The sequence below is a fragment of the Apodemus sylvaticus genome, chromosome 20 (genome assembly GCF_947179515.1).
Source record: "Apodemus sylvaticus chromosome 20, mApoSyl1.1, whole genome shotgun sequence".
NCBI lineage: Eukaryota > Metazoa > Chordata > Mammalia > Rodentia > Muridae > Apodemus > Apodemus sylvaticus.
Window position 1 is genome coordinate 37,403,268 of NC_067491.1, and position 72,089 is coordinate 37,475,356.

Genomic DNA, 72,089 nt, shown 5'->3' on the forward strand with positions numbered 1-72,089 from the left:
GGATAGTAGAAAAGGAGAGAGAAGCAAGAATAAATAACACTAAGAATGTTTGACAAATATGTAAGTATAGTTTCTATATACTTAAATACTTAAAATCACACACACACACACACACACACACATTAAGCCACTTGGGAGGGTAATACTCCTTCCAAGAACTATTGACTAACAAAAACCCCAGGACCAGGCATAAGAAAACTTTCTTCGAATGGATAGTCAGGGAAGATGAAGAGATTCTCCAAATCATAGGCTATTGATGCTCACTTGGGTCTCTTTCTAGAACTTCAATGAAGCCACTGCTTATTTCAGACATAGGAATCAGAGGATTCATGACCCACCAAATTCTGCCGTGAGAACTATTTCTATCCTACTGGAAGGTGCTATGTAAGCTGCACAAACAGGAAAGAGGTCAGTAGTACTACCCAGCTGTGGCGATTGTAAATCTCAACAATGTCCAGCATGACAATATATTCTTTAAAATGTAATAGTGGCATTTAAATCCTGACAGTAAACAACATATATCTAAGTGGACATAGGGTCCACTAAACAGAAGGGAAAGAATTCCTGATACTGGAAATGAATCAACTAACCATAGCTAGTGATGTCATGGGTCTTAGAAAAGATCTTATTACTACCACTTTTCTAAATCAGTATTAATTCTCAACTGCATTTTTAATACTTTCTGTTATACCCACAAATAAATGTCGCTCTTACTCCTCATCAAAGATTATTTTGTACAGCAGAAAAAAACCTTTACAGATAGCAGCAACTTTCAAAATATTCAAAATTCAATGAACAATTGACTCAGGGCTACTCAGCCTGAATTGATACATGTACAACCCAACCTTTATATCTTAGGGTTAATGAACATTGAAGAAGATATGTTGGAATGATCAAAAGACCCATGGGCCTAGAAAGTATTTCTTTCATATAACAGGGGTGCTCTACATATGAAAGCTCAACAGTATGGCTATTTAAAAAGACCTGAGTAATGCTACCACAAGTGGACCTCCCACATAGATGGGGTAAATCTCATGGGGCCCCACCCTAGATAGAAAGCTATAGGCCATTATTTCTGAGAGAGGGAAAATCAGTCTTTCTCTAGGCCCACATGGGGTTATCTAATACCAAGGGCTGAACCCTAAAAACATGAATGCAAGCAACACTAAATAATACAAATATACACAACCTATATATGTATATATGTGTATATATGTATATGTGTATATATATGTGTGTGTATATATGCATATGTGTATGTGTATATATATAATATATGTGTGTATATGTATATATATGTATATGTATATATATATGTTTGTGTATATATGTATATACATATATATATACATATATATATATATATGTATATATATATGGAAAATAGATATGATGGTTCGCATATGCTCGGCCCATATTAGAAGGAGTGACCCTGTTGGAGTGGGTGTGTCACTGTGGGTGTTGGTTTTAAGACCCTCATCCTAGCTGCCAAGAAGTCAGCGTTCCACTAGCAGCCTTCAGATGAAGATGTAGAACTCTCAACTCTGCCTGCACCATGCCTGCCTGGATAGTGCCATGTTGCTGCCTTGATGATAACAGACTGAACGTCTGAACCTGTAAGCCAGCCCAAATTAAATGTTGTCCTTATAAAAGACTTGCCTTGATCATGGTGTCTGTTCACAGCAGTAAAAATCTAACTAAGACAAAATGCTATGCACATTTTAGGGAAATCTGTGAAGATACAAAGCTATTTTAAAAATTTGTGACGGATGGGCTTTCTCATCTATGATCCATTAAGTCATTTTCTATTACGAAGAAAAACTTAATTTTTCTGATAAGAGCAAGGAAAGTATTTCTATTCCTTGTAAAAGGATGATTTGAATTTATAATAGTGTCATATTTATTGTGTCATTCACTATCACCTTTTGAAAACACTATTAATCATGTGGCAACTCAGAAGTTTTCAAAAAAAAATAAGAAAGTAGAGAGTAGTAATAAAAGCAGAGCAACCTGTGCTGTATGCAGGAACTCGAGAGAGGCCATAGGATGCTGCAACTGTGGCGGATCGTGGCTCATGCTCAGCAAGTTTGTTATGCAAACCATGCCCACCTGCCTAGAAATGCTGCTGCCTAAAATGAGTTGGATTCTTCCACATCAATTATCAATTTCAAGACCCCTTGTCACAGACATAGCCTTAGGCCAATCAGATCTGGGCAGTTTCTCTGTTGTGACTATCTCAGATGACCATAGACTGTGAACGCTAAGACTATGACAACACTTACAAAGGAAGAGGCACATTAGAAAAATTCTCTATAATCTGAGTTATATTTGTAATGTCTGTGGTACTAGCTTTACAAATGATATGGACCAAGATTAAAATTAGTATATACATTATATATAGTATATAATTATATATTAAAATATATATATATGTGTATATATATATATATATATATATATATATATATATATATATATATATATATATATATTTGAGGAATGTGGATGAGAGCCTACAACGATTATTTTGTATAAATGCACATAATATCAAGTTGCTTTCCCTTTTGTTTTTATTCATTAATCATTTTATTTGTTTACATTTAACGTGATATTTCCCTTCCTGGGTTGCCTTCTAAATACTTGTTTTCATGCTTATAGGTTGGCATAGCTCTCAGCCCTCAGCAGAGAAGGATGCTTTTGCAGAACACAGAGATAATACAGATGCACAACTGGTCAAAATGAGCAGAAGTGTTGTTAAGCTGCTCAGCCCTACATGCTGCATCTATATCACACTGCAACCCCCTCCCAAGGCTAAAGAAAATTCACATAGTATACTTTAAGAAAATTTCATAACACTTACTAAGAACTTAAATGGTATACTACTCAGACTCCAATATCTATGACTTTATCCATAGAGACATTCTCAAGCATGTAAAGTTATTTATACTCAAACATTGGACATTTTGACATTGGTGTAAATGTAATATTCACAGATAAGGAATGGAATGGCTTTTCAGAAATCCAGGAGCTGTACTCATGTAGAAATGTCCCCAGGGAATGTTGAGCTATTATACAAGCACAGCCCAGTGTACTTAGTTTATTTTGCACTTATACATAATGTTCATGTGTACAGATATGTAATGGCTTTATGCATATACGTGTAACACATCTGCCAGACATGTATTTGTGAAAGGAGAAATTGTTTTTACTTTTGTTTCTGAGGGAATTTTTCAATACAGTCCTATAGTAAATCAGTGTGTTGAACGTGGGGTCTTACATCTGAAAGCATAGCTTTTGCATTCTCTCAGTTTTTAACCATTTATTCACATTTACTTATTTTTCAAAATATTTCAAAAGACACACTCTCCTTACAATTTTTATGCTTTCCCTGCTGTGGTTATCACAGCATTATTAATATGTTCTCTATCCCATGTTTTATTTTTTATATGTAGAGGGATGCAGGTAACTATTAACTAATCAAAGCTGCAAATTGAGCTGATGGACTTAAAGATGATAGATGTCATTAAGAAACTGAAGGAATGTGTATTGCTATGGATTACAGTTATTTGCATACTATAAGAAATACTTTTTCACAAGACCATATATATTTCAAAAACATTTAATATTTTCTTTGTGCTCTTAAATGAATCAGGTGGAAAAACATACATCAGTGAAAATAAAGACTAGAGAAGTTTAATTAAATGTCTACATCTTAGTAACATATCTATAGTATTCATTCCAAATGCTTTATTTCTTACATAAACATTCTTGAACATGACATGAACACCTACATGTTCAAATTGTATGATATTTGACGACTAGTTAAAATACATAGTCAATTTACCGTCTATATATCTTGTTAATTTATCCCTAATCATGTTTAGTTAAATTATTGAACTCTTATTTTATCTTAACACCCTTAGCTTATTGTTTATATAATCATGCCACATTTATTAATGCGTCACAAATATACTGAGTTTGTTTCTGAAGGGAGATATGCTTCACCTGGCTATAGAAAGTATCACAGTTCTGATGTTTGCCTAACATCCTAACATTAGATAAAACTTCCAATGGGCAAACGAGGCAGACACATGTACGCTTGAGGAGTTTTGCTGAGGTTGATGGGGTTTCCATCCAGGCGAATATCCTCTAATGCCTTACGGACATAAGTTAAATTTTTAACATTACAGAATGTATCCTCATGCATCTCCAGAATGTCATTATTCTAAAAAAGAAAAAAAAGTGAAAAGACAAGACGTTAACACCCCCGAGGTATTGAGTAGAATAGTCGTACATTTTGAGTCACTTCTTTTAATTCTTTTATTTATTCCACCAATCAAAACTATGTATTCTATGATTATTATATACCAAGCACTGCTTGTGCCGTAAGTATACAATTAGTTAACAAAGTAGACAGGTTCTTACCAGTATGTGTTACATAATGGGATGTATGTTAATGGACCATAAGCAGATGGTGGGGAATATTGAAAGAAAGAAGTGTTTCGAAGAATGATGAAAACTTTGATGACAAAGTGGTACAAGAACCATGAGCATGGAAAGAGTCAAGGGAAAAGCATCCTGGGAACAAAGAAAGCAATCACAAAGCCCTGAGCCTTGGCTGAAATGAGCAAGTTGGGAAGCAGATGTTTTTTTCCCCTAATCCTGGGAAGATTTTATATTACCTGTCATTTTGTTTATGACAGATTTCTCTATCCTCGGTACACATATGTGGAATTATTAAATGTTATTTTTGAAACAAATATGTGTTTCCAAAAAATATTGAATACTGGAAAGAAGAGGCGACCATTACAAATTGGCTTATGAGGCAGTAGTGAGGGTTGTTTACTAACTGTCATAGGTTAAAAGTTCACATGGGTTATTGTATATGGTGATGTTTTCCTTATTTTTATTACCTCTGAGTATTTCATTAAATGCATATATTTTTGTTATCCAATCATTTGTTAATGCAGGAGTGGATTGTTACCTAAGACAACAATGGCTTTATAGCTCTCTTGAAAACTGGTTTCATGAATATTTGTGTGAAAGTCTTATGTGGAGACAAATAATTCCTTTCTCTTATGCCTACATGCAATTAACAAATTGTTGAGTTATAACTCTCTTTTTAATTTAGAGGAACTCCTGAAGTAATTTCAAAAGTAGCTACAACATTTTGTTCCCCAAACAGCAGAACACATGTGTTTTTTGAAACCAGAAGCATAGTTATGGATGTGAGTATTAGATCATTTTATATTTTTTCATAGCCAGTATACAGAGATACAGTTGATCTTACACTATCATGATATATTATATTATGGATTATGGATCCCAAACTATCACGAAATAATACAGAGATATGTTGGCCTTATAGCCTGTTATACTTCTGAACTCCAATGCTATGTTAAGGACTTAATTACTTCCTTACAATTTGCTATATGTACAACATGTAGATGAATTTAGGAAGCATGTGCATCTCAATAATAACAGTTTTTTAATCCATAGTATTAAGGTATTTTTACTATATCTAGACCTTATAACTATTTACTTCTGTGCTGCATCTTTGATTGTGTACAATGCTTACTATCCTTTTGCTAAATTAGTTTTAGTATTTAAAAATAAATGTCATTATTAAAGAGAAAGGATTTGTTGGTGTGTCATAGTGTGATCTTAAAATTTTCACCCTGAGGAGGCAAAGACAAGAAGCTCTCTGACATGTTTCAGGTTGTATCTGAGATATATAGGAAATTCCAAGCTAGCTAAGGTAACATACTAAGATTCTAAGCCAAAGACAAGATAGATAGATAGATAGATAGATAGATAGATAGATAGATAGATAGATAGATAGATGTGTTTCCAAAAAATATTGAATACTGGAAAGAAGAGGCGACCATTAGATAGATAGATAGGAAGAAAGAAAGATAGATAGATAGATAGATAGATAGATAGATAGATAGATAGATAGATAGATAGATAGATTGATAGATAGGAAGAAAGAAAGAAAGAAAGATAGATAGATAGATAGATAGATAGATAGATAGATAGATAGATAGATAGACAGACAGGCAGCAGGCAGGCAGACAGACAGACAGGGACATAGACACATGTTAAGCTGATAGATGACAAACAGATGGTAGATAAAATACTTTCTTAATATGGTTCTTAGAAATATAACACATTTACAAATGATCTCGCTGTTTGTCACGTTGCTGAGCTCATAAGTGCAGATACCTTGTAATGGATTCTGTCAGATTTTCTGTGTATAAGGTATTGTCATCTGAAAGGAAAAGTAGAAAACCTGCTTCCTTTGCCATCTGTGTATTAATTGTTAATTTAATTTACCTTTTCTGTTTTTCTCAGTAGAACTGTCAAATATAATATTTAATAAGGTACTAAGACTAAAGAGTCCCCTTCTTGTTTCTGGGCTTAGCAATACTGTATTATAATATGTTTGTGTGGGTTTGGAATGATTGTGTTGCCAAATGTCCTTCTATTCCTAGTTTTGTATCTTCAGAGAATTTGTAAGAAAGAGGTATTGAATTTTGTCAAATGCATTTTCCATATCTATTTAGACAACAAGGCAGTTCTGTCTTCTCTTCTGTTACTATGGCATATTTTTTTTATTTTTTTAATTTACATTGCAAATGATTTCCCCTTTTCTGGGTCCCCACTCCCCACAGATCCCATAAGCCCTCTTCCCTCCCCCTATTTTTCCATCTACCCCTTCCCACTTCCCTGTTCTGGAATTCCCCTATACTCTTGCACTGAGTCTTTCCAGAACCAGGGGCCACTCCTCCATTCTTTTTGGACATCATTTAATTTGTGGATTATGTCCTGGGTATTCAAAGTTTCTAGGCTAATATCCACTTATCAGTGAGTGCATACCATGATTGATCTTTTGAGACTGGGTTACCTCACTTAGTATGATGTTCTCCAGCTCCATCCATTTGTCTAAGAATTTCATGAATTCATTGTTTCTAATGGCTGAATAGTACTCCATTGTGTAAATATACCACATGTTTTGTATCCATTCCTCCGTGGAAGGGCATCTAGGTTCTTTCCAGCTTCTGGCTACTACAAATAGGGCTGCTATGAACATAGTGGAGCATGTGTCCTTATTGCATGCTGAAGAATCCTCTGGATATATGCCCAGTAGTGGTATAACAGGGTCCTCAAGAAGTGACATGCCCAGTTTTCTGAGGAACCGCCAGACTGATTTCCAAAGTGGTTGCACCATCTTGCAATCCCACCAGCAGTGGAGGAGTGTTCCTCTTTCTCCACATCCTCACCAACACCTGCTGTCTCCTGAGTTTTTGACCTTATGGCATATTTATGTCATTTCCTGGTAATGGTTATACTATTCTTTTATTCTTGAAATAACTTCTACTTGCTAATGGTATGCCATTATTTCAACATGCTAGTGGATTTGGAATGTTGCTTGGCATGTTGGATTATGTTTATAACATGCATTGTTTTCTCTTCTATTGATAAATTTGTCTAAGTCTGATTTTGTTACTGGGATAATATTAACTTTTGTCAGGACATACTCTTACTTTCTATTATTTAAAATTCTTTGTAAAAGATTAAAACATAAAAAGGAAATAATGCTGGTAAGAAAAATTCAAGAGACAAGTTAGCCATCTTTCAGATATATACAGAAATACTACAAAATACTATATATAAAAATAAAGCCATTACCAGGAATAAGAAAAATGCAGATGTAAATAGTAATATAATGTACTGAGAAAATCACTGAGACCCAAATTACTTCTTGCTTGTCTTTCAGCAAACAGTGGATATCTTTTCTATTTATTTATTCCACCAAAAGTTAGAATATACCAGAGATACTTTATTATGGCTATTAAGCCCTGTGGGTGTGAAGTAAATTATCTACCATTGTTTCAATAGCTAAAATTGTTTCACAGAGTACAGTGCAATCATATGGATGGCAATGAAATTTACTTAGAAACTATTAGGTTATAACATTTGTGAAAATGTGTTTTTCATTTCCTCCCCAAAATAAGATTCTGTTTAATGTGAATAGAAATAACTTTCAACTATTTATATTTTGTTTTGTTTGTTTATCTTGGGTTTTTTGTTGATTTTTGTTTTTTGTTGTTTTGTTTTACAAGAGAAGATAAAAAGACCAAAACAGAACTTCTTTGATTAAAGAAATGTAAATTTGTCATTTTGTCAAGACATGTGGGTGCCTTTGTACTGAACTTACTTCTTTATAAAAGATGATTTTTTAAAAAAAAAAATGAGCCTAAATTTTTTTCTGCAAACTATAAAGCAAACTAGATTTTTGCCTCCCCCTTATGAACCTTAACTGGATGAATCTTTCAGTTTAAAGAAAAATCTTTGATATCTAAATTTCATTTCTAAAAGAATAAAAGTAACAACTGAAGCTACTATCAATTTACTAGAATAGATAGACCTGTGAAGATGCAAACACTTTATTAGTGGATGGAGTGACTGGTAAAGGAACAGAAGCAGGAAAATTGATGCACATGTCAATGGGTCATGATGCATGACGTTGGGAGTCCTGACTTCCTTCTATTTGTTTTTGTTCATCGTGGGGTTTTCAAGCTCAGTTCACCATGAGAAACCTACCTGGAGGTGAAGAGCCCGCAGACTTTCTGGGAGTGGCAGAGGGATATGGTCCAAACTGTTATCCGTGATATAGAGATGGTGGAGATCATACATATCCTGTAAACAACCATATGGAAGACTGAGCTTCTCATCTATGCAGTGAATTTAAACTAACACATCCCTGTCAGGACCCTGGTTCCAAAATTACTAGACAATTCTATCAATTTTGGAAAATTTGGCCTTAAACGTACTGTTTTATAAAAATGAAAATTATGTTTCAGTCATTTAGAAAACAATCTTGTTACATTCTATATAATTTCTCAGTTTACATGAGGCAGCTGTTTTCCACTAAATATGTTTTAAAATTAGATACTGAAGGATCTAATATATATATATATATATATATATATATATATATATATGTGTGTGTGTGTGTGTGTGTGTGTGTGTATTCTTTACACATTCTTTTATTTTATAGGTTTAGAAAAATGAAGACCTCTTTAGCAGAATGACAAAATGCTCAGTAAGGAAAACTAGAGAAAGGCAAGATAGAAAACGTTTAGACATTAACTGGTGTACACTAGCAAAGCACCCCAGTGAAGGAGTGAAAATTCATCTCCACTCATGCCCTCTCATTTCAACACTTGCCATTGTATAGGATGAGATGCCCTAAACTCAGCTACCATTGGCAGGATATTTAAGGCTTTAGAAGTTCACTTTTTTTTCACCACCAACTCCCTGAGTACCATAATTTTACCTTCACAGACCAAGTAAAAACTTGCCATTCATCCTATATCTAGAGGAGAAATTCCTATGGGATGATGGGTGCATAAGAAAACTAGCTAGCTAGTTCTGTGATCACAGACATTGTTCTAAGCAGGGCTTCCAGATTCAGACTTGTTTTCTTCACTTAACAAACATATTCCCAAGGGATAATGTATCTAGACTATGTCCTTCTGACCTCAAAGCAATACATCCTTCCCATCCAGTTACCCAACTTGGTATCTCCCGATGTTTGGAATTCTATGGAAAGCTAAATTTTCTGTCTTTTCTTCTGGGAACCTTTTGCAAATATGTGTCCAAGGGCCACTGACTTCTAATTCAAACCCTGCTTCCCATTCATAGGGCTTGAGCAATCTCAGAATGAATCAGAATATACCTTATTTTCAGTTTCCATAGATAATGCAGAGGAGCTTATTTCAGAAGGTAAAATTGCCAATTCCATAATTTTTTTTTTTTTTTTTTTTTTTTTTTTTTTTTGGAGATGAGCAACGGCTAGACCACGACAAAGAAGAAGGGGTTTCTATATGCATGTGGCATGAAAAACTTACTTTAAATGCTTCTTGCTTAATGCCTTTCCTTCCCAGTCTATTGTTGCTGATATCAATAAATGTCAAAGTGTTTGGCAATTCTGGAAGCTGCTTTATCTTATTGTCACGCAGAACCAGCTCTCGGAGGCGAGGCAGTGTTCGGAATGCATCTTCATCAATCTCTGATATTAAATTTGATGTCAGATCAATCCTTTTCAAATCACCTAGAAGAAAAAAAATGGCAATAGCTAAACATTCTTGAATATGGTTGACTCAAACAAAACATGAGTAAATGCATATCACAAATATAAATATCAATATTAATTTGTATTATGCCTGTAATAAAATAATTATTTTATGTAAGTGCTTTTCAAATGAGATCTGTGCTCATATTTCTAGAAGAAGTTGTCATTTTACTAAATAAATGGTCATATTGTATTTTAAGTAACTGTTCTTTTCTTTACATTTTTCATAATCTTTGTCTGGAATTTATTCTTTAAAGTGTTTTCCTCAGGAAAAAAAGTGCTACTTTTTTTCAGATAGTCCAAGATATAGACATTAAAAATAAATATTTATATTGTTGAAATGCTTTTATCAAGACAACTACTAAAATTCTTCTAAGAAGGCAATTATTCTAAAGTAGAATTTAAGTTCATATTCTACAATCATAAATCAATTGTGCTTTAATGGAAAACTATCAAAGAAGGACTAACACTTGTTAATTTAATACCATGGCAGTGAATCCAACATTATAGTGTGAAAATTAGTCGTAGCTTATAAAATAAGCTATTGATAATTAAACTTAGTTAAAATAGTTTGAAAACAAAAACAATTATGTAATTTCCTATTGGCTATTAACTATGTCTTCTTCCATCTTCTCAATTCCAAAACATAATTTTAAATATTTATGTAAAAAAGTAATTTTTGAGCTTTTTTGAATAAAAGTTTCATCCTAAGTACCAACATTTCACATGGTTAAAAATTCATGCAGGTCTACAAGGAAAGATGACTATTTATGTCCATACTTAAGCTTGCAAAGTCATTTTTGTTGATCTTTTTAATTCTGTTAAAGCGTGAATAGAAATATGTAGTCTTCTTGGGCAGTGGAGGAATGGCATCCAGTTCATGGTCATCGCAGTATACCGTGGTACTTATACAAGTGCACAGAAGACAAGTAGGAAAGTCTGAAACACATAGATAAATGGTTATATGGCAGTGACAGAATTCTAAGGAAAATGGGATTCTGCTTGCTTTGTATGCAAGATTAAAATCTTTCAGACCTTCCTGATGTATTTCACATATTCTAAAATCACTCCAAACACACTCCAGCTGAGAGCCCTTTCCTATTGTGCTATAGCAGATCATAGCAGATCCTCTCTCTCTCTCTCTCTCTCTCTCTCTCTCTCTCTCTCTCTCTCTCTCTCTCTTTCTCCCTCCCTCCCTCCCTCCCTTTCCCTCCTCCCTTTCTTTCTTTCTTTTTATTTATCATTCCATTCATTTACTTCTCAAATGATAGCCCACTTCGGGGTTACCCCCTCCACCAACCCCTCCATCCCACATCTGCCATCTCCCTCCCCTTTGCCTATATGAGGGTGCTCCCCTACCCACCCACACTCTCCCGCCCCACTGCTTCAGCATCTCCCTACTCTGGGAGTCAAACCTTCCTGAGACCAAGGGCCTTCCTGTCAGGCATGGCCATCTTCTGCTACATGTGTATCTGGAGCCATGGATCCTTCCAGGTACACTCCTTGGCTGGTGCTCTAGACTTTGGGAAAACTGGATAGTCAGGCCAGCCTATGCTGTTCTTCCAATGGGGTTGCAGTCCCCTTCACTCCTCCAGGCCTTCTGCCAGCTTCCCCATCAGGTTTCCTGAGTTCAATCTGATGGTTGGTTTCAAGTAACTACATCTGCACTGGTCAGTTGCTGGCCAGACCACCCAAGGAATTGCCACATTAGGTTCCTGTCAGCAAGCTTCTTTTGACCAAGGCAACAGTGTTGGGGTTGGTGTGTGCAAGAAAAAAAAATGTATCCCCAGGTGGGATCGTGCCCAGCGTGCTCTTCCTTCAGCCTCTGTTCCATTTTTTATCCCTGTACTTCCTTTGGACAGGAACATTTCTGGCTTACAAACCTTTGAGATGGGTAGGTGGTCCCATCCCTCAACCAGGGGCTGTGCCTATCTACTGGTGGTGGTCTCCACAGGTTCTCTCTCCCCCTTCTCTGTGCTAAAGTCAATCCTGCTGGGTCCTAGGAGTCTCACGTTTCTTCAGTGTCTGGGACCCTCCAGTGGTTATTTCCAGGTCCTCAGTCCCACTGCTAATTATTTTTATTCAATTTACTGGCCCTCTATAGCTCTGTCCAGTGTTTTATATTGCCATTCTTATTCCCCCCCTCCTTTCTCCCTCCCCTTTCAACCTCTCTTTTCTTTTTTTAAAATTTTTATTCTTTATTTACATTTTTTATTCTTTATTTACATTTCAAATGTTCTTCCCTTTCCTGGTTCTCCCCTCCCCCCAAAATCCCATAAGCCATCGCCCCTTCTCCAGTCAGCCCTCTTCCACTTCCCTGTCATGATATTCCTCTCATCAATGCAGGACTGAAGCATTCAACCCCTGGTCGTCCTTCCTTCTATGCTCCACAGGGGCTGTAGGTTGTATCATGGGCATTGTGTGCTTTTGAGCTAGTATCTACCTATTAGTGAATACATACCATGTGTGTTCTTTTGTTTGGGCTGCCTCGCTCAGGATGATATTTTCTAGTTCCATCCATTTACCTGTGAATTTTATGAAGTCATTGTTTTTAATCTCTGCGTAGTACTCCACTCTGTGTGTGTGTGTGTGTGTGTGCGTGTGTGTGTATATATATATATATATATATATCACATTTTCTGTATCCATTCTTCTGTTGAGTGACATCTGGGTTGTTTCCAGCTTCTGGCTATTATAAGTAAGTCTGCTAGGAACATAGTGGAGCATGTGTCCTTGTTATATGATGGAGTATCTTTTGGTATATGCCCAGGAGCAGTATAGCTGGGTCTTCAGTAAGAATGTTCAATTCTCTCAGGAGTTGCCAGACTAATTTCTAAAGTGGTTTTAACTGCTTGAGTCCCACCGCCAATGGAGGAGTGCTCCTCTTTCTCCACATCTACTGTCACCTACATTTTTGATCTTAGCCATTCTGACTGGTGTGAGGTGGAATCTCCGGGTCCTTTTGATTTGTACTTCCCTAATCAATAAGGATGTTGAACATTTCTTTAAGCATTTCTCAACAATTAGAGATTCCTTGGTTGATAATTCTTTATTTAGTTCTGTACTCCAGTTTTTGATAGGGTTATTTGGTTGTCTGGAGTCTACCTTCTTATGTTCTTTGTATATTTTGGATATTAGCCCTCTGTTGGATGTAAGGTTGGTAAATATCTTTTCCCAATCTGTGGGTGACCGTTTTGTCCAACTGAGAGTGTCCTTTGCTTTACAGAAGCTTTTCAGTTTTATAAGGTCCTGTTTGTTGATTGTTGCTCTTAAAGCATAAGCCATTGGTGTTCTGTTTCTCCCCATGCCAAAGTATTTGAGGCTTTTCCCCACTTTCTCTTCTATTAGATTCAGCGTATCTGGTTTTATGTAAAGGTCCTTGAAACTCTTGGACTTGAGCTTTGTGCAAGGAGATAGGAATGGATCAATTCACATTCTTCTACATGTTGACTGCCAGTTGAATCAGCACCATTTGTTGAAAATGCTGTCTCATTTCAACTGGATGCTCTTATCTGCTTTGTCAAAGATCAAGTGGTCATAGGTGTGTGGGTTCATTTCTGGGTCTTCAATTCTATTTCATTGATCTAGTTGCCTGTTTCTGTACCAATACCAAGCAGTTTTTATCACTACTGCTCTATAGTATAGCTTGAGCTCAGGGATGGTGATTCCCCCAGAAGTTTTTTTTTTTTTTAATTGAGAATAGATTTTGCTATTCTAGGTTTTTTGTTATTCCAAATAAATTTGAGAATTGCTCTTTCTAACTCTATGAAGAATTGGGTTGGAATTTTGATGAGGATTGCATTGAATCTGTAAATTGCTTTTGGTAAGATGTCAATTTTTTACCATATTAATCCTGCCAATCCTTGAGCATAGGAAATATTTCCATCTTCTGAGGTCTTCTTCAATTTCTTTCTTCAGGAATTTGAAGTTCTTGTCATACAGGTCTTTCATTTGCTTGTTTAGAGTCACACCAAGGTATTTTATATTATTTATGACTATTGTTCCATTTCTTTTAGATGGACAGAGTTACTGTACCATATTACTTGTTAAGAAATCACTATGTCTGAAAATATGGCCAGACTGAAATAGAGTAAAGTGGGATGAGAGGGTATGAGTTTGTGGTGGCCTGCCTTTTATAATGGTGATAGCAATGACTAGATAGACAAATAGTCTTCACTATATGATTAGCATTTACATAGAAAACAAGAAGCTTTAATAGAGACAGAGAAGCAATGATCAGAAAGAAAGTATAAAACAATTGGGCATGGGGCCATATTGTGGACACTAAATGGAGGAAGAGTTTGAACCGAAAGGAAATTTTTGCTGTTAAATAAATAAGACAGACCCTCCTCCTAAAGCTCCCAGGGACTAATCCACCAACCAAAGAGTACACATGGAAGGGCCCATGCCTCCAGCTACATATGTAGCAGAGGATTGCCTTATCTGGCATCAATGGGAGGGGAGCCCCTTGGTCCTGTGGAGGCTGGATGACCAAGGGTGGGAGAATTCTAGGGCTCTGAGGAGGGAGTGGGTAGGTGTGTGGGTGAGCACCCTCATAGAGGCAGGGAGATGGGGGAGGGGAAACAGAAGTATGGTAAGGTTTGAAATGTAAATAAATAAAATAACTAGTTAAAAAAGAAAAAAAATTAAAAGAAAATAAGGGCTTCACTCACATTTAAAAATAAACAAACAAACAAGTAAACAAATGAGGCTGGAAAAGCTTTTTGAATTTGGTATTGCAGGCATATTCAGATTTTGTAAAGTCTGTAGAATGGTAGTGATGGATGACAGATTATAGTCTGTGGGAGCTAAAACTGATGGGAAGAAAAACAAGAAAATTGTATAGAGGTGTTTGCTGAAAACAAAGGTGAAGAAAAGATGGTCATAACTAAGATGTATTTCTGTTTCTTGTAAAGTGATGTGATCTAATTCAATGTCTGAAGCTATGGTAAAATAAACTGACAAAAAGGGATTTAAGATACCAAAGGTGTATGACTGTTTACAATTCCAGGTTGCAATCTGTCACTACAGGGAAGTCACAGCAGCAGGAGCTTGGATCAGCTTGTCACATCGCATCCAGCCAAGAGCAGAAAGGCATAAATGTCTTCATGCTTGGTGCTCACGTAGCCTCCTCTACTCCTATCCAGGTCAAGGTCCCAAACTGGGCAATGATGTCACCCACTTTCATGCTGTGTCTTCTACAGTTATTTAAAGTAATCAAGGCAATCTCATCAGATACACTCATGGGCCAACTCTCATCTAGACAATCACTTACTGAGACTCCAGGTGATACTAATTTATGTCTAGTTGACAGTTACAATGTCTTATATTTTAGCATTAATTGCTTGCAATAATTTTTATACTTGGATTGCAATTTATTTTTATTTTAGTACTCATAGATTATGACCATTTGAATTGGATTAATTTGTTAAGAGAAAGTTTTGAATTTTAATGTTCTAAATTTTTTTCCAAGCTGTGAAACATTCACAAATGTATGCTTTTTGCTGGAAATTAAAATGTAATTTAAGTTTTAACTTCATCATATACTCTCAATTGACTCTTAGTTATAAAATAAGAAAATATCAATTTGTTGATATTTCAAAAATTATTGGGTCCACACTTGACGACAAATACTACAACTGTGCCCAAGCTATGCAAACAGGGCTAGGCTTAGAAGTAAACTTAGCCAACTATCCATGAGAAGGGAGGTTATAGACACTAGAAGAGAGTCTACTAAAGCTAATACCATAAAAGCAATACATTACTATCTGTATTCTAAATACCTATTTTTTGTATCCACAGATAAGAGTCTCACTCCCCATCAAATAAGTTTCTCTTTGTAAGAGATGAAGAATATTATGGAGATCCATAACTGGTTAAAATGCATAAACTGTGAAGTACCCAGCTACAACAGATACATCTACAATATAATCCCTACATCTAAGTCTTGTCCAGTATCATGAAAGAGGATATGAACATATTTATAAGACCTACAGGCCCAGGATACCTGCTGCTCTATATAAAGGATCTTTTAGAGAAAACAGGGAAGCTACAGCTATGAAATCTCAACAGCAGTGTTGTCCAAACAAGACCTGCATACTGACAACACTAACTGACCTATCACATGAATGTGGGAAATGCTTTATATCACTCCTAGAATAAAAACTATAGTTAGGCAATGGCTACTGAGGGAGGTGAAAACAGTTTCCTTCTGGGGCAAGCTTCCAGGCAGGTTATCCATCCTTAAGTGGTCAGTCCCAAACACCTGTGAGCAACATTAAATGGACTTGGGAAGATAAATACATATACACATATACTGTGTGTGTTTGTGTGTGTGCACGTGCGCGTGTGCATTTGTACACACCTATTTATGTTAGTCAATAATTATTAAAGAAAAATATATTTCAAATTGACAGGGACTTAAAGGAGACATAGGAGGAGTTGCAGGGAAGAAAGTGAGTCATAAAAATTATGTAAATATATTAATCATGAATGAAATTCTTTAAAAAGCAAATAAATACAAGATTGTGTATTATGTTTCTGTTTCCTCTGCCCCAACTGAAAACAATGGTTCTGAGAGAAGGCGAAGGGAGAAGGGTAGATTTGAAATGATGGAGCAGGAGGACAAATTATATAATTGTATTATAATCTGAAAAAAAATGTATCTGTAAAAACGCTCAGGATACAACTGCTGCCCCATGTGGTCAGCTTTGTAAAATATTGAAATTCCTCAACCATCTTTCCTGTTTTAGGTACATTTAGTTTTCCTATTCTCTATTTGGAAAATTGACACTTTGTAAGCTTGCTCAGGTGTCTTCTTGACTGTTTGTGGCTTTCTATTACATAGAAATTTAACTTCATGGAAAGTGTCTGCATCCTGTACTCACTAATTAATTTCAGTGATTTTGCTGGCATTTATTTTTCTTGTTTATCAAGGAGGTGATAGTCCTTACTCCAAAGATTTGTGGTTTTGCCAAGAGATGACATAAATCACTGTCAATGATTGGATAGCAAGGAGAAGATTTTATAATTCAGTTGCAATATTGAAAGTTTAGACAGGGAGCTGGGTATTGTTTGCCAGAGCACAAGGGAATTTACAAGGAGAACTGACATATAAATAAGTGGTTGTATAGGATAAGTAAGTTCTAGAGATTTAGGATAAAGAGATGTGAGGGAGAAGACCAACAATTTCCTATAAGTAAGTCTCAAATCGTAATAAATTGGCTTTCAACCACAAATTACTACCCTTTACAAATTAAGACTTTCTTATTGAAAGGCAAAACAAAGTATTGTTAAGACCGTAAAAAGACTGTAATGGGTGAAAGATGGCTGCACTGTGCTTTTGTTGTGACCCACAGACAGCAGATACCCAATCATCATGACTTGTTGTCTTTATTTTAGTTAACATCCATTATGTCTTACGGGTTTGAACTGTGCTGCATTGACCTCGAGACAACTTTCCATCAGTTCATCCAGTGCTGGGCTCTGGAAATACATGGCCCAGAAAGATTTCAAGTAATGATGCCAGGCAAATATTTCCATCCTGAGTCTTTGGATATTTGATTCTTTCCAGCAGGACAAAGATCCATTAGAAAAGCTATTTGATACCTGACTATAAAATCCATGTGCAACTCCATGCTTCAAAGTGTGTTTCAACATTCTAGATTTTTTTTTTTGTCTTTGGATTATTCATGTCTCTTTTGGAGTAGAGTTGAAAGTTGGCAAGTTTGTTTAATTTTAGGATTGTTTCTTCTTTGAAGGTTTCATATATTTATTCATGTATCCTCATAATGTATACATATCCCTTACTCCTATAACTCCCTCAGTACCTTCCCTTTTATCTGCCTCCTAGCTTCATATGCCCTCATTTATTTTTAATTTATTTTTACCCATTGAGTTTACATAGTACTGCCCATATGCATGTGGTTGTGGATTTATCCCTTGAGGGACAGGGAAGCTAATTGCTCCCCAGCTAGTCCATGCATAGCTTTTGAGGCTCTCCTGTCATCCATGCTGTCTTAATCCAGTGTTGGTAACTAGAGTGGTTGTGAGTTTATGGGTGCAACATCTTCCCCATCATCCTGGATCTATAGTTTTGAGATTCCTATCTCAAGATGTTTTCTGAGTCCTTGGGTGTGGTAGACATTAGTGTAGATGCCCCATCTGTGGCTGAGCACACACAGGTGCTTATGTAATGCAAGATATTTCCTATCCATTCACAATGAGACAGTGAGAGGCCAGTGATTGGAGGGGAGAGAAGAGGCACAGAGAGAGGGGGAGCCAGGAAGCTTCAGGAGGGCACGGAGGAGGAGGAGATGCAGATCCAGATGGCATCAGATGTGTTTCTGGTGTGCTGAGAGGTTAGAAATATTGGGATAAAACTTTATCATTGTAATTTGGCATTATGTAATTGGGAGTTTCATACACATAAATATATTTGTTTTAACTACTCAAGTTTAAGAGTTATGCTTTCCTGGATACTTAGAAGGACTGGGTGCTGGGGAGGAGAGAGAGAACCACAGAGACTCGGAGCAGAGGCCTGGTGGGGCGGTACCATATTTTAATCTTTTCCCTCTACACTTATGATCAGCATTCTGTACAAAATGAGTCTGTATTTCCATTACCCACTCTGATAAGACACTCCTCTGACAAGGTTGGGAACAGCAACAACCTATGGATAAAAGCATAAATATTTACAAGGCTGGTGGAGAACATGACTGCTTAGCAATACAACACCCTTAAGTTCTACCCTAGGATTCATGACTTCTTTTGCAGTGCAAGGCAGACTCCTTGAGGACTTAAAACTTGATAGTTCTGAGAGATAACAAAGTGTATTTGGTTATAATTCAGTATTAACTTATCTGACCTTCGTTGGTGTGTGGACCCAGAAGCCCTGGGAATTCTGGCTCCTGTGGGGAAGAACCATCAATCAGCCTGGGAGTAGATTCTTCATCTTTATCCTCGTCCTGGCTGTCCCCTAGCTGTGGGCCTGGGGTGAGGAGCATTCTGTTCCCAAAAAGCCTCTCAGTCACTTTCTCAGTCTGAAAACAAGCAGAATTTCACAGTAACCTCAATCACCCTCCATGACCATGGCACAAATGTAAAAAATATGTCCTTCTGTGCCACAAGATGTCACTCCTGTTCTTACAATCAACCAGTGTTTCTGCTGGCAATGTTTCTCAGAAATACAATTATTGGTTTCAAAAGTTTATTTCTTGAATCTTAGGGACTGGTTTCAGTGACCCCTTGCCCTTTGTGTTACCATTTCCTTGAACTTCATACTTTTTTTTTTTCCATGTGGCAGGTTTAGAAATCTCTCTCTTGTTATTTTAATGATAAAGCTTTATTTATAAAATTATAGCTTTTAGATTCACTTTAATCAAACACATGCAAAACAAAATGCAAAAGTCTCTCCTTCACTTCTTAGCCCAGTTTACTCTCGTCATCCCTTGAAGATAACTATAGAGATACTAATATTTTCTTCCTTTAGATTTTTACTTCCGAAAATCAAATCTTCTCTTCCTCGAAACTAATTTGTGGTGCCCTCAATGGCCTTTTACTGGAAAGTAATCTCCCTACTGAGGCAAAGCATATAATTACATGAAAACTATGTAATTTTATTAGGAATGCCATTTGTTATAGATATTTCCACATGGATACTAAATCCTGCAACAATATCTGATTATATTAAAATTGTCATCTTTGCAAACTTTGGCAATAGGAGTCATTTAAAATGGTAAAACAAATTATACTTTTTAGAATACTTTTTCATATTTCACTTTCTTTTTTGCCGTTTCTGGTATGAGTTATTGCTTATAAAAGTCTTTAGAAATGCCTCATTTTCAGTTTCCTTCCCTTATGCTAGGGTTCATTTCTTTCAGTTTCTTGATAAGTGTGCTGTTCCTTATGACATTGTAAGCCTCAGATGGAGATCTGATAAAGACATTTGGAGCAGCAATACCCTGACTCCAGTCCTGGCTGCTGTTCCCATGATATTACCAGAAATCCCACATTCCTCACTGATCACACTAGCATGCGCCCATCTGCATTAATTTTCACTCATTAAAAATCCAAAACCACACAAATTACTTCTGAGTTATTTATTTCCTGATTGGCAATTCCAGAAACAGGCATAGAAATTAGATCAGTTATTTATTACTTGTCTTATGATAACCGTGTGATTTTAAAAGATAAACATATTTTCACACTTTGGATAGACAAGTACATTTCATTATTAATAAAATAATGTAAATTTAAGGAATGTTTTCCTAGGTTCTCTACTTAGCCCCTTTCTATCCTACATGTGTGCCCACTGGTTGGTTTCATACCCATACTATTAGTTAGTACTTTTACTATCGTACTATTAGATAGTAATTGAATTATGCCTCTATCTTTGTACATTTAGGCTGCAGCATGATAAGCAACTTATAAGATTTATGGAATATATTCTTTTAACATCCTTCTCTAGGATGCATTTAATTCGTATATGCACATTACCCTAAGGATTTTGTTCAAAGACTCTGTGAAGGTGTGGATGCCTGCTTTCAAATGTGAATCTAACAGTAGGTTGCTTGATATCGCAGGAGGTATCCAGAGACACTAAAGAGGCCTGGCCAGAAATCTCCAGCTGAGAAGCTGGGATGCATCTGCAGAAGCACACAAGGTTTCCATCAGGGCGGTCATAGTGAGGCAGCTTCAGTGGAATGACTGTGCAGAGACTAAAAGTGGGCTTCAGGAAGAGCGGAAATTGAGACAGATGTTTCATGGAATTGAGGGGCCGCCCGAAGAGAGGAACACATTCCAGACACATTGCCTTGAATCTTTAGCTCGGAGGGAAAACGTTTGCACGTCCTCCCCCTCCCCCCCCATAATTGTTTTTCCACTGATCTGATGTAAAACTGTAAGGTCTCCTTTGTCATTCAAGGTAATGAGGTCAAACAGCTTTTGGTGCTTCGTTCATGCTTGCTTGCAAGGAACTAGAGCAACCTTTAAAGCAAGGAGAGGCAGTGCACTTTCATTTCAGCAAAACTGCAGAACTCTAACCCCATTGCGCTGTGCCTGGAGAGTCTTTTGCATGGTAGACACATTTATTCTGACGATTAAATAAAAGCTGTTTGGGCTCCTGTCTTTCCCCCTTTTCTAACAATCTTCAAATTGCATATGAAGTTAGAAGCAATTCATTTTAAAAAGTGAAGCCAGGGAATGGTGGACAACTGTCTGTTGGAATGATGAACTTTTTTTCCTTGTGTTTCAGGGACCTAAATGTGGACCTAAGCACAAAACCTTCCAAATACTCTTCAGCTATAATTGGTATTGCTCTAAGGAAAGTACAATTGAGTCTTTCTTGTAAATATTTATTGTTTATTTCATATTCGTTCTCTATTCTTTTTCCTTTATCTTTTTATTTATTCAGATTTGCTTTCAGTGCCTTTGCTTTATAATTTGTGCACCATATCTCTCCAGGCTTTACAAATATTCTAAAACATCATCACTGCACTTGAAGATAGTAACTTAGTGCTGGGTTGCAACACAAGCTATATCATTTTTTGTTTATTTGTTTAATTTTGGCTTTTCAGTAACGTGTGTATCCCTGATACCTTGTTTTCCAAACTCAAACTATGATATTTGTCATAGAAGACTGTGTTTAGGAGATTATTTTATTTCTACAAAAGGGTAGATTCTAGAAATGGCACAGTTAAGTCCCAGCATCATGAGTTTGGAGAAACTCAGCAGCTATTACCATAGGAGATGGGAGAGGAAATTCACAAGTAGTGAGGATGTCCTCAGAGTTATTCACTGTCAGTACCCTTCACAGCTGGGGTGCTGGGTATTTATCTTAGCACACACTACTGTCTCAGGGCAATGGACTGAAGAAACACTAATGTGAGTTTCTAAGAATCTGCTCCCGTGAAGGAAACTTCTCAAAATCTAAATGCATTTCCATATTTTTTATATCAGAGTATGGAGGTTTGCACAAAATATTCATATTGATATGAATAATCTTAGAAAATATTTAAGATTTGCAGTTCTGGTCATTGGCAGTACTATTTCTGTATAGTAGAACATCCTTATAAAAGTAGGTTCTGAACTGGAGATGACACTTCTGGAGGACCCTGCTATACCTCTCCTAGGCATATACCCAGAGGATTCCCCAGCATGTAATAAGGATACATGCTCCACTATGTTCATAGCAGCCTTATTTATAATAGCCAAAAGCTGGAAAGAACCCAGATATCCCTCAATGGAGGAATGGATACAGAAAATGTGGTATATATACACAATGGAGTACTATTCAGCAATTAAAAACAATGAATTCATGAATTTTTTAGGCAAATGGATGGAACTGGAAAATATCATCCTAAGCGAGGTAACGCAATCACAAAAGAATACACATAGAATGCAATCATTGATAAGTGGATATTAATTATCCCTGAAGCTCTGAATATTGAAGATACAATTAGCATATCAAATGATTCCCATGAAGAAGGAAGAAGTGGGCCCTAATCCTGGAAAGGCTTGATCCGGCATTGTAGGGGAGTACCAGGACAGAGAAAAGGGAGGGGGAAAGATAGGAGAATGGATGGAGAGAAGAGGACTTATGGGACATATGGGGAGGGGGGAACTGGGAAAGGGGAAAGGTTTTGGATTGTAAACAAAGAATATAGAAAATAATATATATATATATATATATATATATAAAGAAAAAAAAAGGTCCGTTCTGGTACATTAAGTGACAATTCTTTGCTAAAATTATTTTGACCCCATATAGGTTTATCTTGAGAAACCACATCTGACTGATCTATGCAATTATATTAATATTTGTGAAACCATGTGAATTATGACTTAATTATGGGAGGATAATATAAAAAATGAATGTGCTGGAAAATAGAAGCCACATTTCTCCTAGGATGTTTTCTTGGATAGAGTCCTTTCAATATGGGCATCTTTCTTTTAAAACACAACCAAAAAATAAAGAAAAACTAAGCATACAACTTCCATATGGGAGGAGGCACTGGAAGAAGTAGAGGGAGGGGAAACTAGGATAGGGATGTGATGCATGAGAGAATTAAAAAGAATAGAATAAAAAGTGAAAGAATAAACCTGAAAAGATGTAATGAAAAAATATTAGAAAATCTTGCCCTGCCCTCTACAAAACAATACTACAAAAACTGAAGAGACAAGGAGGACATGAAAGTATCAAAGGGAGGGGTATCAGAAAAAAAAAAAAGCCATAATGAAAATATGTGTAGAGACAGTGATGTGAAAGAAGAAAGGATGTGAAACTGGGGCTTAAAGAATTCAGGAGGGGTGAGGTGGGGAGATAAAAAGGCAAAAGTTACCAAGTGGGTAACACAGACCAAGGACAAGCCTTATGAAAGTCCACTAGTTCATAAATTCATTTCATAATACAACGTTTGGAAAAGAATCATTTCAATGGAGGCATCCTACATTAGAGGGCACAGAACTTCCAGAAGGCACACGTTATTAAATCAGAATCACCATGCAAAGTATAACCTATCTGCACAAGAAAGACCCCAGAAATCTGCCAAGCAACAGAGGTCATTGTTATGGCCCATCAAAGCTACACAGGTAGACCCACTTGATTGCTGATGTGCTGACTTCAACACCGCCCCCTCCCATCCCTTCTATCTGCCAAGACAATTTGGAACTGTCCTCCCTCCTGGCTAGTTTTCATTGTACAGAAGGCTCCCACATAGGCTTCTGAGAGGGAAAAGACGGCTGCAGTTTCACCTTGTCCTGGTCCCAGCAAACCACAACATCAAACATGCCAAGAAAAAAAAATGTGCCCTTTGGGGCAGCTGTGGCAGGCCTATTATGAGGTAACCAACTGTATTTTTGTGGAAGAACGCTCCACAAGAATCTTCATGATTTGGGATTTTAATACTGTTTAAAGGCTCTGTCAAGCAAACTGAGCTAAGAGTAAAATTTACTAATTTTTTTTATCTAAGTGTTCATGCTGTCAATTTACCTTCTTAATATTTACACTTATAATAATGGGTATTGGATCCTGTTAATGCAATCAGAAAAGCTGTTGAAGTTAATTAGAAAAGCTTCCTTTTTGATGGGCAGCATGTCATAGAAAGATGCATATGTGGTCAATGTACTTAGAACAGGAGACTGTGTGCTCAGTTATAAATGGGTCTTGTTTATCACTGCCCCTCAGTTAAGGCTCAGGGAACACTGTGGAAGACGGAGTGGAAAGATCTGGAGGATGGGAGTGTTGTGATACACTGTCTTCTGGGCATGATATGGCGGCCACCTTTCAGACCTTGTCCAGGTTGTGTTTCACAACACAGGTGACTGATCTCTGGCCTCTACCCCTTACGAGGCAGTTGTGAGCAGTTGTGAGCAGTTGTTGCTAGCTGCTGGGAGAGGGGGAATCATTTTTCTTTGAGGGTGAGGCCACAGATATGGGCATCACAGAATAGATATAGTTATTATCCAAATGAAGACATAAAGGAGGTAGAGGAGACATGTTTGGAGGAAGGATAGAAGTGCAGTGTGAGGGAGGAAAATATGGGATGAATATGATGATAGTCTGTTTACATTCTCAAGGAGAAAATGGTTGTATATGAAGATAATTTAAAAATTAAATTTAAGTGGCCTTGATAAAAATTCGAAATAAGTGGCCATGAAAAAAAAAAAAACAGTAAAAGTCCCTCAACATGTTACCTGAATTCATTTGCCGACACACTGATTTCAGTGTTGTGAGTGTGTCTTTGACACTGGGCAATTTTAAAACTGTAAAAGTAATTCATGTCTGACCAGATGGGTAAGTTAGTTAGTAAAGCACTCACTATACAAGTAGGGTACCTGAGTTTGAATTTTGAAAGCCTCCATAAAAACTAGACATTTAGGAGCACCTTTGATCATGGAGCTTATATTCGGAGATGTCCATGAACCATCTAAGCCCATATCTGCAGTAGAAAAAACAAAAACAAAATGGAGGCCGTCTTAACCAAAGTAGAAAATGATAGTTGACACTCCGGTTAGTCCTCTGACCTCCCTATGTGTGCACCTATGTTCACACACACACACACACACACACACACACACACACACACATATACACACACAGAGAGACAGAGACAGAGACAGATAGAGACAGAGAGACAGTCACAGACACAGACACAGACACAGACAACACAGACACAGACACACACACACACACACACACACACACACACACACACACACACACCGAGAATGCTTGACCAAACCAGAGAATTCTTGAGCCAGAGAATCATATTTTTTGTATGTGTATAGCAGACAGGAAGGTTAATCCAATCCTGGGCAGTTGAAAGGCTAAGGGAGAGAGGTTGGATTTTACTACTCAACAAAAGTTTTATGAAATTGCTATAGCAGCCTCCATTGAAGAATATGCTGAGGTTGGTTCCTCAACTAAAACTAGAGGAATATGAGTCACTGGCAAAGTCTCCCAGAAGCCACACTGCCTAAGTTTCATGGAAAGATGGAAGGGGAGAAGGAATTGGGCAGGTTCCTTAAGGGTATTCAACCTTGAGAGCCTATTAGAAAAGTCCTTCATGCCATCCAAGAGTGTCTCATTTGATAGAACACACACTTGATGCAACATCAAGTGTAATAAATACAGGGTTTATATGGAAAAATGGGAATGCCAATTCAATGATTCTTCAGAAAGTAAAATGAACTTCAAACAAGTGTTGATGCTTGAGATTGTCACACCATGTGCCAGTAAGCAGGGGGAGAGGAGAAATGGCTTTGGCTGGGATATGAGTTACCCTAAAGTTCATTACAATGACTTTGAATGGAGGTTGCTAGAAATGTGACCACAGCTTCTGAGTCCCTGGGCGCACCCAGGTCTTCTGTATCTTTGTTTCAGTGTCTGCCTTTGTGTGGATCTTTTCATATGAGTACTGCTGCCTGTGGATACCAGGCACATCATACACCTCCGAAGCTGGAGTTATAGGTGGCTGTGAGCTTCCTGAAGTGGGTTCTGGGAACTGTACACTCTCACACACTGCCGAGACATCTTTCATTACATTTATTGATGTAAATGACCTTAGCCACTGATCAGATTCATGATGATCATAAATTCATGGGAAATTTATTAGCATGTGCACTTTGTGGGTAGAATCATAAAACTATATTTCACTACTGTAACACACCAATATAGTTTCCTTTCCTCTAGTGTATTTAAATTGTATATTTATAAGACTACTAGACTATAAGTTTGGAGGAACAGAAAGAGGTGGCCTAATAAGTATCTGCTCAGATATAAATCTAAGCACAGTGTAGTTTAGAATTCACTATTACTTAAGGCCTATCCTTACTGTGAGGAATCTGTCATAACCAAGTTGTATTCTTAGAAGCATCAGTAGAGTTTCTTTGAATGAGCCCATTATAAAATTAAGGGCATTTATTAGATGTTCTTTATGCCCAAGACTCTCCCATAAACAATTAACATGAGTATTTTACCCAATTGTCAAAATATATACTAGAACCAGAGACTGAGAGGGATGTAAAGACTTGCCTAAGGTCTTGTAATTGGTATGACAAGCATGCAACCGATTTCTAGGCAATCTGATTCCCATTATTGTGCACCGTGACAGAATGCCTCCTGGTACAGAAATGGGTTTATAGTGGATAAACACATCTCCTGCCACCTTTAAAGTATACATGTTCTGTCTTCCATCCCTGGGAACACCAGATTCAGAAACGAAATCACTGAACTGTGTAGTTATTTACTTTACCACTTCGTCAACCAGTACCTAACCAGTAAGCCTTAGTCTTCAGCAGATCATATTTACTTTATAGAGTTCTCTTCTGTTCATTCTTGGAAAGACAATTTGGAAATAAATGTCATTTGGAGACTTAATCAAACACTAAATACTGCATTGATGAAAATGGGGCCCTGGATTTACTTGTCTCCCCAAATATATCTCAGAGTTGAGCAAATAACTTTTGGCACGACTCAATAACCACTATGTCACCAACTGAATTTCCCGGTATTAAAAGGCCCCGAGCTTTCAACCTATGCTGCTAATGATGTACTCAGATCAATTTGACACGCTGACATGCAGATATGTTTGGCACTATGGAATTCTACTTTAAACCTAAGCATGGTGCTCAGATTTATTGAAGTAATCTATATTAATTATTCAAGAGCAGCGACTCTGAACACCTGACAGTAAAAACTGTGCTTTCCTCTATATACTTTGGAACTGAGTAAGAGAATAGTGTGTGGGAAGCCCTTCCTTGAATTTCCATGAGCTGAGTTCAGGTAAGAAGGGCACATTTTCTCCTCTGCTGTGCTTTTATCAACATTGACAGCTAAGACTCACATTGTGATACTGAGCCAGTTATAATCACTTGAAAGCTGTTATTTTTCTAATGACTTAATTTCTTATATAAACAAAGCACTATTTGGGCATAGGTAAAAGAACTCAAAATGGGAGATCAAGCTGCAAAGTAACAGAGGTAGTTACTGTCAATGATTTCTTGCCTTGGCAAGGAAAGAATACAGCTTAAATGTTGCTCTAAAACTTATTGGGTAAATAACTATGAGCGAAACTCTAGTTTTCAGTTATTACTCTTATGTGAACACAATGATATCTTATTTTCATGAGTAGTCTGAGTAAATGTATGTGTAGGGCCTCGTAAAAATGTAAGACAAACACAAGAAAATGATTGACAATGTTTAGCAATACATTTTCCCATAGAGACGCCAGGATTATGACATTTCTTGAGGTTTCATTTCTACAGTTTTAATACATCTTAAAATAAGAATTGGATTATTCAAAAATCTCTATAAAACAAATGTGCAGAGTATTGATCAGATTAACACATTGAAAGCGCATCAGTAAAACTCTCCCCTGCCCCTTCAACTAGAGGCACTGCAAGGAAGAGGCAGACTCACTTTTATTTTTCATCAAACATACAAAAGAATGTTTACCTCAGGTTGATGAGTTAGAATCTCTCTTTTAATAGAAACACATTGCATATGCAATTCCCAGGTTTGAAATGTTAATGTTCACTGTATACTTGGCCCAAAGGTGGCAGTAGTAATGAGACATAAAAATTAAATCATAAATATATTGTTACCCAATGAAATGGATAGTAATAATAATACTAATTTAAGTATTTTTCTCAAAGAAGATGAAGAATATTTTAATACAAAATATCTCTAGATGAAGACCTACAGCTACGTAATGCTGAAAGGATTGAAAGTCAGCCTTTCCAACCTAATTCATTATCTAGTATGAAGTGACCAGCCCTAAAATTATGTGAACAGACAACTGTATAAACACAAAAAACAAACAATGGACTTGGCTGGCTGCATTTGCCAATTTGTGCATCTGTTTATAACAACGATAATAGAAAAAAAGAAAAAAAGAGCCCAAAATTACTTCGACTCTTCTAAAGGCTCTATCTGGGGTCCCAGCTCATAAGTATCTGTCCTTAGGTCATTGAGTGACACACTATTCTAATGACAGAAGAAGAAAAGTCTCTTTTTCATTTTTCACTAATGGCGTTGCTTCCATGGCCTTCCCCATCCCCAGAGCATCAGAGAGATCATTTCACTCCTTCAGAGAATCTAACTGCTTCATCTTCTTTAAATGTCATTCTCAGGCTTAATTTATTTGAAACCTGAAACAGCTTTTGTAAGAACAAGAATCATTCAGATACATACTTTCCTTCTGTGCATTGCTTGCCCATGTTTTAAGGACTTTTCTGACCTGCTTAGGGATGCTATCAACTGTGTTCTGTCTGGATATAATGGGAAAAGTGAACATTTGAAAGATCCACCTAACTTCACGAACTGGTGTTTTTCAAAAAGCCAGTGTGTGGCAGAATCAAACCATGAAGGAGTAAACCACTCACCCAACTGTGAGATAGATAATGGATCTCATAGTACTGAGTAGTAGACCTGCGATGAGACTTCAGATTCTACAACAAAGTTAATATCTGCAGTGAGTCATTGTCTTAGTCAGGGTTTCTATTCCTGCACAAACATCATGACCAAGAAGCAAGTTGGGGAGGAAAGGGTTTATTGAGCTTACACTTCCATGTTGCAGTTCATCACTAAAGAAGTCAGGACTGGACCTCAAGCAGGTCAGGAAGCAGGAGCTGATGCAGAGGCCATGGAGGGATGTTTCTTACTGGCTTGCTTCCCCTGGCTTGCTCATCCTGCTCTCTTATAGAACCCAAGAGCACCAGCCCAAAGGTGGAACCACCCACAAGGGGCCCTCCCCACTTGATCACTAATTGAGAAAATGCCCCACAGCTGGATCTCATGGAGGCACTTTCCCAACTGAAACTCCTTTCTCTATGATAACTCCAGCCTGTGTCAAGTTGACACACGAAACTAGCCAGTACAGTCATGCTGTGCAGCTCTAGACTAGCAATAAATATCTGTAGCTCTTTTAAACAGATACTAACATATTTTTGCACTTTGTATTGGATATCTATGTCAGAGTAGATTTCTTTAGAATCTGACCAAAACAACCTAGCGCACTGAAGATGGAAGCAGATACAGAGAGAAGCTGTATTCTATTAGGCCAAACAATGAAGGGATTTACAAAAACAAAACAGAGCCATTGTTACCACTAGACAGTTACATCTTGAAAGGTCACTGCCCTTTCATTGAAAATAAAAAAAAATGTGTAATTTATATTTAAATATACTAGGTAGACTGATCATATAAAATGCATATACTAAAAAAACATGAAATGTTCATTAAACAAAACAAAACACACATTTATAAATTCATGACAAGAAAGACTGTCCTCAGCACTGAAGGAGAAATGCAAAGAAATTGTTTCATGAGGGAAATTTTGCCTGCATTTCTTTTTGGTTGTTGTTGCTCTTAGTATTTATTTTTATTACATATTTCAGATATTTAAAAAAGCAATTTTAAGGCAATATGCAACATTGTTTCAAAAACTCTATACAAGGAGTTAGAGCAACTGGAAAATAAAGATAGAGGACGTTATAAGAAGCTAAGGAAAAAGAAGACTAAAACAAAAAATAAAAATACAAAACAAAGCAAAAACTAATTCCAGAATTATAAGCAGGCAAAATAGACTATCAGGAACACTCGTTTGCATGATATATGGTTTAGCAAAGGAGCAAAGTCACACCAATTAGAATAGCTAAGATCAAAAACTCAGTGACAGCACATGTTGGCGAGGATGTGGAGAAAGAGGAACTCTCCTCCATTGCTGGTGGGATTGCAAATTGGTGCAAAGACTCTGGAAATCAATCTGGAGGTTCCTCAGAAAATTGGAAATAAATTTACTTGAAGATCACTCTTGGGTATATACCCAAAAGATGCTGCTTCATACTACAGGGGCACATGCTGCATTATGTTCATATCAGCCTTATCAGTGAAATCCAGAAGCTGGAAGCCCAGATGTCTCACAATGGAGAAATGGGTACAGAAAATGTGGTTCATTTATACAATGGAATACTATTCAGCTATTTTTTTTTTGAGACAGGGTTTCTCTGTATAGCCCTGGCTGTAATGGAACACACTCTGTAGACCAGGCTGGCCTCGAACTCAGAAACCCGCCTGCCTCTGCCTCCCTGAGTGCTAGGATTAAAGGCGTGCGCCACCACTGCCTGGCTTATTCAGCTATTAAGAACAAAGACATCATGAGTTTTGCAGGCAAGTGGATGGAAGTAGAAAATATCCTGAGTGAGGTAAATCAGATCCAAAATGACACACATGGTTTGAACTCACTAATAAGTGGATATTAGCCAAAAATGTACAGAATACCCAGGATATAATCCATAGAACTCAAGAAGTATAACAAGCAGAAAGGGCCAAGTGAGGGTTCTTCAATCACACTTCAGAGGGAGAAGAAACCAATCATGGAAGGCAGAGGGAGGGACCTGAGTGGGAGTGGGGGAAAAGGAAAAGGGGAACAAAACCAGGTATTGGGGGTGTGGCAGGAGAGAAGCCTTAAGGGCCAGCAGAATGAGTAGAAATATTCAACCTCAGGAGATGAGAGGTAGAGGGACGCTCTAGAATGTACCAGAGATCTGGGAAGTAAGAGAGGTTCAGGATTCAAAGAGAGGGACCGTAGATGAAATGCCCAGTAGTGGAGGGAACTTGTAGAGTCCACCTCCAGCAGAAAGATAGGGCATCAAGTATAGGGATGGGGTTGCCATCTCACAGTCAAAAACTCTGACCCAGAATTGTTCCTGTCTAAAAGAGCTGCAGGGACAAAAAGAGAGAAGCAACTGAGGGAAACGGGGTCCAGTGACTAGCCCAATTTTGAATCCAGGTCAAGGGAGGCTCCAAGGCCTGACACTATTACTGATTCTATGATGTGCTTACAGACAGGAGCCTCTAGGTGAAGCCTTGGAGACTGCAGAGGAAGGAGAGAAATGGGACCAGCACCACAGTTGTCATGGGATATATTCCCAGGACAAGATAACACTCACAACTGGCCCCGCATTCTCTTTAAGACAATTTGGAGTGAGTCCCCTTTACTATAAGAAAGATGAACTACCATAACCTAATAATTAAACCCTGGAAATAGAAAAAATCTAATAACCATGGTCATCACAAATACTTAAACAACACAAAGACTACTGGTTTCAAATGCTACACTTTTAGATGAACCATCCAAGCAAGTACAAAAACCTTTTCCTCTAAGAACTAAATACAGGAGATATACGTTACCTATATGATATATGCATAATATATCACATGCAAGTAGATGCATATGCATTTATGTGTTTAAGCTGTCATCAAAAACTGAAACATACATTGTAGAATGTCTATGTCCAGTCATTTCTTATAGTCCTGAGACATTCTTTTGTAGAAAAATTAGTTTATAGCCAATGCTATCTACAAAGCTTCCTTCTACTTCATATTGACACCAACATAGGTCAATCCTTTTCATGTCCTATTAGGGATGTTGGAGCATTTGGAATTCGATTCAGTTAAAACCAGCATCGAGTTAAACAGATACTCTGGGAAAGTGTAGGAAGCATGGAGAGGAACATAGAAACTCTTAGTACTCAGACGGAATTTGTGACTGTTGTTATAAGATAATGTTGTAGGTAGCTGTTGCCTTGCCATTAAATCTTAGGCAAGTTATTTAAAAGCTTTGTCTTTAAAGTTACATCTGTTTAGTGGAAATAGTAATAGCTTATCAAAATTTATTCAAGGAATAACGTGATCATGAGCTCTGCTTTAAAATAAAAGTCTGTCACACATGAGGGATGATAGCACTAGGCAAGTGACGAGGCGTTCCCTACATGGCGGGCACACAGGAGATTGTTCATTGAGAGAAGATTGTATGCAGAGCATCTTTATACAGATATATTCTTAAAGTACTTGGTGGCAGAAGATACTCAACTCACATCCAAAGATATCCGGAGGAACTGGGATATAGTGCAGAATTCTGACAGAGATGACTGGTTTTAAATTTTATATGGAGGATGTTATCTCCAAAAAATTTTTCACAATCTTCCCTGAAAGAGTCAGACTCAGAACTAAACAATGTTTCTTACACTGTGCATTGGGTTCTTCTGAAGGACATGGACAAACCTCATACTCCACTCCTCAGAAATACTCAAAGAGAATTCTTTGGTGATAATCATTAAATTTTGAGTCCCTGGTTTCTTTTTTATTTTCTATTTTAAAATACAAAATGAATCAAATATATCTGAGCTAAAATGTTTATCTTGGCAGATAACTGCTAAGATACTAAAACTTTATTAAAAACAGAAGAAAAATGAGATTAAAATATGGGGAGAGAGTCAGGCTGAGAGTAAAGGAGAGAAGTGTGAATATTTTGTTTTGAGCTCTGATTTTTATTTCATAGGGCACCATGAATTGTATCAAATATTTTGTCCTCTTAAATTTTATACAAGTTAAACATATCATGATGTCTAGATATTTTGTAGGCAAGGCCATAAAAAGTAGCAATTCAAAGATCTATGTTTGAAACAGAGTTCATAATTTACAATGATCCTTTAAGGCTAATCTGATTTTCTCCCTTATTTATTTATATCTACATTTTTGCCAATGTTGCATATTAATCATGCTTCAAGGTCTGTTTACTTTCTGACTCATGAGAATTAGCCTGTATCCTTTAGTTATGTGAAAGTTTAAGGAAGGCCAGCACTTAATTAGAAATATGTCATATTAGATTTATGTAACAGACTGTAACCTTGACCATGTCTCGTTTATGCTGGGGAGAGAAATTAACCATTCAGAAATGCATATTCCCTTCTGGTAACCAGCAAAGTTCTAAACAAGAATGCTCTTTTATTGCCTGCTTTTGTTCTTTTTTCTTTTTTCTTGTCTTTTTCACCTGACCTAATTTTCTTCATACTCTCCTCATCATTTATTGGGCACCTGAGATGGAAGGTCCTAGGTTATCTGAATTTGGTCACCAAAACCCACATGATAGAAATAGACAACAAAATTTCTCAAATTTTCTTTTCTTTTTTCTTTTTTTGGTTTTTTGGATTTGGGGTTTTTTATTTTTTAATTTTTTTAAATTTTTTTTTAATTGAGACAGGGTTTCTCTGTATAGCCCTGGCTGTCCTGGAACTCACTCTGTAGACCAGGCTGGCCTCGAACACAGAAATCTGCCTGCTTCTGCTTCCCAGAGTGCTGGGATTACAGGCGTGCGCCACCACCGCCCAGCTAAATTTTCTTTTCATTTCTCTTTTTCTTTCTCCCTCTCTCTTTCTCTCTCTCTCTCTCTCTCTCTCTCTCTCTCTCTCTCTCCCTCTCCCTCTCCCTCTCCCTCTCCCTCTCCCTCTCCCTCTCCCTCTCCCTCTTCCTCTTTTTGCTATTTATGGTGCTGTTGGAAGCCAAAAAACTGTCTCAGCATTCACATTGAAAATGGTACACATGTAGTATGCAAATATTTATAGAATATTGAGGTCCAACCTTTGTTTATAAGTAAGCAATATCTATTGTCAAAATGGAAGTGATTAAATAAATAAATTAAAAAATAAAAAAATATAATATTTGACAGTAAAAAAAAAGCTCTTATCAATGATCATTCAATGCATTTAAAAGCCTCAAGTATGAGTTGTCATTACCTGTACTTGGTTGTCAGGAATGTGTTCATAGTTATAAAAGGTCCCCGTGTCCTCCAACATGGCATCATACACTTCTGAGTCATAGTTAAAGAGCTCTGTAGTTGGTGCAGCCAACATAGCATCAATGATGATAAGTACCAGGACAAGTCTTGTTAGCATTCTCATCTTTCAAGATTTCTTAAACAGAAAATGTAAAATACAAAACTGATAATTGCTTAGAAACAGTTCATACTAAATAGAAATAATTGATCAATGTCAGGATCAAGAAACTAGAGCTGGTATCTTTCTTTATAGCCTAGTTTAAAAGCAGCACATGTAACTTGGTAATTTCAAGGAGCCAAATGTTCCATCCACACACATCTTCATATTTTTCTAATGTGAACTACAGTGAAAAATGTCTCATGCTATTCATGGGGAGGAAAACGTTAGCATGTGAAATGTTTGTAATGTACTGATTCACAAATCCTGTTGTCAGTTGATAATTATAACCATCAGAGCTTTCTGTACAATTTAAGAAGCTTTAGGTCTCTCACTGACTTTGATATGAAGATGTGTGATGAGGATAATGATGAAGGTGGAGATTGGTGATCTTGCCATTGTAGAGATGAGGAGACTGAGAGGTTATTATTGATACGCCTGACACTTATAACTCTTCCTGGTGTACCAAAGTCTAAGGTTTTTCCTACCCGAAACAAATTAATTAAGGTTATGCCTCTTATTGGTCCTTTGTTGACCTGTCATATACACTTTGATATATTTCTAAATTAATATTTTATGCAGTACATTCTAATGTTTTAGCAGAGTGTAAAATTGACTTTAATTCCTTAGTATTTTGCTTTACTTATCTATATCCAAGATGTAGACTCAGAAAGCAACAATGATACATGTCAGAAAGGCAATATTTGCCCAAATCCCTCTATAAGGGGGATTGCACACACATAGAAATGGCTCAATATTTCTTTCATAATCATTTACCAAACATAATTTGTTACTCATAATAACATAAGGCTTTGGAAAAGTTCACACACTGTTTTAGCACAATTGTTTCAAATATTTTAGTTCTGTATGTACATATTCCTTTGACTATAGTTTAGTTTAAGAATAAAAATAACTCATGGTGCATAATTTTAATTGTTTATATTGGTAATATCAAGACTATTCACCAATAATCAATTGTTCACTATGCAAAGCAGCATAGTTTCTCGCTCAATGTCTAATATGAAAAGATTTATGTTTCAGGAATCATTTTCTAGTTTAAGGACAGTATCTGAAGTGTTAGTGACTCTGAACACTTGTAGAAGGAGATTTATTACTTTGAGACTTAAATGCATCTTCAGTTACTTGACACAAGTAGTACTTCAGACAAGCAGGACGATCTTTAATTCTTCTGAGAACAAGGTCATAACAAAGTGTTCCTTACTCTCCTTTCCCATGTTTCAACAAACACTTTGTAAAATTCACACTGGATGAATTTGGCTCTATTTAAGTTGCCTTTGGACATAGCTTTACAAGGTTGAGGATTTATAATTCTCATGAGCAATAAGCAACAGTCTTGCTTAGTAGGACATCACAATTCACAAATCCTCTGTGAGCCACATACTCACTCTACTGTGTAACATATCAGCAGTGCTATCACTGAAAAGAATGTTTCCCAGTGCATTTCTAACAAATTCCATCATTCAAAGAAATGTTGCACTTACTAATTCTGTTTCTCTCTTCATAATCTCTCTGTAATTTTAAATGTGTGCATATGAGGGTTCAATAGCATTTAGCTTTTCCAAAAAAGCTATCAGGACAAGGACAAACAGCTTGTAGGAAGTAAAACTGTTAAGAGTATCTACATATGTTTTGTTACAAATGCATGCATTTGTATTTGTATTTAATATAGTTGAATTTTTGTTTTTTGTTTACTTTGCTTCATATAAAAGTAGTATGAAAATATCAACTTAATTAAAACTTTAAAATTTTATCAAAGAAGGACATTAAAATGTAAAGTACCATATAATGAGAAGTAGATTTTAAACACCTAAAATACCACTATTTTCACCATCTGCATAATTTTTCAATCAATATCAATCATTATTGTCTTTCTGCTGTCAAAGGCTATGGTCAATGTAAGGGATATTGATTTAAGTCATATATTGGATACCACTATAATTTTATTCACATCAGTTAAAACTATTAAGATTAACTATTTTTCCCAATGTTATTAATTCCTAAGCTAATCCACAATTTTGGATTTTCCAAGAATAATATCAGTCTACGGTCTGCAGCAAAATTAAAACAAACCCACTGTATTGATCAAAGCCAACAGGAGACCTTAGAGCACGTCGAATAATTTTTTTAAAGGTTGTTATACGAGGGCAAGAAAGAAGAAAGCATGTGTAAAAACTTACCTTTGGCCCCGACTTGATGAAGTGGCACAGAGTGACTGAGCATACAGAGTCCTTGGTATTTGCCCCTGACCAATGGATATGAATTCTGGTCTGTGGGAGGTGTAATTTATAACACTCAACTTTCTGTTTGAAAAACCTAACCTGGAGAATGCTTCTCTGTCTTTAAAAAGCACACATTATTTTATAGTCACACAAGCTAAGCTGCATAATCCAAATTACACAGTACACAAAGCTTGCAATGATGCTAATTAGTTATAATTGCCAACATATCACCTTAAAATATTTAAGTAGAAAAAGGCTAGTTTTTGTGTGTCTCTTCTATAACAAATTCGCCAGTTATGAAAGGAAGGGAATGAGCATGAGGTTATTGTAGGTGAGGGCTTCTTAAGTAAATAGTCTAATAAGAAATAATTCCCCTCATTTTGCATGTCTTGAGTTACATTCTTCACTTTTTACTAATGTTAACTGAAATCTCAAATGTTACAAAAGACTTACCTGTTTCACTTTGTGTAAGAGCCAAAATTACTCTGATTGCCTGGAATGCTTTGATAACAATGAACAATGAGCCTTTTGCATGAACAATTTTAAAAGGAGTATTTCTAGAAATAATATATAAATATAATCTGAGTGTTCTATAAAGGGTCCTTTTCCTCTTTTATCTAACAGAGCCCAACAAATCAAATTACATAAGAACAAGATATCTCCCAACCCCCCCCCAAAATATTTTAAACTTTTCTTACAGGAAGTGGTTTGTAAAATTGAGTTTCATTACAGACAGGGAGAAAAATATGTGTGTTAGCTTTCTATTCCTTAGTTTCAGAACTATGACACTCCTAGAGAAAGAAAAAAAGTGGCATTTCTATTCAATTATATTGTGTAGACTTCTAGAAACCTGACTCTTATGCATCAAGAATCTTTCCTATATGACTAATCTAAATAGATGTATTGGATCCTGAAAGCCAATTTGGTTCTGTCAAACATGCAGAATATGAAAATCTGTTCTAACAGCCTTCACCCTTATCTTTATAGCACTTTTCTAAACTTCTCTACCCTTAAAACATCTTTCTTCATCTATGCTGTTAGGAGCTTTTAGTCCATCAATCCCACTATACACGTGCTTCTAATTGATTGGCTTAATTCATTGTATATTCCTTTTGTTGGGACCAATTTTATTTAGAATGGAAATAGTTATAATGTCTGTGATAGGAAGTTTGTGGAGATCATTCAGAAATAGAGGCCTCCTTGCAGCAAGGCATTTTCCTGATTCTTCATGTGAAGACAACTTTTGATTATGGCTTGCAAGGCCAAATTTTGTTTCATGTACCAGCTCTGTTTAGCAGAAAGGTCCTGCACTGAGTCAGATATTCCATAAACTCATTATTATCCTAAGGCACTCAGAGACAGTATGATTACTACTACCCAGAGATGGGTACACTAAACGTTAGATGTTAATAATCTAACATTATATGTAGAACAAGAAGGAGAAAGCCAGTTATATTTTCCCTGGTTTCCAGCTCCTAGATGATACTGAGTTTGTCTGAGGGCCTTTAGGGGATGAAAAATATACTAGCTCTCAGATCCGTAGATTCTACTTGAAGACCTGTATAATTATTGGTAGTTTTTAAGGTTCTTAATTTCTTTAGAATAATAAATAAGTTGATAACAATCCAGGAAATACAAAACATTCTTTTTCTTCTCTTATTATTTAAGTTTCATTGTATGCATTACTATATAATGGAAGCATGAGATAGACTTAGTCTATTAGAGTTTCCTCCAGAGATCTGGATGAATTTTTAAAATTAGTTTCAGAAGTAATAATTTGATAATACCCATCATTAAACCAGTGATTAAATGTCTTATTTTTTATCACAATTTAAAAGCCAAGACATGATGAGAACATTGGTTGAGTGCTTACCTAACATAGGTGTAACTTTGGGTTTAAATGTCAGCATCTGTCAATCAGCATTCAGTGATGCATGCCTACAATCTCAGCAACCGGGTAGTCAGGAAGGAGAATCGGAATCGGGCCATCTTCTGATTCATGGATTTGAAGCCAGATGGTATATATGAGCCTCTGTTTAACAAGATAGATGATAGATAGATAGATAGATAGATAGATAGATAGATAGATAGAGCTACTTATCTTCATATAAAATTAAAGCAAAAATTATAATTCCTCAAACTTGGCTTTTTTCAAATGAATAACACTTCTATTTTTTCTTATAAAAATGAATAATTTCTTGAATCATTCTCATTGGTTTTACTTGGTCTTCTTGAAATTTGCAAAATCTATTTTGAACTGTTGGTTCTCAAGTTTGTAGCAAGCTCCTGAGGATATAATCAACACTGAACAGTGAGGAAGGATTAATTACCAGTTCCAGTCTGCTTTATTCTTAGTAAACATCTTTTGGTCTCCTGATAATTTTCTTAATAGAGGCTAAGCTTGTTTATCAGAAACCCCAGGGAATCAGTTATTATGACAAGTTGCATTAGCTCATAACTGGGGTTTTATAGAGCTTTTTCTCATCTTCCAAAACATTTCACAAAACCTTTTGGCTAGAACTCTTTACAGAATTAAAATCTAGTGTGATTACTTTAACAGCATTGGTATAAAAAAGGCCTTCTTCTAATGTTTCTTTTTATTCTGTATCAATAATGAGCCAAAAACATCAGTAACTCTTAAGATAATCTTTGCTAGATTCCCTTTGGATTTTAACTTATCATGTCAAACTCATACAAAGTGGGACACATATATTCTATCTACTCATGTTAATCTATGAGAATATTGCTTACAGTGATCAGTTGTCTTCCTATAATGGCCTATTACCATGAATCCCCATACTGCCTTAGAGGCCTTATACACACTAGTTGGGATGCAAAACCCTAGTTGTACCATTAGCCCCCCCACACACACTGTGTTGCCTACACCCACAATCTTATGAAATTTTCTCCTAGACGCTTACAAGACTGTTCTCCAATCTATAAACACATGCGTCTCTAGGTTTGAATGAAGATTCTCCTTCCTTTGCTTTATTATGAAAATGTTACTCCTGACAAAGGTTTTCTCTGGCAACCATTCACTCTCATAGCTGAAGGATGGGTGAGTTCATTCCCAACACTTTATCTTCCAAGAGATGTTTTGTCTCGTTGCTCAGTCAACTGGTTTATCTTTTCTGGACTTCACTTCTGGACTTAAATTCTTCACTTAATTACCCACAGCTTCTCTTCTGGACCTCCTGGTCAGGATTTGGGGTTCAACTTTGTTGCTGGTTCTCTCTATCCTCCACACATATGCATGTCTTCACTGCCAGTGTCATGATCCTCCATATACATGTTTCATTTGTCTTGGTGGCATGTTACCATGTTGTCTCCTCATGTATTAGAAAGCCCATCACATTGCTTACCAACTGTCACCTTCCAACTGTCATCCCCAGTCACTGCACACTCTCACTCGAGTGCGCTTGGAGTGAGCTCGTTTCTTCTGAGAGCTGCCTTCCATAGGCTCCACCCCCCTTTCCCTGCCTTCTTTTTCTTCTTACACTCACGTCAGATAAACAATCACCATCATACTTTAGAGGTGAACACACCTGTTTTCTTCTCCTTCCATCTCTCATAAGAAGTTACAACTATTGCTACTGAAAAATACACATAAAAAACAATGGCCATTTCAAATTTAAATCCAAAAAGATAAGCTACAGTGCTGACTCAGAGATAGTAGTTTTAGGATGATTCTATTACTAACACTAAGAGGGCTATTTTTACATAATGCATTTTGTCACCATAATCCCTATTCCAGTGGTTCTCATCCTATGGGTCACAATTCCTTTGGAGATTCAAATGATCCTTTCATAGGGTCACCTAAGATCATCAGAAAACAAAGACCTTTATATTACATTTTTTTACAGTAGAAAAACATAGTTATGAAGTAACACTGAAACTAATTCTATGGTTAATGGTTACCTCAAGAACAACCATATTAAAGGGTCATAGCATTAGGAAAGTTGTGAACCACTGTCCTATATGCTTTGTCTACCAAAAAGAGATAAACATCAAGTGTTTACCTTTCTGCCCTAAGAACTACTTGCACTTATTATAAATCATCTCCTTCCTCTCTATGTCTGTGCAAGAATCTGTACTTGTGTTCTCCACATACTGCCTGGTATTTCATTCATTCTTTCTCATTTTCTTACAGTCCATATTTGTTCACTTTTCTCTTCTCAGTATCTTCTCCTACCAGTTTCGATATACTGCTAAGCATCTACATGAGTGCTACCACCAGGAGGCTTTCCAGACTCCTGCACATGCAAGTAAGCTTGCTCTTATTCTGCTCTATATTACTGCTTGCTTAATTTACTACCCCCCTGTTTATATGCATGTAGCTCGGGCGGGTCTCATCTGAGATTCTTCTGCCCGTTCTCCTTACTGCTTCATTCTGTCCTTCCAAATGCAGTTTTTGTATGATATAAAGCCTATAACGACATAAACTTTACTTGTCAGAGTCAGTTACACTTTCAGAATCTAAGAGAGTCCTCAATCTACAATCTATGCTCAGTGTTCATTTCATTTTTTATGTGCAAATGTATGATATGTTAGTGTCCATCAGGAGAGAGAGAGAGAGTCTTATGGGGGTGCATATATCATATGTCTTTCTCTATTCTCTATCTAAATTTTTGAGAAAGAAAACGTCTTTGAAATTAAATCTCATTGATTCAGCTAGTCTTATTCACCAACTAAAATCAGGCTACTCTGTTTCACCAGAAGTGGAGCTATAGACCCATGCCACCACCTCAGCTTTTTATATTGGTGTGAGGGATCTCTTGAACATGTCTTTATATTTGACTGACAGATACTTTAACAACTGAGCTATCTCCCTAGTTCCCACATCCCCCATTGTACTTTTAATTAATTAATTGAAACATCAATAACTGTCAAGATTTCTTTGGGTTATTCTAATAGTTGCAGTACTACTTGCACTGATAACAATATCTAGTTCTTCAAAAATCTCATACATTAATTACCGTTTCTGTGTTGTTTTAATTAGTTTTTGATAATTTTGTTGAGGCTAATCAAAATGCCATCCAAATATGTTTTCCAAGCTGTTGCCTCTAAGTTTCTTGAAGCAGGATTTACTTTTCTTTGCTGATAAATCTATTTACTGTTATGTATTGAAAGATGTGTCACAGACTTGTGCTGCAATACCTGAGTTTCTCTACCATTTAGTTTTCCTTCCAGTTAAAAGTTTAGAACATAAACATCAAACTGTCCCAAGATAGGATAGTTCCAGTATACTACCTAACTAAGAAATGGTGTTACTCTTCCTAGGCCTTTTCTTTAAGCTTAAAAGTGGAGGAAGTGGTAATACCTCCTCCGTGTCTCTAATCTTTGGTTTTAAGTCATTAAAGAGAGGGACTTTCAAATTATTTTCCTAGTTACTATCAAACCTGTCAATTCCTGTCACTTAAAATTTTTGAAAAGGTTTTTTTTTTTGAGAGAGAGAGAGAGAGAGAGAGAGAGAGAGAGAGAGAGAGAGAGAGAGAGAGAGAGAGCTACACATTGTAATTGCTGGCCACTCATTTCTCTCCAAGCTCTATTCTAATGAAGCCTCAGTTCCTCAGTGTCTGCTCATTCCATGTAAGTTAAGAAATATTTCTAATAATAGTTAAAATAACACTTCCTTACTATGCAAATTATTAGTTAATATAGTCTCTTTTATGGAAAGCTATTTCTTTAAAAACATTATTTAATTGATGTCTTTTGGTTAGTATATTTCCAGCCAATAAGAGACAATAGGAATTTGATGAATACCTATTATCTAACAAACTAAGGAACTAAGTAAGACATTGGTCAAAAATCCTTCCCTTAAATTTTTGGTGGCCTGAAAGAGAAATGGAGATGATGATCATTAGAGACTCATAAAAGAAGAAGGAAAGAGTCCTGAATAAGAGAAGCCATTGAATCTCAGCAGAGACATATTCTGAAAGCTTTTTTGGCTGATTTCAAGATTCTTTCTCTAAAGTGATGATACTTATCTGTCTTCTAAGAGAACTGGATGCAAGATGCCAAGAACAATGAGCAATGTGAAGTGTTTAGAACATTCTGCTTTGTGTTTAGCTCGTGACACACTGCATTTTCCATATAATTATCCAAATGTCTCAAGACGAGCTAATGACTAAAATAAGAAATCAGATGGGGCATCACACACCTGTAATCCTAGGCTGCTGAGGGGCTGAAGCAGACAGATCAGAAATTTGAGGATAGCCTGGGCTACAAAGGGGGCCCAAGTTAATTTAGTAAGACCCTGTCTCATAATAAAAATAAAAGGACTAGATAAATGTCTCAGCAGTATAGTGCTTGCAAAGCATATGTGAAGCCTAGACTTAATCCTTAGCATGGCAAAGAAGTAGATAGATAGATAGACAGACAGATAGATATATAGATATATATAGATAGAAAGAAAGATAGATAGATAGACAGACACACACACATATATATGTACAGATATATAAATACATAGATAAATCAATAATATAGAGGAAGCTACTGTCTTCAGACACCACTAATGCTCACTGAATTATTGAAATTTTAGTCATATTGTTTCTCATCATATCTTCTTTATTTTGTAATTACTTTAAATGATTACTGTAGAGACTGAGTATGAGAATGCTCACTGCTTGCTCTTTAAAAGGACCCTACCTTTTTATCAGAGCCTGTGCTGGGCAGCTCCCAAGCTCCTGAAACACACTGCCACTGTCTTCTAGCTTCATTTGAAATATGCAAGTGCTCATATACACACTCAAACATACACACGCACATGCACGCATGCACACATGCACACACAGACACACACAAAACAGTCTTTCTTTAAAAGTTTAGTTTTACTATACTGTTTTCACTGTTATAATATTTTATACTACTTTAGTTTAATATATTTTACTGTTTTGTTCGTTTATTTATTTATTATTAAATATTTTCTTTATTTACACTTCAAATGTAAGTGTAAATAAACCCTTTCCTGGTTTCCCCTCTGAAAACCCCTTAGCCCATCCCCCCCCTGCTCACCAACCTACCCACTGCCTCTTACCTGTCATGGCATTCCCTTAAACTGGGGCATCAAGCCTTCACAGGGCCAAGGGCCTCTCCTCCCATTGATGACTGACAAGACCATCTTCTGCTACATAGGTGGCTGGAGCCATGGGTCTCTCTATGCGTACTCTTTTGTTGGTAGTTTAGTCCCTGGGAGCTCTGGGGTACTGATTGGTTCATATTGTTATTCCTCCTATGGAACTGCAAAACCCTTCAGCTCCTTGGGTCCTTTCTCTAGATCCTCCATTTTGGACCCTGTGCTCAGTCCAATGATTGGCTGAAAGCATCAACCTCTGTATTTGTCAGGCTCTGGAAAGTCTCTCAGGAGACAGCTATGTCAGGCTCCTGTCAGCAAGCACTGGCATCCATAATAGTTTCTAGGTTTGGTGACTTTATATGGGATGGATCTCCAGTTGGGGCAGGATCTGGATGGCCTTTCCTTCAGTCTCTGCTCCATACTTTGAATCTGTATCTTCTCCCATGGGTGTTTTCTTCCCCCTTGTAAGAATGACCAACATATCCACACTTTGGTCTTCCTTCTTCTTGAGATTCATCTGGTCTGTGAATTGTATCTTGGGTATTCCGAACTTCTGGGCTCATATCCACTTATCAGTGAGTGCATACTGTGTGTGTTCTTTTGTATATTGTTTATATTACTATTATAATAGTTTCTTATTATAGTAATTGCTAGTATGTTGTTTTAGTATAAATTATATATTGTCATCGTAAGATTCAATGATTATAAATATTTTGGGAAAATAAAAATCAAAACAAGTATTTATCACTGAAAGCACCACTATGTTTGTTTATCTCCAGAAGATAGATACACAATACTAATAGATTTTTATAAAATACTATAGAATATCATGTGCTATTTTATTTAAAACATTTGACTCTACTTACATGAAATGTGAAAAGAATCCTTTAGAGATTCCTACTGATTAATGAGTATGTATGTCTACTTGCAATGCTTGATTCGAGATAGATCATGTCTTGAAGAGGGTTTTTTTCTTAGTAAGTGAGTAAGTCACTCCTGTCAAATACTTTCATGAATGTCTTCTAGTGTGAACTGTATTCCTTCAGTCATCAGTGAAGTAACCACACACTATGCACATTATATATAAACTCAATAAATTTTGTCTTCTTTAGTAAATATGTTTTACTGAGGAAAACATTTGAAATCAATAGATGCTTTTAGTAGAGCAAGAACTGTACACAGCACATTTATGGGCTTCTTAATAAACATCTTCCCTGCCTTATGTGTAATAAGGTCTGTACAGCCTGTTATGTTAGCAGTCTTACTGTCTGGCTCCTGTACTCCTCACTGTGAGGTTTATCATTATTCACAGCAAGTCTTCTTCTGGCTGAGGTTGCTTTATGCTTGTCTACCTTGTTTAACTCAGTTGCCCCCAATTAAAATAAACTAATTCATGGAATTATTTACAAAATGATATACTCTGCACCTTGGCTTTCATAGGTATTATATATGAATAGACTTTTGATTTGGAGCCCACAAGATCCTCCAGTGCTCACTCTGTCTTTGCTTCAGTGATTAATGCTCTCTTGCTCTTGGCACCATGAGGTGACATTCAGCAGTTTTAAAAGTTGCTACTGTTTGCTTTCTCCTAATTTTATGTTTCTGTAATTTCAGATATAATGATTTAAAGAAATGTATTCCTGCCGTGGTTATCAATGAAAAAGGTACTTAGCTAATAAAAGAAACTTCATAAATTCTATAGGGTACTTTATATAATTTATAAAATTATATATTAATTTAATAAATATATTAAATAAATATAAAATATAAAATAAATATAAAAATATTATTATATATTATAAAAAATATTAAATAAATATAAAAGTATTTATCAATGTACTTTGAAATGAAAGTTCAGAAGTTTTATTAATTTATTAATATTGAGTTTTATTAATTTGAAAAACTATTTTAATATCATTTTATGTGTTATTTTGGCTATATTCAGTGCATGCTGAGGTTAGATTGTTGTCCTACCTTCTACTTACAATATGGACTACTCTGTGAATACCACATTCTTCTATTTGCAATAATAAAGACATCTACTGTAGAATTTCAGACTTAGCGAAAATTATGTAGTTGGAAATATGGGGTGTATTTTGACATTCTTGGCATGCTCTGATTTGATTTTTATTATTCTTCTGATAATAAGTATGTGCAGCTAGCTGCATTGAATTGAAAATATAGGGTTTAGGTAGCTACTTCCCTCCTTTTCTTCCTCCATCTCTGCCTATTGCAGTCTTCCCACAAATCTTGAGCTGTAACGTTTTGTATATGTGTTATAGATATCACATTTGAGTCTGATCTTGCAACATACTCTTATTCTCTGCAGTTTGGTAAGTTGTGAACTTCTGTATTAATCACTGTCTACTGCACAAAGAAAATTTTCTGATAATGGCTGAGAGTTCCACTAAAAAATTGATATCAAGATGTGAATTTGAAGGTCAGCTTTATACCATCTCCATATAGTAAAATATTAATGGTAGGTCCATCTATCCCAGGGATCTGGAATTCCAACCTTGGGTTGTGAGCCTGTGATATATATATATATATATATATATATATATATATATATACATACATACATATATATATCTCACAAGATGTGTGATTCCTCCTGTGGAATAGATTTTCCATTATAGCAAGAAGTAATTGGTCACTCCCAAACATTGTGCCACTCTTCCACATCTTTTAATGAATGAGGTCATAATTGTAGTTCATAGAGTTCACAGCTGACTAAGATTATCAATCATTTATGTGTGCATGCATGTATGTATTTATGTTTGTAATGTTCGTTACCTTGATAGCCTACATATAAACTTCTGATATTTGAAAAGATAGCCAACAGAAAGCAGCTTCCTGGTCATTACCAAGTTCATTTTTAAATGACAAAGATCACTACCCTGATGAATGCCCAGAAGTTGTGGTTGCCTTAAGTCCTGTACCTGGTTAAGCTAGCCAAATGTCTAGCTTTGCTGAGAATGGTTTATAAGCTCCTACTCTTAACTGAGGAGTTAATGTCAGTTGATTTCTGGAAGAGGAAAAGTGCATTGTTTAAGGGTGTTGCTCCTGGTCAATGTGCCATTTTTCAAAGGATGGCTTTACATCTTAGAGTATTTGAGCAACAGAAGTCGGAATTGGAAATATATATATATATATATATATATATATATATATATATATATATATACATACAAATATGGACACAAGGTTGAAGAGAGGTGAAGAGAGTGAGAAGGTTATAGGAATATAGGAATAGATCTTGGAGGAGCTAATTGAAAGAGGGAGAAAAATTTGATCATATTACATTATATAAATTTGTCAAAGATTTCAGAAAAGATTACACTGAAATATTATTTTCTGGGAAGTAATGGCGTATGCCTTTAATCCCAGGATTTGGGAGGCAGAGGCATGCAGATTTCTGACTTCAAGGCCCGCCTGGTCTAGAGAGTGAGTTCCAGGTAGCCACGGCTATCCAGAGACCTCTCTCGAAAAACAAATAAAAAAATTAAAAAAGGAGTTATCAAATATTCTCAATCTTTTATTTCAACAAATGTTTGTTAATTAAAAGACAAGGAGTGCTGTGCAGTTTGAATGCAGAAATATTTGAGGTAGCAAACACTACTGCTTTCATTGTGTATATTATCAAATTATGGTGAAAAGAATTAAGTTTTAAGTTATCATTTGTATCATTAAAAAAATAAGACTGGTAAAGTAAAATAAACAAGTTTTCAATTTTCTCATATGAATTATAGGCATTATACCACATTCTTCTCCAAAAGATGGGCATCTACTCTATAAAACTATATAAGGAATATTTAAACTATAAAGAAAAATAAAATTTCCAAAGAGTTTAAATGTACTGTTTAGAAGAAAGATGCTTGCAGTGTGGGCTCCCATAAAAACAAGCAAACAAAAAACCATAAATAGCACATACCTGTAAGGAGATACCATGATCCAGACTAAAATTAAGTATGGCAGCAGTTGTGAATGGACAGATGAGGAGATTGTTTTTCCTGTGTGATTTAATTTTGAGAAAATCAAGGAAGAGAGGGACATATAAGTGAACAATCATATAGAAAACACAATTGTGCTGTTTTCCAAAGAGACATTCTTCATATGGCTGTGTTCTACCTGCCAGTTTCTGAGCTCAATATTTTTGGAGAAGTAAAAGCTTATAAACTCCTCACACATGCCAACTTAGTTCATAAAAACATTTCCCACCAGCTTGGAATATAACACTGGCTTATTCTTTGGAAAATTTCTTCAAAAATTAAGCTTTTATGCAAACATTAGATATCAAAGCAGAGCCAAAATGAAGCCAACTACAGTATCCAGTAACCTGAGTTGACCAAGAAAATCCAAATCTCCTGTTCTATCCCCTGGAATAAACACATGAAAGAGGGCATGTATCCAAAAGGTATGGGAATTAAAAATAGAAATTTTAAATACAACTTCTGTTGTATTTATGTTGAAGGCAAGAAAAAAACAAATAGTCAACAAATCAATCAATAAATAAAACCTGAAAAATATAGTAAGACCACATTCTGCAGAACAATGCATATCATCAATTCCATTAAGTTAGAAGACAAAACAAATGTAAAAAGATCACAGATTCCATCAAAATCAAGAAATGTTTTCCTAAGATACCCACAGATCAACAAAATATTGGAATAAACTAGAAAACCATTTTCATTAAAATCAATAGCAATGCATTTCCAAGTACATTAGGTGAGAACTTAGTCATAGAGGTCAATTAGTAAAGTGAATATTGAATCTGAAGGCATGAGAAATTAATCATGATGTAAAATTCAGTTTAAAGCATCTAAAAATAATAAAGGAAAGTCAACCAAAACAATGAAAATATAATGATGCTATAAAATTACATTTATATAAGATAGAAAATAAAAATGAATGCTATCAAGAAAATTAAATTCAGTATTTGAAAAAGACAGGTTGGAAAGATACTTCAGCAGCTAATAGCGCTCACTGTCAAATCTTTCAACTGGCTCTAGAAACCTGAAGCTGAAATAATAGAAGGTGATAGTTTACTCCCCCGTCATTTTCTCTGAACTCCCATACACCAGTACACTCACACACACACACACACATTACCCACAACATGCACACACATATGCACATGCACACACAACCCAAATAAATATAAAGTAAAAAGGAATTAAATTGGTAAATATTTTTAAAGAACTTACAAAAGTGGCAAAAACCTTTATGGCTTGCCAGTGAATAAAAATATCAATATTTCCCATGGATACTTAAAAATTAAGTAATGCCATTTTGGAGAATTTTATACAAATGAATTTCAGTCACATCATTAGTCATTCACTCAGTTCAATAATCAGTGGATTGTTATATTCCTATGAAAATATTTTAAGATGAATGAAGCAGTCAGCCTAATAAGGTAATAGTATTTCCTGAATAATGATCTTATTTGTCAAAATTTTCCAAATTTCTGATTAATGCGATTGTTCACCTTTGCTGTCTACATGATAAAAGTGAATGACAACTTGAGAACCGGTAAACTCACTTCAGTATGTGTCTGCAAGTTTATGGTCTCCAGACCACAGAACTAAGTAAGAGGGAAGAGCCACTGTGAATGTAATTACTGCTCTCATTATATCAGGCAACCATGCAGAACAAACAGCTGACAAATCGGAAAGATAAGATGCGATATTAACCCATGACAGGATCCATGCTTTTGTTTCTGCCACTGTCAGTGAATAAGATTTAAATATTTTCAGCCATTGACTATGGGCTCACACTGGTGTCTCCATGGAACATTTAAGCCCTGGATCATGGCCTGTGGATCATCATTGCCCCCCCCCCCCCAGATATTCTGAGGCTTCCAGCCTCTTATGTAGAGCATATAAAAAAGTTTCCACTCTTTGAAGAGATTTTATGGAACTATGGAGTTTCTGGTCCTACAAGCCAGTCTAATAAAACTCATCATATTGGTGCAAGTACATCCTATTACACTGTTTATTGAGACAAATTTGATTACTATGATTGCCACAAGTACCATTTGACTCACTGTAAGAAAAGCAATCTTGTTATACATGCTTGAAAAAATAAGGCAACCAAATCACAGAACTTACGTATTTGAAAATTAGTATTTTACTCAAACTTAAGATACACAATTGTAGATGGAAGAGCAAGACAACCAAATGTAATGTGATTTGTCAGGAGCTTGCAAAATGTGAAAACACCAAAATAGAGACAGTATATTGAATAAGTACTACATGCAACCAAAAGAAGATAATATAATTAAAAGAGGTGGGGTAGAGAAGAGTGGATGATTTGAGAATTAACATATCACTTCATTCCATGAATTGAGACTGTGAATTGTAATGGAATTGGAGGAGTTAAATTTTTTTCTGTTACCATTGTACTGGCTGGTTTTATGTGCCGACTTGATACAGGCTGGAGTTATCACAGAGAAAGGAGCCTCAGCTGGGAAAATGCCTCTGAAGATCCAGCTGTAAAGCATTTTCTCCATTAGTGATCAAGGGGGAAAGGCCCATTTTGGGTGTTGCCATTCCTGGGCTGGTTGTTTGTGTTCTAAAAGAAAGCAAGTTGAGCAAGCCTGGGGAAGCAAGCCAGTAAGTAACATCCCTCCATGGCCTCTGCATCAGCTCCTACTTCCTGACCTGCTTGAGTTCCAGTCCTGACTTCCTTTGTTGATGAGCAGCAGTGTGTAAGTGTAAGTTGAATAAACCCTTTCCTCCCCAACTTGCTTCCTGGTCATGATGTTTGTGCAGGAATACAAACCCTGACTAAGACACCTATAAAAAACAAGTAATTCTCTGACAATTTGTAAAAACAACAATAACAACAACAAATATCTCCACATCGCAATTTCTATTTCATGTGTCAAAAGAAGATGAGAGAAACCAAATAATGGGAACAATGTCTACATCAATACATAAAAATATATTCTGGAATTTTCTGTAGTCATTGACTTATGTCAGACTATGTTGAAATGTCATTGAAGACACCATAGCTTAACTGCAAGCTACAAAATGTGGCTTTGTATGTCTGGAGGTATGGGAACAATTGTGGTATTTTCATAACATATATTTGTTTAGATGAGTTCATTATACCAAACCTCTTATGATTTTGTTAGTGCTGAAGTACAGTATGTAAAGAGAGACATAAATGTAAGATAATGTTTAAAATTAATCACATGATATTAACCTGGTCAAAGGCATCTGTAAATATGGTAAGATCAAGAGGCAAGGAATCAAAATATAGTTCTGACACTATATAAAAAGTAAATCATTCTGAATTCAATTCTAAAGGAAAAAATACTTAGAATCAGCAGAGACAGATCTAAAAACAGCACTAATTTTGTTTTGGTATTCTTTTCATTTTTCATTTTTTTTTGGTAAATTTTAAGTTAAATTTTACTTCAAATTCTCAAAAAGGCTTTTCTGTTCCTAAATATGAATGTGAACCTATGTAAATATATTTGTTAGACCGATCAACTAGTGTTGCAAGTTATTTTTTAAATTGTAAAATAAGGGAAGGAAATTAACAAAATACAGTGATGATCATAAGTAAGTAGAAAACCTGTCAGCCTAGTTGTGACCTTTGAGACTACCAGGACAGTAGAATCACCTTTAAGCTGAAGTGAGACAGTCAGTGCAACATTTCTTTTCCTTTTTTTCTCTTTTTCTTTTTCTTTTTCTTTTTCTTTTTTTTTTATTTTATTTAATCTTTTTTTTTACACTCCAGATTTTATTCCCCTCCAGGTCCACCATTCAACTGTTCCACATCCCATATCTCCTCCCCACCCCAGGTCTCTACAAGGATGTCCCCACCCCCACCCCACCAGACCTCTAAGCTCCCTGGGGCCTCCAGTCTCTTGAGGGTTAGGTGCATCTTCTCTGACTGAATCCAGACCCAGCAGTCCTCTGCTGTATATGTGTTGGGAGCCTCATATCAGCTGATGTATGCTGACTGGTTGGTGGTTCAGTGTCTGAGAGATCTTTGGGGTCCAGGTTAATTGAGACTGCTGATTCACCCAAACGGTTACCCTCCTCCTCAGCTTGTTCCAGCTTTTCCCTAATTCAACCATAGGGGTCAGCAGCTTCTGTTCTTGGTTGGGTGCAAATATCTACATCTGACTCTTTCAGCTGCTTGTTGGGTCTTCTAGAGTGCAGTCATGATAGGTCCCTTTTTATGAACCTCAGTAATAGTGTCAGGCCTTGGGGCCTCCCTCCCCTTGAGCTGAATCCGACTTTTGCCCTGTCACTGGACCTTATTTTCCTCAGATTCCTCTCCATTTCCATCCCTGCACCTCTTTCCGGAACAAGTATGGGTCAGAGTTTTGTCTGTGGGATGACAACCCCATCAGTGTCTTTCTGCTGGGCTCTACAAGTTCCCTCTCCCCACTGTAGGGCATTTCATCTAAGGTCCTTCCCTTTGAGTCCTGAGAGTCTCTTACCTCCCATGTCTCTGGTTCATTCTGGAGGGTTCCCCCACTTCCTAGTTTGTGAGGTTGCCTGTTTCCATTCTTTCTGTTGGCCCTCAGGACTTCAGTCCTTTTCCCCCATCCAATACCAGATCATGTTCCTCTCTTACCCCACCTACCATTCCCTTTCCCACCCAGGTCACTCCCTCTTCCCTCACCCCCTTCCCGGTGATTGCTTTCTTCTCCCTCCCAAGTGGTATTGAAGCATCCATACTTGGGCCCTCTGGCTTGTTGTCAACATTTCTTTCCTCACTTCTCCTTTGTGGAAGGGCTGATATGTTAAGCTGAGAGGAGAATTTCCAAGTCTTTTATTTAAGAAACCAAGTGGTAGAAATGTTACTGCTGTTGATTTTGAAGGCTTTTGAATGGTACAAAGTTAAAAGACCAAGGGTAATGTTTATAGCAACAGTTTGCTATGTTGGCTGCTATTGTTACATAAAGTTGAAGACTATGAAGCAACTCAGACATGTGTGCTAAGAATATGAAGTTGAAGCCTGTATGAATTTTAGGGAAAGACTGTATTTGTACAAGTGTTTGCAATAGGTAGGTCCATCTGCCATATCTCTTACAAAGAGGAATGTATGAGGATTCCAACTTGAGGAAATAGAACTTCCTTTTAGATTTATTGGGAAACCTTGAGGATTACTAAATATTAAGTTTAGCATTCTCATCCCAAAAATGTCTCTGTCGAGACTTAGAGATAGGAAAAGAACATTTTAGTTTGGAGAATTCATTCGCTGTGACTTGATATCCAATCCTTTATGCTTCAATCATACTGTAAATATTTGTGGGCACAATGTTAATTTTATGAGTTAGCATTATATTTTGTAATAGAAACAGATAACCAAGTATTTTTCTATTTCTAATTAGGTTATTTATGTATTATTCTTCTGCTGTGCTATGCAAATTTATGCTCAAAATATTGACAAATTTAATAGATGTTGTTTGACACAAGTATTAGCATATTTTGGTTTGAAAAGTAAAGTTTGAGTTTCTAAATCCATTCCTAAGTAGGCAGTGATTAGACAACCAGTAACAGAGACATCATTCTGAGTAACATGTATTTATCAATCAATAAATATTTGCATCTCTGGATTACTTTCATATTATGCAAGTAATTAGTGAGGTTACAGACTGAAGCAATTAAAGTTTAAGATTCCTCTTATCTTTATCTCATTTTTATTAATGCTTTCAGAATTCAATAGTGTATTTTGACCTTATTCATGCCCTTTTCACCCTATCCCAACTTCTTTATTCATGCAACTTGTGTCAACTTTTTCCTTTTTAATCCCCTAAACCAATATGGTTTGTGCTTCGGTTATACCTGTGAATGTGCAGCCTTTCCCTAGTGAATGGTCTACCTACCAAAAGCCACATCATTATGGTAAATCAAAACCCCAATCCAGCATCTATCCATTCTCAATAAGTCCTTTGGTAGTGATGGGATTTTGTACTCTCCTATCCTATCCATGCTGAGATTTTGACTGACTTGAACATGTATAGATCTTGTGTATGCTATCATGTTGTGAGTTCAATTAAGCAACTGTCTAGCTGTGTCTGGAAAATACTGATTCCATGTAATTATCTCCTGCCTCTAGCTCTCACAAACTTTCTTCCAAAATATTCCCTGGGTTTTGTGGGAGATGATGAGATATAGATGTCCCACTTTAGAATGAGCATTTCTAACTCTCTCATTCTTCACACCTTGACAAGTTGTGGTCCTTTGTGTTAAATGGCATATACTACAAAAGAAGCTCCTCTGATTAGGACTGAGAGATTCACTACTCTATAAGTCACTAGATGTTGGTTTAATACTCTGACCATTTAGAAGAGTAATGGCCGTACTTTCTCCACTAGAGACTATGACCACAAGGACTTGGCTCAAATAACTGCGTCAGGTATGGGTTTCATTATGTACAGTGGGCCTTATATTCACTCAGAAAGTGACAATTATAATTGTGCCACTATTGCCTCAATGAACTTGTCTTGCCAGTCTGGACATAATTGTAACTCACAGAGTTCACAAAATTTTCCCTCAAGTCATAGCACTATGACATCTAGCCAATAGAGATGAAGCTTCTGAGTGGGTACCAACTTGATTTCTGTATGATCTATGGCAACATATGTGGTAACTTCAGCAATAGGAGCTTACTATCAAGTTCTGAATGGTAACCAAGAGAAATATCGATCATGTTTGGTGAGGTCTATCAAACCTTATTACGCTACAACTCCAAAAGGTAATGCTTCCTAGCTCTGTGATTTTTAACATGCTAGTCTGTGGTGTTTAATTTGAGCAGTTTAGCCACACTGTAGTGAAACTCCATTTAAACTCTTTGTATATGCATATGGGTATGCACATACTTAAAAAAGTATATATTTTCCTTTTCTTTCTTTCTTTCTTTCTTTCTTTTTTTTTTGAGATAACATCTGCTGGGAGATTTCTTTTTTTTTTTAATTTGGTATATTCTTTATTTACATTCGAAATGATTTCCCCTTTTCTGACTCCCCACTCCCCAAAAGTCCCATAAACCCTCTTCCCTCCCCCTGTTCCCCCATCTACTCCTTCCCACTTCCCTGTTCTGGTTTCTCCTATACTGCTGCACTGAGTCTTTCCAGAACCAGGGGCCACTCCTCTGTTCTTCTTCGACATCATTTAATATGTAGATTATGTCTTGGGTATTCAAAGTTTCTAGGTTAATATCCACTTATCAGTGAGTGCATACGATGATTGATCTTTTGAGACTGGGTTGCCTCACTTAGTATGATGTTCTCCAGCTCCATCCATTTGTCTAAGACTTTCATGAATTTATTGTTTCTAATGGCTGAATAGTACTCCATTGTGTAAATATAACACATTTTTTGTATCCATTCCTCCCTTGAGGGACACCTGGGTTCTTTCCAGCTTCTGGCTACTACAAATAGGGCTGCTATGAACATAGTGGAGCATGTGTCTTTATTGCATACTGGGGAATCCTTTGGGTATATGCCCAGGAGTGGTATAGCAGGGTCCTCCGGAAGTGTCATGCCCAGTTTTCTGAGGAACCACCAGACTGATTTTCAAAGTGGTTGCACCATCTTGCAATCCCACCAGCAGTGGAGGAGTGTTCCTCTTTCTCCACATCCTTGCCAACACCTGCTGTCTCCTGAGTTTTTGACTTTAGCTATTCTGACTGGTGTGAGCTGAAATCTCAGGGTTGTTTTGATTTGCATTTCCCTAATGATTAATGATGTTGAACATTTCTTAAGGTGCTTCTCAGCCCTCCAAAGTTCTTCATGTGAAAATTCTTTGTTTAGCTCTGTATTCTATTTTTAATGGGGTTATTTGGTTCTCTTGGTTCTACCTTCTTGAGTTCTTTGTATATATTAGATATTAGCCCTCTGTCAGACTTAGGGTTGGTGAAGATCCTTTCCCAGTCTGTTGGTTGACATTTTGTCCTTTTGACAGTGCCCTTTGTCTTACAGAAACTTTGTAGTTTTATGAGGAAATTTAAAAAATCATCAGATCCTACTACAAAAGCCTGTACTCAACACAACTGGAGAATCTGGAGGAAATAGACAATTTCTTAGACAGATACCAAATACCAAAATTAAATCAGGATCAAATAGATCATCTAAACAGACCCATAACCCCTAACGAAATAGAAGAATAGCCTTCCGACCAAAAAAAAGTACAGGACCAGATGGTTTTAGTGCAGAATCCTATCAGACCTTCAAAGAAAACTTAACACCAGTACTCTTCAAACTATTCCACCAAATAGAAACAGAAGGAACATTTTCCTTTTAATTATATGTTTACTAACTTAAAATTAAATTCAAATATACTTTGATCATATTCGTCATCTCTCCAGAGCCCTTCCATAGTCTTTCCCCTCCCTAACCACCTAACTTTAATTTCTTTCCCCCAAAGAGAAACCAATACAATGACAACAAAACAACAAAACACCAAATGAAAAAAACAAAATAAAACAACACCACAAAGGAAAAATAAGACAACACCAAAAAGCAAATAAAACAAAACCTACAAGATGACAGGTTTTCATTTGAAGTTTTTGAAAACTCAACTGAAAAAATAAAAACTAATTATAGACTTATATTACTCTTTTGATTGAATTAAATATTAAGCCTTATCTAGTATATTGCCATAATCACAATATTATGTAATATTTTATTAGAAAAAATAATGAAACTATATTATTCTATTTGTCATTCCATTAAAAATTAAGATATTGTTATTTTAGATAGAAATTGAAAAAACAGTGATAAGCTTGTGATCACTAAATACTAGCTTTCTTCATTGGAAGTAATAGATATTTAACTAGATGTGACAATTATATTATAAGAAGAAATCTCATTAGAGCTTCTTTGGCAGTGTTGTCATGTATAGTTCTTTGTTTCCATGTGTTCTACTCATAAATGCAGGTTTCTAAAGTCCAAGAAAAGGCTGCATCTGGAGACAGTGCAACTAACAAGGTATATGATACCCCATGAAAAATGTTCTGGACCATAGCAAAACTAGTCTTTTAATTTCTATTGAACATTAGAAAATAGAGTTGGTTTCTTTTGTTTGTTTGTTTGTTTGTTTGTTTGTTTGTTTGTTTAGTTTTTTGAGACAGGGTTTCTCTGTATATCCCTGCCTGTCCTGAAACTCACTCTGTAAACCCAGGTTGGCCTTGAACTCAGAAATCCTCCTGCCTCTGCCTCCCAAGTGCTGGGATTAAAAGTATGAGCCACCACTGCCCATCAAAACTTTTTTTTTTAAACCAGGCCTGTCTCAAACTCAGCTGGGCGTGGTGGCACACACCTGCAGTCCCAGCACTCAGGAGGCAAAGGCAGATGGATTTCTGAATTCGAGGACAGCCTAGTCTACAAGAGTGAGTTCCAGGACAGCCAGGGCTACACAGAGAAACCCCAACTCAAACAAACAAAACAAAAAAACAAACAAAAAAAACCCCCAAAATTAGAAAGAAGATTTTAAAAAAGTTTTTATTTTAACCAGTACAACTTTGCACAATTTTATTGAAATAAAATATCTTAACTATGATTATTTTGACATTTCCTAGTAGTTTGCTTATGGTTCTTCCTTCCATTGCATAAGTTAAATATTGGTGCAGAGATATGACACAAAATGTTACATCCACTAAAGTCAGAGACTTCTTTGCAGTTGTTGTATTGTTCTGCTGTAATATTTATTTGCTCCCACCTAGATTTCTAATGTGAAATATGACTAGAAGACGACCTGCTTCGTTCTGATTCATGACATGGAGAGAGGGGGAGGGATGGGGGAGGGAGGGAGAAGGGGAGATTGAGAGGGGGGATAGGGAGTGGGTTTGGGTGCTTGGAAAGGAATTGGGAGAGGAGAAACAGTAATTAACATATACTGTATGAAAAAATCTATTTTTAAATAAAAAGAAAAATAGAATTTAAAATTTACTTTTACTCAACAGTAAAGAACACATTGTAAATGGATAGACAGATCAAGTAAAGAATATTTAGGGAAGAGAAGTTTAATTGAGGTATATATAGGTTTTGGTACTAAAACAGCAATTGGGCCAGGATGCTCCCTCTAAAGCGGTGGCAGGTAGATTCAGTTCTGAAAGAATCCTGAATTCAGAGCTATAACTCCAGGTTGCAGATATGATTAGTATCATCAAAAGATAATTAAATATGCAAAAATAAAAGCTCTCAAAAACCTCTTAAAATTCCAGTTTGTTTTGGTCACATGCCTGCTGTCCTCAAACTGTCTGAGACTTTACTCTTTAAAGTTATGCGTTTTAACCTGAAAAGGCAATTTTGACTATATGAAACACAAATATCTGTGGAAAAATGATTTATTGTGTCACAGAAGGCTGATAGCCTAACCAGATGTGCTCCACCAGTCCCCCCCAACCCCCGCTGCCTTTTTTTTTCTTCTTAAGTTAACTTCCTACTCTTTAAAATGGAGATTTCTCTCTCCATAACTTCTTTATCTTCTGCTTCCACGATTAACATCTGGCATCAATTGTGGAATGGTTTGGGAAGCAATTTTTATCATGAGGGTTATGGGAGGATCTGGCTTGTCTGAGATTGAATTTTTATTACTTACACATGGTGCGGTTCTTTCCCATTTTCTCTGTCTTCAAAACTCAAAATTAAAACACTGGCAAACTTCTTTCCAAATGCTGAGGAAATATTGCTGGTACTGTGTGCACTATGAGGCAGATTTGTCAGCTTTTCCGAGTTACTTTAACAGATACTTTCATTTCTCCTGTGGAGAGATTTTGTTTAGATTTGCTAATTTTTCATTTTGCGGATGGTTTTGTTACACTGCTTTCTCTTTAATGAAAAAAGGTGAACTTACCAGAATTCTTGGGTTCTGGTGAAGAAGGGAAGATGAAGTAGCCAGAGAGCTCAGAATTGAAAAATAAGATACTTTTGATGGTTAAAATTTATTCTTTTCAGATAGTAAATTTCAGGGAAGAGGCAAGAACTGGTCCCCTTTGCTCTCCCCCACAGGGTCAGGGTTAGGTAAAACCTACACAATAAGAAACACTGGTGGTAGAGTGTGGTGCCTTATGTAGCAGGCGAGCCATCAGTTACTGGCCTACCCCTTAATCTCCTATTAATTTTTCAGTGTTGTAATTGTCTTCCCAAACCAGCATATTGAATTGTTGTATTGGATGCATACGCCACCACTGAGATGTATCCGCGGCCCAGTGTACATGTTAACATGATTATTTTTCAAGTTTTATGAAAAAAATCAGTTGCTTTAAATACAGGCATAACCAGCTATCCATTTTTATAGGGAAGGAAAATAACAGTCAGAGTGGAAAGAGCTTTGAATAAAAAAAAAGGGTTCTTACTTAAAATAGAATTTTCCTATTGTGTGTCATGTAGTCTCCCAGAGTCCAGGAAAGGTCTCATCCTCATGAGTCTACTATCATTCATGACACTATCTTTTATTGACCTTTCTGCCTCACTTCTTTAATTCCGTATTAGTGTAACTTCTAAGAAACATTCACTCCCAAATGTTTGTGTCAAAATCTATTGTATGTATAGTTGAAATAGCAGCAAAGTGGGAACTGGACAATGCCTCTTCATCTCTGCCTTTTGGGATGAAGCTTATTATTAGACAGTAATCTATTCCTGCTTTAGAATGTATTTTAATCTCTATTTTTTTAAACTGACAAAAATGTAATCTGGGCATGGCCAGGAACCATCCATAAGGTCACCTGAGTGGCAGTCATCTAACTTTTCAGCAACCACTGTGAGTAAAATCACAATGCTTCTGTCAGTATTAAGCTAGAAAGAGAAAGTTTGTTGAATGTTTTCTTTGACTTATTCTGAAGTCATTTTTCTCTGTATTTCAGACTAAAAATAATACATCTGTTGTTGAAGTTATCATAATTTATCATTAGATTAAAATGGTACTTTTATTGGTCAATATGTATTACATGCATACAGTGTTATTCAAATACTCCATGATTCAACCTCAGTGATTAAAAGCAGATGTCTTTGTGCTTTCTAACTGTATTTTTCTTCTTGGTCTTTCCTATAACCTTAAAGACTATAATGTTTGCTTGCCTAACAGTTTAGAGATAGAACTCATTTCTAGGTTCAGATTTCTTTCTCTAGATATGACCCTGTTCTGTATAATACAGATAAAGAACAATATTTGACATGTCTTTTTATTTCAAAATAGGCCAATTCATTTCTCTGTTACCCTTGATATGCTGGTTACACTTGTAGACAGATATTTCATATTCTTCCACACTTCCCTAGAGAAATTACACAATCCAATAAATGGTTGCTTAAGCACTGTAAGAGAGGCTCTCTTCTCATATAGAAAAGGATGCTAGCTATCTCTAAATCCTCATTGCTTTCCAAGAATACTGCTAGATGTTATTCTAGAAATTATTATCACCCAAAATAAAAGAACAAGCAGGGAGAGTAAAGTTAGGAACTCCAGAACCATTTTATTTTTTGCTTTTGTTTTGCCAAAGAGTTTTATGTTCTAGGAGTTATGTAATTTTTGATAGATGATACTATTTAATATATTCCATCTGGAATCAAAATGCTTGTCATTTAGTAAGGCAGATGAGAAAGAACATTTGGACATCTTTTCAGTATTGTTGAATAAGCAATCTTAGGATTGTAACAAATGATACATAGAAAGAAATGGCCAACTTTCTGTTGTATGCATGAAATATGAGAAATTAAATGTAAAGCAATTTTTCTTGTGAACTTTTCCTTTGGGTTTGCCAAAAAAGAGATGACATAATTCTTTCCAGATTTTAGCTGCTTTTATGACTGTATGTGCTCTTGTGTAAGTGTGTGTGTGTGTATGTGTGTGTGAGTGAGAGAGAGAGAGAGAAAGAGAGAGAGAGAGAAAGAGAGAGAGAGAGAGAGAGAGAGAGAGAGAGAGAGAGAGAGAGAGAGAGAGAGAGAGAGAAAGATTTATGTGTATAGAGGAGAATATGCTAAATGGGACAAGATTTTAGAATGATTTTCATTTACCACTCTGCACAATTTAAATTTAGCAGAATTGCAACATAGTTTTGGCACGGAGTCACAGAACTAATTATGTGGCATTTAATTACAAAGCTCATTGGCACATATTTGCATGGCATCTCTAAAGGCCATTTTAGACAGCTATGAGCTTATTATATTTTTGTGAGCATTCTCAATTTCATAACTTCATTTTAGAATAGCTGAATATTAATTCATTGCCCTCAGTAAACTTAATCACAGCTGCATTTTACAGACACCAGAGCTTTGATGTGGCAGCTCTCATTTTATTCTGCTGAGATCTTTTAGCAAACACTTCAAATTATTTCTTAGAACCAAATGATTCTGTCAAATAACTGAGAAATTATTGATCTTTGTCATTTAGTTTTTCTGAGAATTGAGATGATCACTCATTCTTTTAAAGCTCATTTGCTGAGATCCTCCCCATAAATGTGCCATCTTGTGAGCAATGAAGTAATATAAACAACACTTCACTCATTAATTTCATTTCAAGCTGAAATTATACTTGTTAAATCTTTGCATATTTTAAGTCTAATTACTAAGGGCTGAAATATACAGGGAAGGTTTCTTTTTGTCTAAGATGTCTTGCATGCAAATCCTTTTCTAAAACCTGTTGAATCAGTCTTAAAACTATAACAACCAATTCCATCAAAGTATGGCAAAACTTATAAAGTTCTAAACTTCCAGAATAAGTGAGTATTATTAGTTGGTAGATCAATGGTTGGATTGCCCAACAGGAAAGGAAATACATATGCAACCTAAAATTGTATACATTTATTTAACAGTAAATGCTGTAAGAAAATGAGACAATTGCATCTTCAGATTTTTTCATGTCTTAACAAAGTATCTAAGAGTGAGGAATTGATTAAACAAAAAATTTCTTTTTATAGTATATGTGGCTGTAAGTCATGATTGAGGTGCTAGGTAATCGGGTCTATAATCTTTGATTCTAAACACATTTGTTGCTTTGTTATTCATAGGGTGACACTTGAAATTGTTGAATAGCTGGAACATGAGATGAGTAATACTGTATGCATCCTCTTTAAGTCCTATTACTACAGAAGAATTTCATGGTTCTCTGTAGAGGAATTTTAATCCAGCAACATGGCTGCTCTGGCAAGGAATCACACCCAAAGATATGATTATTCCAGAATTCAGATATGCTCTGGATTACAATAAGATCCAACTAAAATACAGACATGCACTTAGTACACACCTTTGATCCCTAACAACAAAGCTGAGGTTGGTTGGTAAAATAAGCAGCTATGTCCAAAGTAGCATCTAATTGAGGGGCAGACAAAGTGACAAATCAGAGAAAGATTTGACAGAATGAATCGGGAGTCAAAGATATGTCCAAATCACAAGATAACAGTAGAGGAAGAGAGGCTACTTAAGAGAGAAAAAAAGGAAGGCTGGTGTGTGTTGGGGGGGGGGGCAGTTTTACTGGGGCAATTCTACAAAGACAAGAGACAGAAAGAGCAAGCTAGAGACATACAAAGATATAACAGGCCAGAATATGAGAAATAGCCAGAATATTAGAACATATTGCCAAAGTTAATATGAGGCCAGTCAGAGCAACTTTGTCAGAAACTAAGAAAAGCCAGATTGAATCAATCCACTTGAAAGATTATTGTGTGGAGACTAGAAGCTTCCAATCCTAGGCCTAGGTATAATTAGAAAAAAAAAAGAAAGAAAGAAAGAAAGAAAAAGAAAATGCTCTGGGCTCAGCCCAGGCCATTCATCCTAAGGCTCTTGTTTTGTCACTTCATCTGAGAAAATAAAATCAGCATTTATAGTCAGTCCCCTTACTTCTTACTGGCCTGACCTTCTAATGGTGTTATCTTCCTATTAAATATTAGCACACAAACTTTGGAATGCATGTATCCAAACCATAGTATAAAACTTTACAAATAAACTGTGTATATGCAAAATTCCCAAATACTTAAAACCATTCCTGTGAAAAACCAGAAGTTTGTAAAGGGTGATTATGTCACAGTTAGATGCTTAAGGTAGAACTTAATACAACCAATTGGCATCCTTATAAGGAGGTGGCTGTTGAATTGTTGGAAAACATAAGGCATTAGACTGCTAGTGATGGAAGAGACCACAGTTGAAGACATAGGAAGTTAACCATTAATCAGTAAATAAATTTCATTGGATGTATGTCTTATGGCAGCCCTCAATTTGCCACATGTATAATACCAATGAAATTTATCAATTTTACTATTTTGGGAAAGAAAAGTGTTTGAAGATTAGTGATAAGTATATGTTTTTTGGAGTGGAATATCTGAAAACATAAAAGGTGGTATCCTGATGGTTATACGGGCATGAAGAGGATATTTAATCTGCTGAGAGTTATGAGGGTGGAAAAACATGAAAGGAATGAATTTTAACACTTAACTGAAGATCAGAGTCTTATTATTACAAGGAAAAGAGTCTTCACTCTTGGACACCTAGGGAAAAGTCAGGTAGAGAGCTGTGGTAATGGTTACATTCTCAGAAGTAGACATATGAGTGATCTTGTTGAGCCAAACCAAGTGAAATGCTGTAATACTGAGTATAATGCACATACACACACACACACACACACACACACACACACACACACACACACACACACTTACATATACACATAAACATATATTCACAGAAGTATCCTGTAAAAGTAGATTACCACCTTTACATTCCTGGGTCTATAAGGATCCCAATTCCTCTTATGGTTAATGACCTCAGATAAATGGCCAACTGGACTTTCAATAACCCCTGCCTGAACTTGTTTCAGCCTAGCTTGATACTCTATCTTATAAACCTCCAACTAAATCTCTCCTCATCTTAATGGTTTCTCATGCAAAGCTTCTTTCTCCTCAGGGCTCATAGAGTCTCCTTGTAGAAAGTTTCAAACAACATAAGTCAAGAGTGTGGTAACAAAGAAGAGGAAAGTTTCTAAGTATATTTGCTTCATATTCATCTTAGTACACCATTAAAATTTTTTGTAAATAAAATTTGCAAAAAATCCATTACAAGAAATGGAATTATAGATTAAGCCATCTATGGGAGACAAGTATCTGCATCTTTTGCTGTGATATAATAATATTAACGACAACAATAATAATAACAAGTTGAAAATATCTTAAGTGATAAATCAATGTGACATGATGAGGTTCAATATTTACCAAAAGATGGTACTAGTCACTTTTATTGTTGCTGAAATAAACAGAACTTCTATATAATAGAATTTATTTGGGTTTATGAAAGGAAATGGGTAGGGGTCTGTACTGGCTTGTTTTGTATGTCAACTTGACACAAGCTAGAGTTATCACAAAGAAAGGGAAAATTCCCTTGAGGAAACACCTCTATGAGATCCAGCTATAAGGCATTTTTCCAATTAGTGATCAAGGTTGAAGGGCCAATTGTGGATGGTGCCAACCTTGGGCTGATAGTCCTGGGTTCTATAATAAAGCAAGCTGTGCAAGCCAGGGAAAGCAAGCCAGTAAGCAGCACCCTCCATGACCTCTGCATCAGCTCCTACTTCAAGTTCCTGCCCTGGGTGAGCTCATCTCTTGACTTCCTTTGGTGATGAATAGCAATGTGGAAGTTTAAGCTGAATAAACCCTTTCCTTCTCAACTTACTTCTTGGTCATAATATTTTGTAATCGAACCCTAAGACAGGGTCTATCATGACGGGGAAGCTTGGCAGCAAGCAGTAGGCATTGCGGCAGGATAGGGAAGCCAAGAGACATCAGCAAGCATAAAACAGAGGGAATGAGTATACTGAGGTATTGCTGTATCCATTCAAAGCTTGCCCCAGTTCCACACCTCCAGCAAGGCTGCTGCACCAAAACCTCTCCACACAGTGCAGTCAACTGAGGACCAAAGGTTCAAATGCCACTGCCTATGGAAATGATTCTCATTCAGAGAATGGCAGATGTATATGGAAAGTGGGAAGCTTGAGTTCATTTGAACTTTGGAAAGTGTATAATGATATTCTTCTTACACACCAACATACTCTTTCAAAATTCGTTCTTTTTGTGTTTTTTTCCATGTTTATTTTGCCATTTCTAAGTGAAGAAATTATAGAAGTTTAAAATTACACACACACACACACACACTCTCTCTCTCTCTCTCTCTCTCTCTCTCTCTCTCTCTCCCTCTCTCTCTCCATTTGTGGATGAATGTTATTTCTGTTTTAGTATAACTTTTTATTCATTTTTGAGAATTTTTTACAATGCATTATGATCATATTTACCCCTCACACCTCCCAACAAACTCCTACTAGATTGACTTCCTACCTCTCCAAATCCTCCCCCAAAATACTCACATTTAAAAATTAGCTCACAGAAAATGTGTAGAAAACAGAGTTATTTCTTTAAGATGGTATGACTTGTACAGTCATGAGCTTAAAACTAACTATGGGTCTGATAGGTGAGGACAAGTTGGTCGGTAGGATTAGAAAGGCCATTAACTTATCTCAATGTTTTTTTTTTAAATTGCAGTGACTTTGTAGAGATGTTCAAATTAGATCTGTGGGCATAAGGAATTGATAAAAATGATTGTTATTAGCACATAAGAAAATAGTAACGTGTATGTATTATATATATAATAAATCATAATATATCATATATATTCCATACTAAATGTATGTTATAGGATATTCTATAATTGAGTTTAAGCAACTTCTTTAAAGTTTCTAAATTAAGAAAAAAATCAATGAAAGTATTTTGCTCAACATATAGAAAAATAAAGAAACATAAAACCATACAACATAAAACATTAAAGGTAAATTTAAAGCTGTTTTTTGATTCTCAGAGTGGGATAGAACTAAAAAATAAAACTCTTGTTTTTCCCAAGGGAAGATTCTCCTCCATGTTTGAATTTTACCAAGTATAGTGTATTATTTACAGAGAACTAAACTGCAAATCTCACAACGTTATGTGGCCCTAGATAATTCAAATTTTATTAATTTAATACATTGGGAAGATATAAAAAGATATAAATTATTCATGATAGGCTGTTGTGTTGTAATTGCAGTGCTAAACATGTCAGCGACAAGCCAAATGATTCTGTCTATCACTCGATCAGCCGTGTCCTGTATCTCCCTTCATAGAGCCAAACTGATGTGATGGCAGCTCCATTGCAGGATGCATCCTGATACATCAGGATCCCTTCTTCCTGAGCTCTACAAGCCATGGCTTGGAATTGGTACCTGGCGATTCGAGCCCTTTCTGCACAGCCAGAACCTCACTTGTGTTTTCTTTAAGTTTTCTCGATGAAAATGTTAACTCCTTTATACACTTCTGAAACACAGGATCATGGCCATTTCTGTCAAAATTGGTGAATCTGCTTTTAGAGCTCTCGGAGTCTCTACATTTGCATCGGATGCTGCATCCTGAGGTTCCTCCTGACATCTCTCTTCATCTTCCACTTAAAGTAAGTCAAATTAATTTCCATGCTTTTTATCCAGACTAATTTAAGGAGTGGGTGTATGATGTGAGTTTTCTGAAGTAGAAGACATCCTGTTAACTTGTGTTTGCCCAATGCTATAGGGCATCTCCACATGCAGAGATGAACAACATTTAATTGTTAGCTTGAATACCAGTAAAGGCCCTGAAAACAGAACGCAGGGCAGGATATCTCTCATGGGAAACAAACTCTGACACTCTCTTGTATATTGTCTATAACTTTATTGATCGATTTTCCAAAAGCAAAAAAAAATTACTAACAGTAATAATAATTCATTCTACTCATTTTACTGTTCTAGTCTTTCTCCAGGAAAATTTCAACTTGTCTTTAGAAACCTATATAAACTCAAAGAGTTACTTTCTGTACTTAGATTTTGAATGCTCAGCCAGATGTCACTAAAAAAAAGATATTCTCTAGCTAAAACAATAAACAGAAATGTAAACAAAATTACTGTATATATATAATATGTATATATAGTATATACAGATAGATATATAGATAGATATAGATATGTTACTATATATACAGATAGATAGATAGGTAAATAGATAGACAGATAGATAGACAGACAAGTAGATAGATAGATAGATAGATAGATAGATAGATAGATAGATAGATAGATAGATAGACAGATAGATAGACAGGCAGGTAGGTAGATAGATAGATAGATAGATAGATAGATAGATAGATAGATAGATTCATAGATAGATAGATAGATAGATAGATAGATAGATAGATAGATAGATAGATAGATAGATAGATAGATAGACAGATAGACAGGTAGATAGACAGACAGACAGACAGATAGATAGACAGACAGACAGACAGACAGACAGACAGACAGAAAGACGGGTAGATAGATAGATAGACAGACAGATGTAGATATGTTTAATACAGTGTCTCACTATGTTCCCTTGGGTAGCCTCAAATTCATTATGATGCCTTCCTCTGGCTCTCAATTTGACCTACATTTGGAAATACCTAAAACCCTAAAGTAAAGAGCACCCCTGTGATGGACTTTTGATTTATTTGAAGTAGGAAGATTATGTCTCATCTGGATCTTAAAGAAGGAAGACATGCCTTTTATCCAGATCATATGACCTAGCAAAAGATACTTTGTTAATCCTGATATTGGGGTGGGAAGACAAACCTATAATCCAGATCGTATGAGCTTGGAACCCCACATCTAATCTGGGCCATACTTTCTTCTGGAAGCCTATATAAGAACAGGAGAGAAGGAAGCCTTTGCCCTTTGCCTACTCGCCCCCACCTTGCTAGTAAGTTCATTCCTTCACTGACTTTAGAATCTATTTCTTCAGAATTCCAGAGTACACCAAAGAGCAACTAAGACAACCAGCCTTATGAACTGAGAAATTACGGAATTTTCTGGCTTTTCATTGGATTAACTAGACTGCAGCTTATAAGTCATTCCAGAAAATGTCCTCTCTCTCTATATATATATAGAGAGAGAGAGAGAGAAAGAGAGAGACTCATTCTATATGTTGTTTTTACTCTAGAGAATTCAAAATAATACAGTCAGAAATTCTTTGGCCTCCTGAGTGCTGAAATTGAAGTTATATGAAGCCACATCAAGAATTGTAATATTATTAATTTATTATTTACATTTTATCAAAATAGGATTATTGTTACCAAGATATCTTACTTTCTGAGATGCATAAATAATACATTATTAGAGAGATTTTGGTAAATAAAACAAAGCGCTATTTTAGTAAATCACAAATTACTTCCAACATATACAATGATTCAAATATTTTGCAAAAATTGATCAAAAGTTTAAACTAATATTTTAACAATTAGTTGTGAATACATGTTACTTTACTTATATATCTTTTGTTACTTTCATTGTGCTTACATTAATGTATATATTAGTCAGATAATTTTAAATTAAGATTCAATATTATCTTAGAATTTAACTCCAATAGATTGTGCTGAATGCATTTTTATTTAACCCAACACCCTCAAGTTAAATGCTAGTATAATTAGCATAATGCATTAGTCATGGACTGGTAGAACTTTTAAATATATTTTGTTGAATCTTTGAAATTTTCATATAATTTATTTTGATTGTATTCATCTTGGACTGCTTCCTGAATGACTTTTAGATCCACACTACCTCCTAATCTTGTCTTTTCATGATTTTAAATAAATAGATCATTCCATTCTGTGATACTCATGTACTCATGAATGTTGGACCAACCACTCGAGTATGCTGGGACTAGTAGCAACCATACTGAAAAAAGAAATCTGACTCTCCCTCTTCCAGAAATCATCAGCTGCCAGTAGCTCCTATGATAAGGATAAGGCTCCTGAGCCCCTGCCCACTTTATGCTTAACTGACCTGATCTTATTCAGGTCCTTGAGGGACCACCACAGATGCTATAAGTTCACGAGTCCAATAGTCCTGCCATGTTAAAAGATACTGTTCTACCCTAGTCTTCTAAACCTCCAGCTCTTACAATACTTCTGCTCCCTTCTTAACAATGGTCTGGAGAAAGTGGAGGTGATACATTTGTTGAACTTGTGGCTGAATATGCCATGGGCGTTTATTCTGCACACTTTGATTAGTTGTAAGTTCCTGTATGTGGTTGTTTGAATATGCTTGGTCCAGGGAGTAGTATTGTTAAGAGACATGGCATTGTTGAAGTAGGTGTGGCCTTGTTGGAGGAAGTGTTTCACTCTGGTGGTAGGCTGAGACCCTCCTCCTTGCTGCCTGGTAGATAGTAGACTGCTCCTGGATTCTTTTCAAAGAATATATAGAACTCGTACCTGCTCTTATGCCATGCCTATCTAGATCTTGCCATGCTCCTGCCTTAATGATAATGGACTGAACCTCTGAACCTATAAGCCAGTCCCAATTAAATATTGTCTCAACATAAGAGATGCCTTGGTCATGGTGTCATTTCACAGCAATGAAAACCCCAACTAAGACACTGTATTAACTACTGTCTTACTTTATAATGAAGCATCTTGGATGAAGGCTGAGAGCCAGACTAATCTATGAGTATAGAGACAGTTGGAGGACAGTTTAAGAACAAATCTAGTTAGGATACTAACAGTAGTAGTAAAGCCTGAGGGCTATGAGTATATCAACAATAGGCTTGACCTCCTGTCCATAAATCCTACCATAAAGTTGTACATTGCAACTGTAACATCTGTACCATGATTGTATCCACAGCCATGTCTTTGCACCCTGGTCATTACAGGTGGTGAATGAACAGTTCACAGGGTTCACAACCATTAAGACTATTGATGACTCTTTTGCTTCCAGAAATCTACAGAACACATACTGGCATCATGAAAGCTAGCTACAATGAAGGATGCATCCTAGTCAGTACTATCTTGATTTCTCCATGCCTTACTGTTTTAGTCAGTATCTATTCTTCTGAAGACGCACCATGACAATGGCAACTTGTATAAAAGAAAGCAGGAAATTGAGTCTGACAGTTTCAGGACCTTTAGTTCATTCTCATCATGGCAAAAACACAATGGCACACAGGCAGACTTGGTGCTGGAGAAGTAGCTGAGAGTTCTACAGCTGGATCTACAAGTAGTTAGGAAGAAGAAGCCACTGAGTCTGACTTAGCCTCTTGAGATCTCAAAGCCCACCCTTAGTGACATAACTTCCTTCAAGAATGCCACACCTCTTAATTGTTTTAAATAGTGCCAGTTCCTAGTGAACAACTATTCAAATCTATGAGCCTATAGGGGCTTTCTCATTCACATCACTACATTTATGAATGAAATTTTAGTGAGTTCAGAAAGAAATTCTTTCCTGTGGATTCTGACAGGCAACCAAAGGCACTGACAGTATTTTGTATTCTTATGTGGCTCTATGAACAACCTAAAAAACAACTACAGGGAAGGCCACCACAGCAGTTGTTAGGCTTTCATTTGGCCAGAAGGCATTTGCTGGGAGAAAATTTTGTTTTGTTTTGTTTTGTCCTGTTTTGTTTTAATGGATGGTAGTATTTTATTCAAAAAGATATAGCAAAACTCTGGAAATTTAGTTTCTCTGACCTCCTTTACATTGCTTAGCCTTAAGACTTTGTAAATAATAATATGTAAGGCTCAGATAGCTTCCTTTTATTCTGTAGGTACCACAACTTCTTCAATCCGTATTTATCCCACTGTGCTCTCAGTCTTTTTTCCAAATAATCTGTTCCCTGATAAACAAATTTATTTCATGAATCAACATAACTTCTCCCTTCAACTCCATGTCATCACCTTTGTCTTCCTTTCATCAAGACTTCAAATCTTTAATTTCTATCAGTTCAATCATTTATTTTCTCCCATTTTTTGCTTTGTATATTGGTCTCCTTTGGAAAGGAAAATCCTTAAAATTTTATGTCTGAGTGCCAGCTAATAATAAAACTCTAACTTATCCTTTACTGGGTACTTTCCCCACATCGGGTAATAAAAGATCAACATCTGCTGTCTCAACCTTTAAGATGGACTGAACTGCTGCCAATCTTTAAGATGGACTAAAACAGACAACAGTTTTATTGATGAGAACCCGGTGCCTAGAATCAGAGAGGTACTTGACAAAGACCAGAGCAGTGGTAAACAGCACTGGCAGATCAGAAATACCATCTTTTTGTCTCCAAAGCAGTTTGTGCTTCCACTGACATGTGCTTAATAAGCTAGAGGGCTTCTGATGTATTGCTAAGTTTTTAATTCTGTGCTGCTTTGTGGGTCCATATTTATGATGAGCTTATTTTTTTCTTTGCATTAGTTTGGCAGCTACACAATCTCTATACTATAAATAACTTTGAAAAAATAAGTATTCACTGGTTGATAAGCTTTCTACTCCCAGACACAGGGTATCCATTAGAGCTTTAAAAGATAAAGTATGGCTCTATGTATTTATCTGTCAATCAAATATCCATATTTGACATTAATATCTATGTTGACTTCTGTCTCTAGTCTCTGACCTTTGTAGATGAGTAGTACCCTAGGATAGACTTCTGCTCTTATATTTGATCTTTGAGCCTTAGTTACTGTCACAGATTTTAAATCTCTCAGGATTTTCTTAGTAAAAAGCATCATATTTCTTTCTAAATAGATAATTCTAGTGGTTTTGGCATAGGGGCTGGTTGATAACCAGACCAGTCTTGTGATTAAAGTGTTGAACTTCTTTTGATTCTTTATTCTTATTGGGATTATAGACATGTACACACCTGTCCTAGAAGTTTGGATTCTTTAATATCATCATTATTTTTCTCTTTTATTTTAGGGTCCAATTTTATGTACTAACACAACTGTTTTGAACAGAGATCTGTGAATATTAATAGCTACAACCAGATTTAACCAAGAGAATAACATTTTTAAATATGCACCAACAATGACTGTCTCAGCAAAGTTTTTTTTTTTACAAGAAAAATTCCAGATTTATTTTCTTGATATAGGAAATGCTTCAAGAGAAGTCCCAAGAAATAAGCCATCAAATGTGGTCTTCTCTACTGTTCATTTCAAAACTAGACATTCATGCAAAGGTCTCCTCCTTCTCTACCCATACTGAGCTCGCCTGAGACTTCAGGATGAGTATGGGCTTGGTTTGCTCTCTTTTATAAATTAACTTTTATATTAACATCCACAGTAATATATTTCATCATGCCATTTTCATATACATGACAATATTCTTTATTTTTATCCACCCCTTCTACATAGTCTCTCCCTAACCTCCTTCGTCTACTTTGGATGATCCCCTTCTTCCCCATAAATATTTCTCCATATGTGTTCATAATACCATCATTATTATATTAACTTCCATTATATTATAGAACTTTCTTTTTGTTGTTTGTTAGTGCCTTTTGCTCCATGAATACTCTTTCTAAGCTCATGCTACTTTCTTGGGTAAGACCATGTAGCATGGTGATTTAT

The 72,089-nt window shown here is 36.2% G+C and overlaps 1 protein-coding gene across 1 annotated transcript; it reads right to left on the bottom strand.

Annotated features, from left to right (window-relative positions):
* Nucleotides 1–4,054: 4,054 nt before the first annotated feature.
* On the bottom strand, nt 4,055–34,396 carry Epyc (epiphycan). The gene is made up of 6 exons (XM_052165989.1): nt 34,220–34,396; nt 19,008–19,182; nt 10,922–11,080; nt 9,918–10,120; nt 8,608–8,703; nt 4,055–4,225 (listed from the first exon to the last, which is right to left on the bottom strand). The coding sequence occupies exons 1-6, from the start codon at nt 34,382–34,384 to the stop codon at nt 4,055–4,057; spliced, it is 969 nt and encodes a 322-aa protein (XP_052021949.1). The 5' UTR covers nt 34,385–34,396.
* Between the last annotated feature and the right edge of the window lie 37,693 nt (nt 34,397–72,089).

Excerpts from the sequence above, each read along its gene's own strand:
- Epyc (XM_052165989.1), bottom strand. The coding sequence starts at position 34,384 with ATGAGAATGCTAACAAGACTTGTCCTGGTACTTATCATCATTGATGCT. Across the intron at positions 19,183-34,219 it reads TTCCTGACAACCAAGTACAG|ACTGAGAAAGTGACTGAGAG; the intron begins GTAATGACAACT and ends GCTTGTTTTCAG. Across the intron at positions 11,081-19,007 it reads GGGTCCACACACCAACGAAG|ACTTTCCTACTTGTCTTCTG; the intron begins GTCAGATAAGTT and ends TATGTGTTTCAG.